The 72,089-nt window shown below is 45.1% G+C and overlaps 1 protein-coding gene across 1 annotated transcript; it reads left to right on the top strand.

Moving 5' to 3' along the window:
- The first annotated feature begins 25,304 nt into the window (after positions 1 to 25,304).
- On the top strand, positions 25,305 to 50,115 carry Trib2 (tribbles pseudokinase 2). Its single transcript, XM_036170600.1, has 3 exons — positions 25,305 to 26,937; positions 32,060 to 32,352; positions 47,756 to 50,115. Exons 1-3 carry the CDS (start codon positions 26,668 to 26,670, stop codon positions 48,222 to 48,224), a joined length of 1,032 nt encoding a protein of 343 aa, XP_036026493.1. The 5' UTR covers positions 25,305 to 26,667; the 3' UTR covers positions 48,225 to 50,115.
- The last annotated feature ends 21,974 nt before the right edge of the window (positions 50,116 to 72,089 follow it).

Here is a 72,089-nt window from a genome sequence, read left to right as displayed (position 1 = left end):
CCTTGGATGACAAGAATGTAAAAGACTGGATTATTTTTTGACACGAGGCTATGTGGGGCTTCAACTTCTCCTGTTTGTATGACCTTGAACCTGCTCCTTCCAGGCATTGGGTAGAACACACAATGTGCTCTGGCCACAGTGAGGTCCCCAAGAGTAACAGCTAATCTCAGTTGTCAGCTCAACGCGATCTAGAGTCACTTGGGAGATTGGCCTCTGGGCACACCTTTAGGTGGGTATCTAGATTAGGTTCACTGAGGTAGGAAGAACCAACCACTATGGGTAGCATCATTCCTCCGCTGAGATCCTGAACTGTGTGGAATGCAGACCATGTGCTGAGAACAACCACCCACTGTTCTCTGCTTCTGAATATGAACACAGTGTGGCCCACTGCTTTAGGCTCTTGTTGCCTTAATTTCCCTGCGGTGATAGACTGTACCTTTGAACTGTGAGCTGAAGTAAACTCTTCTTTCCATAAGTTGCATCTGTCAGGCTATTTTTCTCACAGCAACAGGAACAGAAATTAAGAGCCAAGTATGTAGGCCACCAGTCAGAGAGCTGTCTTGGAAATATGAGAAATATAGGTAAGATAGAGGTAGCATAGATTTCAGAGGGTAGTCTAAGAAATCCTGCTTAAACAATTTTAAAGAAGAGAATGCTGTGTATGATTTAAGGCAAATCTATACTTACTTTAAATTTTTTTTTTATCATGTACCCCTTTGCTATTAACTATATGAACATCAAGAAAATCACATCATGCATAATTAATTACATGCAAAGTATGACTTCTGAATTTGGGTTGTTTTGGTTTTGAAACAGGAGCTTGCTTTGTAGCCCAGGCTGGCCTCAAACTCATGATCCTCCTATCTCAGCCTCTTGAGTGCAAGAATTAGACAGACAGATGATAGATAGATACATAGATACATAGATAGATGATAGATATGTGAAAGCTAGCTAGCTAGCTAGATGATAGATAGATAGATACATAGATACATAGATAGATAGTTGATAAGTAGGTAGATGATAGATATGTGACAGATAGATAGTTGATAAGTAGATAGATAGGTGATAGATAGGTGATAGATAGATATAGATGATAGATTGATAGATAGATAGATAGATGATATAGATGATAGAATATATATTCTTTAAACCTCTTTACTTCTGTTTCTCAAGAAAGTTGATTATGATATGACACAAAGTGTTTCTCACCAACACCTATGCTCTAGAATGGAGGCCACCGTGATGTCACTAACCACAGAAACACGGAAGGACCAGTTAGGTTGAAGAATCTTCAGCACTTATCTCCAAACGATTGTGGGGAAAGGAAAAGGCCTGACCACTCTGATTTAATTCACAGAATAGCAGTGGGGTTACCATAGTTAGGGTAGAAATCATCACTTTGTACTTAAGGCAAATTGATGTTCAAATTAATAAATTCTGATTCACACTAGAGACTTACCCTGCAGCACAGACTAGGCTGGTATTCACTGTATAGTCCAGGCTGGCCTTGAACTCAAGACTGCCCTCCTACCTTGGCCTCCCAAAGCGTATGTTTTGAGGTTCACCATAACACCAGCTAACCCCTCACTTTTATTCTCATCTCTTATGCTTATACTAGATGGGAACCTAGGATTCACTAATAGCAACAGGGATTTGTAGAGTTAAAGAATCACAGTTTTGTAAAGGAAAAAAAAAAAGCTAAGGTCATTGAAATAGAAAGAATAGTTTGGATAATGAGTTCTTTTTTCCATTTATGTTTAAACTGAAGGCACACACATGTGAAAATGAACTAGAAATGCAATTGAGAAGTTCAACATTAAAGATCACATTATTTAGGCAATGTAATATAAATACTGCATTAGTAAATCTAAGAAACAGAACTGTCCTTGGAACTGGTGGTTAGGCAAATACAATTAACAATGCCATTAAGGTTAAAGTAACCTGACACTCAAAGCTGTTAACAAAATGTATAAATAAACACACACACACACACACACACACACACACACACACACACACACACACATACAAAGTGTATGAAACTCTTAAACAGCCAAAAACAGACATCTTGGCAAAGATGATGTTATCTACTTAAGAACTAAGTGTGTGTGTGTGTGTGTGTATATATATATATATGGGGTATGGGTGTATATGTATATATATGTAACATATACATACAAACACAAAGTAGCAGCATATATATATATACTCAGCTCTGTTACCCAGGCTTCTTTACTCAGGATTTCAGAAATATTTCATTTATCCAAACCTACTCTGGGAATCAGGTTAAGTGCTTCTGACTTTATTCAACACTTTGTAAACAGGCCTTTAGATTTGAGGTGTGTGTGTGTGTGTGTGTGTGTGTGTGTGTGTGTGTGCACCTGAGTGTGAAGACTGGAGGTCAACCTCAGTCTCGTGCTCCAGAAGTCTTTTGTTATTGTTGTTTTGAGACAGTGTTGTTCACTGAACCAGACTAGACCAGGCTTCTTGGCCAGTGAACACCAGAGATCCACATGTCTTCCCCTCTCCAGCACTGGGATTACAAATTTGTACCAACACACCTGACTTTTTATGTAAGTTATGGGGTCAAACCCAGGTCCGTGTGCTTTTACTGTGAGACCATTACCAACTGAGCCATCTCTCCACCCCTCGGATTTGGATATTTCTAATCAAACAATTAATAAATGCAATGTAATATCTCTGAGAGAATGAACAGTGGGGAAAAAATCCTGTGGCTTTTAAGTCTTGAGTTACAATCATTAAAACAAAGCTGGAAAACAAGAAGACATTAGACTTTGTCCCTTTCAAGGCAAGGGATGGAATGGTAAATGATGAAGAAGGGCTAGTGAAGTATTGAAGGGAGAGAGGAGCCAGCGTGCGGCGAAACCTGGGGACTGAGACAGTATTCGGCCAGAAATACACTCGTACATGTGAGAAATTTATCAAAAATATCTTCCTTATTTGCAAAATTTGTTCTGATTCTACCTCATATTTCAGACCTCTTGTATTTAGAAAGTCTTTCTATTAACAAATGTTGATCTCTTATCATTTTATACACTACACTGTGTATTTTGGTCTTCCGACCTCCTCCTTTCCCCCTATCCTTCCCAGACAGCCCCCTATACATCCCTTTCCCCTGTCTATTAGTTTTCATTTTATTTAGTGCCCCACAGAGTGTATCAAGGGCCACCCATCAAAGCATGGTGAGCTCACTGGGGATACACAGCTGAAGATCATGTTTCCCTCCTCTCCTCTCCTCTGTCAGGTGCCCCACAGCTCAACAGTATAAGGTAGGGCCCTGTGAGTGTCTTATTCCCTCACGACTGGCTGTCAGGACAGTCTTTTGCCTGGGGACCCTGTGCCAGCATGTCCAGCTGCTGTGAGTTTGTGGTTCCCACGTCAGTGTCCTGCTTAGAAGACTGTCATCCATAGTCTCTCTCTTCATCCTGGAGCTCTGACAATAATGTTGCCAATGTTCCCTGAGCTTTAAGGAGCCAGGATAAGTGTTCTGTGGAGGCCTGAGCCTGCAACCGTCCTTCATTCTCAACATCTTGTGCAGCCACGGGGCTATGCTTTTATCTCCCTTCATTGCAGGGAGAGACTTCTCTGTTTTAGGCTACGTCTATGGATATAAGCATAGATATTTGGGGGTGGTTGAAACTATGTCAGTTCAGCTGGCAGCTAGCTCAGGTTCCCATTCCTGCTTCCACAACACACACACACACACACACACACACACACACACACACACACACACACACAGGCATGCACACACTCGCACATGCACACACCTGTTTATATAGTAGGTTTCTAAGTCAGTTTTTTCAAACATCCTTAATGTTCATTACATCCCTCACTACCTCTTCCCCTCCTTTCTCCTCTCCTCTCCCTCTTCACTTAACCCTTCCCATTGTTAAACTTTCAAATGTTCTCTTCAAGCTAAGAAATATTTGGGGGCTGAGAGGTTATACTAAAAAGAATTGAAACTAAATATATCTTAATGGAATTTAATTTTTTGCCAACTAATTCTGTAAGATTAGTATGTAAGAAAATTATATGAAAACTATTTTTTCAAAATTAAAATCCTTTTCAAAACTTGAAAAACCATTAAGCAACATGTGTCTAAGTATATAAAATCGAATGGAGAAAATTCTTTATATGGACTATCTGAAACATACAACACCTTCAAGATTGAAAACAAGTCTTGGAATATAATTATGTACTTTAAACAATTCCTTAGTCATTTCTTTCTCCAGGGTCATGTCACAATATTTTTTTTCTGAAAGTGTTTTCAATATAATCTTATTTCCTTTAATAAAATCCTCTCTAATTCCTTTCAAAGTGTTACTGTAAAATTAAGAAATTTGAAATCTGGCCCAGCTGACTTCTTTCTGCAGCTCATTTATATGTCTTATGTTTAAGTGTGTGTATGCATGCACACACATGAGTGTGTGCACATGCATTCATGTTGGTGTGTGCATGTGAGTGCAGGTTTTCATAGAGGCCATAGGTGTCAGGTCGTCTGGAGCTGGGATTACAGGTGGTTGTAAGCTGCCCTATGTAGATGCTGGGCACCAAACTTAGGTCCTTGATCAACTAGTACATGCTTTTAAACCACTGAGCCATCTTTCCAGAAGCCAGATAATGCTTTTTAAAGTTATGAAAACAGGACTCCTTCAACAACCTAAACCAAACTTTACAACCTATATTATATCAACCAACCAACATATATATATTATATGTGTGTGTGTGTGTGTGTGTGTGTGTGTGTGTGTGTGTGTGTGTATACCCATTGGTGTAATAGTGACATGATTGTTAGGGAAGTAGCCAATGACTCCCAAATTGGATTTGGCCCTTGATCTGTAAGAGAGAACCCATGCCTAGTACTGTAAACCTGGTCCTAAACCAGTATCAGATATTGCTTAGACCCTGGGGAGGGGTGGTGTGTGTATGTGTGTGTGTGTGTGTGTGTGTGTGTGTGTGTGTGTGTGTATGTGTACATATAAAATAGTTACTCTGTGTTGGGGGTGTGATGCTTCCCTCAGAAGCCATTGAATGCTGTTAAAAGCTCAGTGCGAAGTGTGAGATACCTGCCCTTGAGCTGTGGGTCGGAAGGGGTCCCAGAGACCTCCTCACACCCACTCCATTTCAGACTGTTGTCTTTGCTCTTGGTCGCCCATTAGAAATGGGTTGTCAGACTCTACTGATGAAGACTGCAGAGGTGACGTCATGATGATCCAGGGAAATACAGACATATTTGAGGGTTGAGATTTCAACTATGGAATATAACAGTCAAACAGTTGTGGGTAGTTTGAAAAAAAATTCGTGATGAATCTCTGGCTCAGTGATGGAGAGATGTATTTCCTTGTCATCCAGGTGAGTTTGAAAAGTCACCGGCAAATAAATGTGTCATGAAGTGGTTTCCATAAACGGTGAATCATGCATGGTTAAAAAAAAAAAAGTGAACTGCCTACCAGATACTTCTATTAGTCATTTCTATCTTTTTTGGAGGCAACACCATCAATGCTTCAAGGTTAATACTTCTTAAAAATAGTTCAGCTAAAGATGTCGAGGTTGATTGAGTATGGCCTACATGAGTCATGTGTGTGTTAGAGTCCCGGAATATGGGGCCTAACCATAAAACACACTTGTTCCAAAGCTGTTCTGTGATTTATTTCCCAAAAGCATTGTAGCTGAAGTGAAAGCAATTGGAAAATAAGGACTCAACTTATTTACACTGTCCTTAGGACCTGACCTTCCAGGACTCAGTCTGTGCACTCAGTGACCACAATTTCCATGTGGCTGTAATAGTCTATGTTTCACACATTTTTGTATTTATTCTTTTGGGTATGGTGTGAGTGAGTGTGTGTGTGTGTGTGTGTGTGTGTGTGTGTACACATTTGTGTTTGCACGTGTGTGTATCCATGCAGTCATATGTTGAAGCCAAAGGCTACTATCCAATGTCCTTCACCACTCTCTCCCTTATCTTTCCAGGCACCATTTTTCACAGAAGTTGGCACTTGCCTGTCTAACTAGATAGGCTAGTTGGCTAGTGAGCCCAAGGATCCTCCTTGTCTCTGCCCACTCAAAGCCCAGTGCTGGAGTTACATGCATGTGCAGCCCTGGCTTTAGATGTGGGCACTGCATTGTATTCATATTCAGATCCTCAGGCCTGACCAGCAAGCCTTTTAACCACTGAGTTACACACCCAGTCTCATCCTTTGCAGTTTAGAAAGCACAGCTACACAATCATTTTATCAGGCTATCAGGTTGTTAGATTCTGAAGCTAACCTACTGTAGAGTCCTGTTCACAGGCTGTAAAGTTTCTCAGTTATTTACTTAGTTCTCTGGCTTTAGAACAGAATAGTGCCCTTATTCACTCTGCCCTACTGCCTCTCAAATTATCCCTGAAGATACATACTACCTCAAATTTAAAAATAATTTTGAAATACTTATATAGACTAACATTTGAGCTAAATACTTACCTGGATCTTTAAGATTTAACTGTGAAATTTTGGAGACTATTATATATATATATACTCTCACCTACTAAAACAATCCATCACTATTGCAGGATCCAATAAAGGAAAGATTACAGAATATGGCCCATTTTCTATAAGATGAGTTGATACTATGTAAAGAGGAAAGAGATAGAGAGAGAGAGAGAGAGAGAGAGAGAGAGAGAGAGAGAGAGAGAAAGAGATTTCAAGTTGATTTGGAAAAAAAAAATCAGCCTAGAACTAGGCTGCACAACATACAAAACTTCAGGTTTTACATTCTGAATGCACTACCAATATGAATTATTGATTCAATGCATATTTATGAAATGTCGCCATTACCTAATGTTATACAAGGTAGCACTGACTCATGTTTGAAATTGTTCTTAGGCCAATTTTGTCATTTCAATAATATATAAACTCCTTAAGTAGATTTTTTTTTCCATTCAGCAAATATTTTCTAAGTACTTTCTCAGGCTCATCCACCAAGAATACACAGCTAAGGGGCACGTCAGCCAGTGTTACCAACTCAGTGTCTCCTCTTTTTCCCTATGTTATCCAATCCAGTTCCAGCCTACAGAGAGTTTAGAACACATGGTCAGAGCCAAGAACTTTCATAGATTCTGAATGTGTGTACAAAGAAGAGGAAAAGCAGGGTGTGTGTGGGGGGGGATGGGAAGAGGAAAGAGCAGAGCAGGAAGTGACAACAGGCTTCTGCACAGTCTTTGGACTTTGACTCTACAGTCAAATCTCCAGGACCCCTCTGGGTACTCAAACCACCCGTGTTCAAGTCCCTTAAATGAAATGATGCAGTATTTGCATAAACCCCTACATCCTTCCTTATTTCTAAATCTTCTATAGATTATGTAGAATACTTAATGAAGCATACATTCTACCCAAAATAGTTATACTCTATTCCTTAGTAAATGACAGGAAGCAGTATGTTTCAACATGATTTCTGAAAACTATGTTTGATCAGTTGTTGGCTGAGTCCACAGTTGTGAAATTCAATCTAGAGTATTAAAGCTGGAAGAATATACTAATAAATTACTTGACTCTAACATAGTGGGTGCAGGATATGGCAGGGTGACTGAGGGCCAAGGATGCATGGCACACAAAGGTGTTGAACTGAATGTGAGACATTCAGGAAGACTCCTCCAAGGTCACGGTGTTTCGGGATTCTGAGGACCAGCAGAAGACAGTGAGCAGAAGAGATGGTTCACTCTGAGTCATCCATACGAGACTGGTGGGTAAATAAAGTGTGGCTTAGTAATAGATGAATGGTGCTGAGTGGGTCCTAGGCTTTTGCTGGTTTCTTGACTAGAGGAGACAGAAATACAGGAACTCAGTCATTCCAGAAGAAATGGAAAAGACAGTGTTAGGTCAGAATGTGCTGACTACATGGAACAGAACATGCGGCAGAATGTTGTGTGCACACATACTGAACTAGGAGTTCGGTCATGTTGTTTCAATTGTACCTGGCCACGGGCAATTGTCTTTCTAGTCTTTGTGGTCTTGTGGTCTCTGTTCTTGAACCATCAGCATCACAACATCAGTCAAATCAGGACTGGGATTACTTCTCCAAGTATCTTTCTTATGCTGGGGAGAGAAATCTGATTTCAAAATCCTTCAAGTATACTTCCCATCATCCAGTGATCAGGCTATTCAACATAGCTGTAGCCATGCTTCTTTTTTTGCATGGAAGTCTGTGAAATAAATATTGGCATTTCAACCTCTTTGGAGGGAACTGCATTTGACCATCATGGGAACGTGGGAGGATGGCTCCTGGCTATGCTAACAACAATATCTGTCACAAAAGCTATGTGAATACTAAAATGAAGAATTGGCAGTATGTAACTATGAAATTCCTTTGCATGCTAAAATGACACATGGGAACATCCATTTCCAAATACAAAAAAAAAAAAAAATGACAATTTTGATGTGTCCTATAAATACCACCATCTTTTGAGTTTTCTCTTATGTACAGAGCTCTCTTCATAATAAAAGAATTGCCTTTAAAAAAACAGTATAACATGCTCAGAAAATGCAGAAGATGTCTTTTTTCATCCTTAGTCTTGCAGTTTAAATCAGTTCTGAGAAATGGAATGGCCTTTTCAGAAACACAGGGCTCAGAGGAGGTGAACATTAGGAGGTACCAGGCCTTTCCTAGCAATCTGACATATATCACCTCATTAGGTCCTTATGCTGATCCTCTGACAGACGTGAAAAGGAATCTGCGGCTGACTAGGTCAAGTACTTGTCTCAAGTAAGGGCAGAGAGTGGAGCTGGGCAAAACCCTGGATTGTCTGTAAAGAGAATCCCTAGGCTATTCTATGTGCCTGACAGAAGGGAATGGTTTCCTGGGCATTTGAATATGTTAAAACGTCTCAATTTCACAACCACCACTGCTTACAAAACTGCTGAACATCAACAGCGGGCAGAAAATGTCACATGGAGCCCTTCTTTCTTAATAGATTGCTTCATATTATGCCTCTCATTTTCATGGTGCAAGGAAATCGGAGCACACAGTGACAGCCAGATTCAAGGTGACTCAGAGAACTTAAGTGTCCAAACATTTGCTTGAGATTTACAGAGCTTTCCCCCTGCAGGTCCTTTCTCAAAGACGTCACTCATCTAACATACATTTCCTGAGCATCTCCCCACATCTCGCCCTATGTATTCCTAGGTGTTTATAAATACTGATCAGATGCCAACAAAACAAATATGTCTCTCTCTTTTTTAAAATGGGGCTGAAGCCACGCACGGAAAAGCTAAGCCAAAGCCACCTCTTGCTCTCAGGACCTCCGCAATGGAGAATCACTCTTCAGTTGCATCAGAACAAACCGGGGACAGTGCTCTCCCTTCCCCACAACCCAGGAACATGCGAGCCTCACGCCAGATCATTTCTGTTCTGATCCTTTGCAGAGCCTTCCTCTACCTTTCTCTTTTCTTCTTTTCTCATTGTCATGTGACGCCAACCCCTCTGGGTGGCTGATCTGGACTCCCTCCCTCCATGGATACCTTTCTGCTGCAGTCAACCAAGGAGGGACAGACACCATGGGGTGAGATAATGTTCTGGTGGTTTGTCTGCTGCCTTCTTTTGAACTCTGCTATCTGGAGGCCTCACATTTCAAGGAGGACTGTGGCTACTCATAGGGGAATTTTCTCATGTTTTGGTCCTCACTGGGCTCCAGTGACACCCTTTCTCTTCTGTCATTTAGACTATGGAAGTGATGATGGCCTCCTGCTTTCATTAGCCTGCAGACATCTCTGTTTGTCTTACTTTTTATTACTTCTTTTGTCTTTTGATAAGTCTGTGTATACATATGCAGATATAGTTTAAGTGCAATTTTCTCATCTGGACTGATAATGCTCCCTCTGAGACCCAATGTCCATATAACAAAAACCTCAACACCAGGAATGAGAACTCCTCATTTGAGTGGTTAGCCAGGACTGTCCAAAAGACTCCTCCCCAAACCAGCCTATTGTTATTGCCAATGGTGGCCCCCAGAGATGGAAGGTAAGTTCCTATTGCTGAAGATATTATGCACTTCAGATGCAGGACCAAGGGGTACCTGAGCAGGAACTGAGCTGAATGCCTCCTCCCTAAGAACAAGCTTTCATGTTAGCAGAAGGCACCATGCAAGCTGCCAAAGGAAGGTATGCGACCAACAGTCCTACCCAGCTATGCCTATAACCACAGCAATGATCAGCATGGCACAATAACCCTATGGCAAGAGCCGTAGCAGCATGCATTCGGTGGTGGTGGTAACCAACAGCTCTCAAATTGGGCTTAAGACCCATTGAACGAGAAAGAAATCAAGGCTTACAGGGATTGTGATTTTTCTCATTTGTTCTCTGTGCTTGGGATGTAGGCTTGTTAGGCATCTCATACTTGGATTTCATCTGAAGCTGGGTAGGGTGGCTTAAGTTTGAAGCCAGCCTTACCCATACAGTGAGATCCAGGCCAGCCTGGGTTATAAACAGGATCGTTCTCAAAGCAAAAGGAAAGCTGTTTCTTATTAAGCCTCTGGCTAATCAGAATATGAACACTGGCAAAACCTGAATACCCAAGGTCTCTATTTCATTGTATAAAGGTGCAAAGTCAGGCCCAGAGAGGGCTCAGCATGCCTCTCCTGAGAAGACTGAAGAACAGCTCACCTGTGTCTCCAGCCAAGCAACTGGTGCATGCACCCAGAAAGTGCCTCTTCTCCAAGTGTAGAGGCCCTCTTTCTTCCATAGTGTCTGCTCTTTTGAGCTTTGAACAACAGCCACTTCTGCAAGCTTTGGAGCCTGCACGCTGAGGACATGAATGAACTGAGTCATCCCCACAGAGCTTCATTAATTTTAAGGCAATTTAAGATTTCTGAGTCACAGGCTTCAGTCATTTAGACTTTCCCAGCTGGCAGTGTGCTTGCCCACACACATTTTTCTTCAAAGATTGCATCTGTGTCTAGATGTGTGGTTCTGCCCACTCTCCATCAGTTTCTGAGAGAAATCAACTTCAGAGATGCATGCAGGGTGACACGCGATCCACTTGCCATGTGCCGCGCGCATCTTCGTCCGGATGAGGGTTTCATGAAATTAGCAGTCGGCTGTTTCATCCACACCCGCCGCACCACAGACATGCAGTTCTGAATTCTATATCCAACACAATATTGTACCCAGCCTCCCAAGAAAACTCAGTTACACCATATGGTGACTCCACTCACTACACAATATTTAGCAACTTGATGAACAAGGAATGAATCATATCTTAACCATCTTGGCCAAATATTGTTTTATATAGCAACAGTATTAGTAATATATATGTTTTACTTTTTTTTTTTAACAGTAGTACTTCCTGCTACGCCCACTGAAAATTAAGAGCTAGACCTCACTGGAAGCAGGCTGCACAACAAAAGAGTTCTTGCTCATTAGCAATCTTCCGTTCAACATTGCGCTGTACATATGATACTCATTAGCAATCTTCAGTTCAACATTGCACTGTCCATACGATACATTCACAATGTCTGCTTTTTTCTTTTCCTCCAGAGCAGCTGCTGGGATTAAGCAATAGTCTCCCAGGGTAACGAAGCAAGGAATCCTGGGGCATTTCCCGGATACTGAAAACAAAGGACATGGAGCCCCATGGAGGGTAGAAGCCCCTATGGTCTCAGGGTGTGGAGAGGAACCTCAGCAAGGCCCTGGAAGGGGAAGGGTGTTCTGTGGGGGGCTGGGTGATCCACTTTGCTCTTGGAGCCTCAGTTCTGTCATTTAGCAAGGGTAATAATGAAACCTTTTCTAAATTGTCATGTTTTAGGCAAGTGCTAAGTCCTTTGTGCAAAAGGTGTAGGCATTGTCTGGGACACACGTACACACACAAACACTCTCTCACACACATGCACATACACACAAATAAAATGCAATCTTCCCCTTCAGTAAGCTTACATGGTAACAATTGGAAGAGCCTGAGTGTAGCGAGAATTCTAATTGATCTTGAAAATAAAAACTAGGAGTCAGATATTGGGGTAAATGCTGAAAGATCAGAGAAGCAGAGCAGCCAGCCACTAGAGAGACTTCTTACCTCTAACAAATCCTCAGACTGAAAAAGGCTGAGTTCCTGTCTCCTCCTGCTTTATATTCCTTTCTTATCCCAGCTATATCACTTCCTGTCTCCACCTCCCTAGGGCTGGAATCAAAGGTGTGTGCTTCTACCACTGGCTTTGTTTCTCTTTTAGACTGGATCAATCTTGTGTAGCCCAGGGTAGCCTTGAACTCCTGATCTTCCTGCTTCTTTCTCCGAAGTGCTGGGATTAAAGGTGTGTGTCACCACTGCCTGTCCTTTATGGTTAACTAGTGGTTCAGCTCCACACTCTGATGTCCAGGCAAGCTTTATTTGTTAGCATACAAACAAAATATCACCACAGCTGAGATCATTACAATAAAATGTGGTATGATTCTGGGAGAGCCATATGCTATGGGATGTCATTCTGCATGCTGTGATTATGTGTTGCTCTGATTGGTTGATAAATAAAATGCTGATTGGCCAGCAGCTTAGCAGGAAGTAGAGGTGGGATAAGCAGACAAAGAGAATTTGGGGAAGAGGAAGACTGAGTCAGGAGTTATAAGCCAGACACAGAGGAATCAAGATGACAAGGCAGAACTGAGAAAAGATACCAAGCCACGTAGCTAAATATAGATAAGAATTATGGGTTAATTTAAATGTAAGAGCTAGTCAGTAATAAGCCTGAGCTAATGGCTGAGCAGTTATAGTTAAATTAAGCCTCTGTGTGATTATTTTATCAAGTGCTACGGGACTGCGGGGCCTGGAGGGACTGGAGAAACTTCTGACTACAGCCATATGCTGAATAGAAACTCTTAGTCCTATACAAAAGTCCCCAAAGATGCCCAAGATGAAACGTGAATGATCAAAAATATTTAAGGAGGAGGTTATTTATTTCGGTCCAGAACATGACTCTTACTGGAGAACATAATGCAATAACATGGAATGGTGAGAAATAGGCTGCGTTCATAGCCATCAAGGAAGATCAGTTAGCGTTACTAGACTCATAGTTATTTTGTGAAAATCAAGGAAGGTTTCAAGGAATTCTACTCTGTAGCAATTCTTCTCACTCCACTCCTTTGAAAGCTACCGCGTGCATCGCTGTAGGAAAATTGTTAGCTGTGCAAAACTGAATTTATTAGAAGTGGCAGGGAAGAACTTTACCTGGGTTTCTCAGCATTAGTACCTAAGGGAAATGAAGCTACTGTTTTCCTTCATGGACAAACAGGGGTAGCCAGACTCCAAGGCTTGGTAAGTAACGAAATGGCCAGACTCTTCCGCAGAGAATTGAGTCCCTGAGATGGAAGGGACTTGAGCATCCACATCTGTACTTCACAGGGGATTAGGTCTAGTGAGAAGCCACCAAGAGGAACGGACGTCAGAGAGAAGGGACCGTGACTCGGTGCTCCTGAGGATTGGGTGAACTCTGACACCTTAAGACATTCGAGTTGGCTGTCTCGGTATGCACATGGTCCAACACTGTGAGGCCACCACCATGCAGAGCAGAGAAGAGAAATGACCCTTGTCCATAGGGAGATCCCGACCTATGAGAAAGACAGTCTCACCCCGTACAAAGAGAGAATCATCATCTGAAGATGTTGTCCAGGAAACGGTGGCCTACGTTTGACAAACACCATCCTACTAAGGACTACTCTACTACTTAAAGTCCCTTCTATGTCACCCTTCTCAGAGAACTGTGAGTAAGATGATGGGATGACTCATCTTAAATTCTACTTCTCCACTCAAACACAAGCTGCTGGTGCGTGCTGTGGGAGCTTCTCTTGAACAGGTTATTTGAAGTGGGAAGACTCACCTTCCATGTGGCAGAGCCTAGTGGTGGCAGCCCCCTAACAGGAAACAGGAAGCTTAGCTTTTTATTCTTGCTGTGCCCACTCTCACCAGCAATGTAATCTAGCCTACTGTTGCTGCTTCCCTTCACCAAGTTTAGCTTCTGGCTTTCACTGTAGCCTGAAGACCAGAGGCTCTCTTGGAATCTTCTAGGCCTCCAGTGCCAGATTAGGATTTTGCGGAGATACTCAGCTTCGTGGACGGACCCACCACAGGATTCTCAGCCTCTCTAGCGTGAGTCAGCCATTGTTTAACCACCTGGACTATTTCACGTAAGCCAATAACCTAACAAATCCCCCTTGAAGATACTTGTTTATTCTGTCAGTTCTGCTCTACAGAGTCCTGACACCATTGCCCCAGTTATCTTTGCTGAGTAAGAATCTTGTCCATTCCTTCATCTCCTGATGTCATGGGATGATGACGTCACTGAGGGATTTTTGTTTGTTTGTTTTGTTTTGTTTTTCAAGACAGGGTTTCTCTGTGTAGCTTTGCACCTTTCCTGGAGCTCACTTGGTAGCCCAGGCTGGCCTCGAACTCACAGAGATCCGCCCAGCTCTGCCTCCTGAGTGCTGGGATTAAAAATGTGTGCCACCAACACTGCCTGGCATCATGGAGATTTTGGGTGGCTTCTAGTCTTGTCTGGAAGGAGTTAAAAGGCTTCGTTCACATGCCCTGAGTCTTGTCAGAGTTGGCTAGAAGGCTGGGCTGCCCTGGCCGCTCTCCCTCTCTGTACCCCCTTGCAGTGGTCCCCCTTCCATACAGTTTCTCTCTCAGGATCATTGTTTGAATGTGCAACAGCGTGCTCAGCTCTCCAAGACACCAACCCTGAAGCTTTCTGGATCTCTGAGGTCAAATGTAGAGCCAGTCATACATCTTTTGTGTGGTTTTTCTATGGGTATAAGCAGCTTCACATTTCCCAGATTCAAGACAAGGTCAGAGCTCCCTTTTCACGTCTTTTGGCCACAAATGTCTTCAAGGGTGTGTTCCCTCTAATTGGTGATGTTCTGTCTCTGCTCTACGTCACTTCAATGCATGTATGAATTTTTTGTATTCCTTCTCTAAGAAGAAAAAAGTGAAGCATCTCAGATGAAGAAACTGTTTTGAACACACACACACACACCAGCTCTATCACATAACCTTGAGATTTTGTAGGATCCACTCTCATGTACCCCGGGTACAGTACCTGGCACGTAGAGGTGACCAACCGACAGAAGTGACTAAGTGACCAGAGTTTGGTAGTGTATTTGTTGTTCTAAGAATGGATTTCTCACACTGAACCTCCCAGGAAAGGTGCCAGGGGAATCTTATTGCAAAACCAGCAGTTTATTGGGTTGACAAAGAGAACATTCAATTAAAGAGAGTTTCAGAACACAATGGAGTCATTTCAGTTATGAAATGTGGACTTAAAAACAGTAATCCTTTAGAAATATCCTACAAGCATTTGATGACTGGTTGGCAGATGCAGCCTCTTTTGGCTCTGGCACAGGATGACTGAGGCCTTCTGTGGACACACAGATGGGCAGAGGCACCTGCAGAATCAGTACCCCTAGTACTTTCTGCTCCAGGACAAAGTGCTGGCGTACCTGCACAGATCACCAGGCTTCCAGAAGCAGGCCACACACAGATCTTCTAAGGAATAAGGATGCTGTCCACCATGTGCTCATTCTAAGCAGAGAAGATATGGAGGGTAAAAACAAGTCCTAGGTCCCAAGAGCCTCCTTAGGTCTAGATAAGAGCAATCTGTTTAGTCTTGGAGTACATAGTTAATATTTGCAGTAGACCAAATGACAAGAGACAGACAGCCTGCACCCAGCCATGGAGCCACCATATGAGAAAAAAAGAGCCATCTAAGGATATCATTGTTCTTGAGGTAGGTCAGTCACTTTTGGTCTCTTCATCTTCCACTGACTATATATAATAAGCTATCATTCAGATACGTGGCCCCTAGAGAATGCCATAGTCACTGATTTCTGAATGTCAGTGATCTGATGTCATAAATGATCTTTAATCCCAGCAATGATCTGATGTCAATGATCCAAGCCTGCTGGTACTCATGCTCCTGTGAATTCTGGGTAGGTTTGGGGGTAGCCCTGCCTGGTAGTTTGCCCATAGTGATTGGGAATGTCTATTCCAAGATTAGAAATTGCAGACTTTCTTCAGGTGTCCCTCTCTGCCTCTCCTCACATACTCACTATAATAAAGCAAGTTGCCTTTTGGGCTGTCCCATGAAGACAGCTCATGGGGCTAGGAACAGGGGGAAAAAGAGACCCTCCATTCAACAATGTTGAATGAGAACAGTAACCTTACACAGTTATATGAGAAAGCCTAGGATCAGATCCTTTCCATTTGAACCTTCAGATGAGACCATAGGCCCCTTTAAATTTTCATTCCTGAGGGTGGCTGTCTTTCCATTCCCACACTGGGTCCTGGTTCCCTCACTTACCCAGAAAGATCCCTGGGCATAAATGAAAACTAGCCCGGATGCTTTGGAATATCCCTGACTCTAAAATGCCCTCCCTTCAGGTGCTGGCAGGCTGTGTGCCGAGCACTTTGCACAGATGTACACTAGTTCTCTACTCACTAGGGAAATGGGTCTCATGCAGACTCATGGTGACACTTTCTGTTTTCTCTGGGAAAAAACAAACAAACAAACAAACAAACAAACAAACAACAGGTCAGGGACTCTGGCAGACAGGCAGATGATCTAAATAAAAGATTTCTATGGTGGGATTATTTTAATTGGCCAGTATAACCTGGGCTCTGTCTGATTTCCCCAAGGTATTTTGAGTCTCTTTGTGAAAAGGACCCTGTCAGCAGCTCCAGACCTGGACTTCAGGGAGGCACTGTGGCAGAAGCTGAGGACAAGCCCCATGCTTTGGATGAAGATCCCAGAGGTCTCCTTTGTCTCTTCCTCCAAATGTTGAGGCTCCTGTCTCTTCACACTAGACTCAGAGTGCAGAGAGAAAATTCAGAGCATCTCTGTGACTTTGAACTTTCTTACCTGGCTTGAAGAAGCAGAAGGAGCAGAGGGATCAATGGAGGTTGGGAGAAGACCAAAGGGAAATTCATATCCACATCACAAGTCCCGGTTGCAATGATAGTACCAGCCAATGCTCACGTCCACCAAACCAAGGGAGGGGTTTGTCTCTGTTTTCTATCAGTCACAACAATCCCACACTCACTTCTCTTGCCATGGAAAGGATTTCATTCTGGGCTTAAGACTGAGGAGTTTCTAACTTCAGTCAACTCAGTGACACATCTTGAATAAGGGCTGGTTGACTTTCTGAATTCAGCCTCTTGCGGTGTTTGCCCCTGGTCTGTCATGGATTAAAAGCCCTAGAATCGCTGAGTGACTCTACCATTCAGAGAGCTGTTTACTTCCTGGAGTTGAACTCACTTCTAAGTCATGTTTGTTAGCAAGCTTTATTATTGAATGATATAAAATTTCATGCCGTCCCAAGTATAACGGTTATAATTAGATATAGGTTTTAATTGCCTCACTGGGAAAAAGCCAACATTATGAAATCAGTTTTTTTATTTACATTTTTACATTTTATTAGCCACAAAAGCATGTGCTAATATTTGCATATTCGAGTGCAAACTAGGGTCAAACGTATTAGTGATTTCTTCCACGGTGTCTTAGCCACTCTTCTGTTGCTGTGAAGAGACCATGACCAAAGCAACTCTTACAAAAGAAAGCGTTTAATTGGGGGCTTGCGTACAGTTTCAGAGGTTTAGTCCATTATCATCTTGACGGCAAGCATGGAGGCACACATGGTACTGGAAGGGTAGCTGAGAACTATATCCAGATCCACAGGCCAAGAGAGAAAGAGAGAAACGCTGAACAGGATTGAGGCTTTTAAAAACCTCAAAGCCAAGCCCTAGTTCTGCACCTTCTCCAACAAGGCCACACCTCCTCCAACAAGGCCACACCTCCTCCAACAAGGCCACACCTCCTCCAACAAGGCCACACCTCCTCCAACAAGGCCACACCTCCTCCAACAAGGCCACACTTCCTGTCAAAAACTTGCCCTCCTTGGTGACTGAACATTCAAAGATATGAGCCTATGTGGGCCGTTCTTATTCAAACCACCACACATGGTTTCCTGGCCACCTGGGGACCCAGGGCTCACAAATCAAAAACTATTACAGATAGTTTTCTGTTCAGATGGGCCTTCTTGTTTTTACAACCACAGAATAGTATTTAGATGAAATACCATGCAGAGGGCCCAATGCATGATGCAAAAGTTGTCATAAAGCTAGAATTGTGTTTGGACGCAGAAGGAGAGTGGAGAGAGATGGGTGGAGAAGAGAAATAGGAGAAGAGAGGGTGCGGAGGAAGGAATGGCAGCCAGGACAGTCATAGAAGGGCGTTATCACAGAATCACAGGATATGCCAGTGGGTGGACTGGATCTGCCCTTCACACTCAGCACCTAATAATGAAGCCAAAAATGAAACCTCCTTTAGGATCCTGTTGTGAGGATTAAATAAGACAAAAGGTACATGTGTCTTATGAATTGGCAAGTGTGATACACATATCAATTCCTATTCACCTTAGTCTAAGATCTTAGTCAAGCCCAAGTCCAAAGTCAACTTGCTAATTGCCTGAATTGGGGTCTAAGTTGGATGAAAACTCAATTTTCATCCTAATTCACATTGGTCTACTTGTGTTATGCCTACATCTTGACCATACTGAAGACTGCATTATAACATCTGGAAGGAAGACTGCATGATAACATCTGGAAGGAATCTGTAATCACCATTTTGTTTCTCCTCCTCCCTTTGTGAATGTGATATTATGACTCTGTTCCATCTAAGATGAAGATCAATCAATTCCAAGTGGCTTTAGAAACACGGATGTCCTGGCCCTGGAGCTGAGGCCCCACCCAGAGAGCTCTGTTTTGGAGCCAGACATGGAAGCACATGGTAGATTGACCAGAACCTAACTCTGTAGCTAGACTGTAACTTCCAGCACTTAAGTAAGTGGTCCTTTCTACCTGTTTTCATTTTCCTCTTTGGTCTGCTTGGTGATGCTCAAATGGACAGTGGTAAGTCTCAAACCCTGGGAACAAAAGGCAGAGGTGCCTATCTAACATATCAAAGGGAACCTAGCTGTCAGGCTTGCCCAACATCCCTCAGCCCCTACCTGTGACAGGATCCTCAAACGTTCCAGCCCAGGAGGGAAAGGGGGGCAGGCTGCTCTTCCCTATATAATCTGACCATCTTGTTAACCAGTCTCTTTCCTTTTGTACCTTTGCCCTCTTGGCTGCTGCACTGGGTCCCCCTCTCTCAGCTCCCCCTCCCCCTCCTCACACGGCCCAGCTTAGTCTGGTCATGTCTACTCTGGACTCTCCCACAAGTCCCTGTTTCTGCCTCTGCTTTCTCTTTCATCTACAATAACCTTTCTCAGCCACCACACCTAGGAACTCTCATGTTTCTTTTCCTTTTATTTACTTTGCCCCCCGCCCATTCAGACAGCAGGCAGCTTGCAACATGCAGACAACTCCCACAGGTTGATTTTCCCACTCTCCCAATTGTATCTCATTTCAGTACTGGACCCACAACAACTAATATTCCCAGAAGAAGAGATGCTTTGAAAGTAAGACCCAAAGGTGGAGAGAGCAGGGAAATAGCCCAGTATGTCTTTTTATTTATTTCTTTTTCTTTTCTTTTCTGGATTTATACATTGGACTTTCCTAGTAGATCATTTATCCAATGGGAAAAGTACCTCTCCTGCTAGACAGGGTACAACAAATATTTAATCAAAAAGTCACCTTTTAACAGTCACTACTAGGAATCACCTTGTAAATAAGAAATGGCTTCCCAGAATATGAACAGTATAAAAAAAAATTACAATGAGAAAGGAAATCACCATTGTGGGAGGATTTTTAAGTAACCCATTTAAAGCAAAGACTTACTCAATTCTAGAAAATGTGATGATAGATATGATGTCATGAAAAAAAAAAACAGTTTCAGAATAAATTCATTTCCTTGCCTTCTTCCCTAGCACAGAATACACACACACACACACACACACACACACACACACACAGAGAGAGAGAGAGCCAAAGACCTCCAAGGCTACTGAGTAATGGGCTATCCTGGAATGAATTAGTCTTGCCAGGCAGGTCTTAGTGTTTTCATCTGTAAAGTGGGGGCAATAATTCAAAGTGTTCTGTAAGAGCCCAGGAGAAACACTGGGATGGTTTAGAGCCCTAAAGTCACAATTAAAGACCTACACATACTGAAACGAGTCACAGAGAAGATTTTCTATGTAATGGAGCAATTTATGTGGAGCAAATACAACCGATATGTGCAGGAGCCTAGAAGTGTGCCCCAGGCCTCAGCACCCCGTGCATCTCAAGCTCTCCACTGAACGTAAACGCAGCACCTCTGTGAACCCTGTGAATGTGTCTCCAGTGGCTGCAGTGACAAAGGAAGGCCCCTTCTTCCCCTGCCCCATCCTCTTAGCAGACATGAGTGACAGCAACACTTTGCAGAATTAGCTAAAGGCTTAAGGAAGGCGTGAAGGGAGTACAGAGTCGAATGTGAAGAAGGGAAATAGGTAAAAATGACCTTTGCTGTGGACATCGCTCTGTATAAATAAAACACTGGCCAGTAGCCAGGCAGGAAGTATAGGCGGGACAAGCAGAGAAGAGAATTCTGGGAAGTGAAGGCTGGGGAAAGGGGAGAGCTGCCAGCCACCGCCATGACAAGTGAGATGTGAGGTACTGGTAAGCCACGAGCCATGTGGCAAAGTATAGATCAATAGAAATGGGCTGAGTATAAGAGTAAGAGCTAGACAATGGTAGGCCTGAGCTATTGGCCAAGCAGTTTAAATAGCATAAGCGTCTGTGTGTTTATTTTATAAGTGGGTTGTCGGACTAACAGGGCTTGGCATGGGCTGGAGAGAAGGTCTCCAGCTACAGACCTTGAACTGTGTAAGGACAGTGAGTTGTGTGGTGGTGGTGGTGGTGGGGATGTCTTGAACAAGCAATCCAGAGGACAAAGGACACCCTAAGTGTGGAATGGGTGTGACCCAAGCCAAGCAAAGAGAGGAGACGTTGGGGTGCTGAAAGCACAGTCCTGGGTGACTGACAAGAGCACCAGGGGATCCCAGAGTTCTCCAGCTCCAGCTGGAAGGGCAGGATGCCCCAAGCACCAGGCATCTTCAAGGAGTGCCGCTATGGGCTGGATGTATGCACTCTGACCTCCACAGGACAAAACACCAATCGATTGTGACAGCAACAGAAGTAGGAACTCTGGCCGCTCGTGAATAGGATTAGCATCCTTATACTGGAAGCTTCAGCCGCTTGCCTCTTCTTCTCCACCATACAAAGACACATGTGAAGAAAATGTGTATAACCAGAATGCAGGGCCTGACAAGACGCCATGTCTTCCAGGGCTTATGTTAGACTTCTCAGTCTCTCGACTTGGGAGAAATAAATATGTGTCAATTACCAGCCACCCAGTTTGCCATTTTGTTATAGCACCCAGACTGGATGGAGACAACGAACTGCATTTTGCACCACTGCAGAGAAGACATTGAGAGGCAGCTCAATGGGAAGGAAGTGTTCGGGTGCTGGGTAGGCTGAACGCTACACACAGCATGAACTGATGCTCCCTGCCGCTCATTCTGGAAGTTTCTCATGAGCGTTTGTGCTGAGGCACGTCTCCTAAGACCAAAGAGAGCACTGTTGTCACCGATGGTGATGGTGATGGTGATGGCTATTCTTGGTTGTCAGCTGGACAACATCTGGCATTAACTAAAAGCCGAGCAGATGGGTATACTTACCTGTGAGGGATTTTTTTTTTTCTTAAGTCATTTGAAGTGGGAAGACCAATGCTAAATGCAGATCTTTTGAGGGGAATAGCCACCTTAAATCTGGGTCATGCGTTCTGGTGGTAGCCTGTATGAAGGACACGGAAAAAAGGAAGTTCTTGCTCTTGGCATGCTTGTTCTTGCTAGATCTTGCTAGAATTCTGGCAAGATCACTCCTTCACTAGCTTTACAGCCCATTTCTTCAGCTTTTGTCCAGCTGAGACATCCACCCTCGAGGACTGAACAACTACTGTATTCTTGGGACTTTCCATTGATGGACAGCCTTTGGTAGACTAGGTGGATCACAGCCCTAATAAATCTAATAAATAAATATACTCACATATATATATGTATATATATTATATCATATATATGTTGCCTAGAGAAACATAATGCAGAATATATAATTATATATGATACATGTTCTATTTCTCAAGAGAAGCTTACTGAGCTAGAGCATTATGTACAGTTAGCACCCCAATCTGCTGAATGAATCAACTAATGAGCTAGGGAGAAAAGGAAGGAGTAAATGGAATATTCTAGATAGCATGGCAGCCTATAACCTGAGATGGTGACAGCATTTGACTGACTTCAGCATGGATCGAGAAAAAGTCATGCCTTTCTAAGTATATAATCCTTGTTTTACTTCCTACACAGCATCTCACTGTGGTTATAAACCATATTTATCTATTCCTGTAATTATGTTTAATAACTCTCATGTCTTATTGATACTGGAAACATTTTACCCATTACTTACATTATTAATTATTGTATGTTGAGTTGCTTTCTGTGGCTGTATTCAGCCATTGCACCAAGTTACAGTAACTAATAGCAGGAACTAGTTTATACCATATGTAGGACAGTGTGTTCTTTGGTTTATATATGTATCCTTAGATTTCATGTGTCGGCAAAATTCAGATTATAATCCCACATTGGAGATTAAGATGTCTTAAAATCATCAAAGATCCTGTGGCTAGAAACTGGGTTCACGGAGATTCCCACTCATCTTCCAACTGTTTCTTGTTAACTTGAGAATTACTGAGTCAGTCAGCACATATAAGGACATTTAAGGTCTATGGTATAAATGATCAAGTTTATGTTGTACTGTATAAGCTCATGAATTTCACCCTAAACACGGGGCAGAATAGCTGCCTTATCACTTCCTAAGAAGTGATGAACTCACCGTCAATGGCGGGCAGGATCTAGCAGGCATCAGTGTAAGCTTAGAGAATGAATGCTCTCTCTCCTCTCTGATGCCCACTGTTAATAGCTCCATAATGGGTACCAGTTTGGGCTTCCCAATACCCCAGTACAACCCTGCCACTTCCTGATTGAAAAGGCCAGCTTGGAGTGGAATCTGTTTCTCTACCAGAAGACCACGGTCTTCAGCTACAGCATGGCCAGTCATTCCCTGTCTAATTGCTTCAAGGGTTACTTGGTCAGTGCAGCCCTGTTATTAGAAAGCAAGACCTTCCTACCCATTGCTTTGCATATTTTTTCTCTGCCTAAAAGACCAACAATAATCTTTTACATGTATTATTTTATGACTCATCGGAGTATTACAAGGTCCACAAAGAAAGAAGATGGGTAGTTTCAATGGCCATATTTCCATATTCCCATATCCAGTGTCTGGCACATTGTAGGTTTCAATAAGTATTTTCTCTGGATTCTTTCAAGGTTAGGAACAGAAGAAAGCCCATGTTCAGGAAAGCTTCCTGGAGTCCTGGAAAAGCACATTCTTCCTTGGGCCCTCATATTGTAACAGCCACATTGCTATAGAAGGGGATTGTTTGTTTCTCATCCCTTCTCTGGGGCTAGACTGAGCTCTTGGGTGAAGGAGACCAAAACTTACTCAGACTTGGACCTTCTGCACACAGGCCAGCTTATTTACTGTAAGCCAGTGGTTCTCAACCTTCCTAATGCCGCGACTCTTTAACACAGTTCCTTATGCTGTGGTGACCCCCAACCATAAAATTATTTTCGTTGCTACTTCATAATTGTAATCTTGCTACTGTAATGAATTATAATATAAATATCTGGCAAGGTATCTGGTATGTGATCCCTGTAGAAGGGTCATTTGACCAACCAGTGTTGTAAATCGTCATAGATTTCCCAGAACTGAAGTTCTAGCGGTCCCATGAAGTGAGCCAGCTGTTATTTAATTGATGAAAAGTAGAGACCCAGGGAGGGGAAAAAAAATGTACCGACCCAATTCCCTTCTGAAACCAGAGACTGGCGCTGGAACATAGGTCTCTCAAGCCTTCTCTTGGGGAAATTTGGTGGTGGTCACCCAACAGAGGCCACAGGAAACCTGTCTCCATGGATGATCCTCCACAGTGATTGCCTAGGAGCTGTTCTTGAACTTGGCAGAGACTTACTGGGTCCTGGACACCAGTGTTCGGTCATGGTGGCATCCTCAAGGAGTTAACCCTTTGCGGGACAGATTGAGGATCGGGGACTGAGTCCAAGGCAGGTGAATTGGGAGAAGAAGGATGTGAGAAGTGTCAAGAGACATGGGACCGCTTGAGTTTCTTTCAAAATCTGTCCTCTAGGGTAGCCAACTGGACAAGCAAGGTCCTTTCAGCATTTCAGCATTCCCAACCAACCCCCTTGGCGGCTTCTCTCCCCCCCAACCCCCCGCCCCGGCCCCCACCACTAGAGTGCTTCTCTTACCAGGATGCATTAGGTAAGGTTAAGAAGCTGAAGTCTGCAGCACGGGCCTGAACTTTCCCCGGGTCTGCTCAAGCCAGTATTCCGGAACCTTCCCAGGAAGTTAAGAATAAGCCAGGGGGAGAAAGTGCAGCCTTCATTTGACCCCAGCATTGAATGTGTTCCTGAGAAGCCCAGCTCCGTGGCTGGGAGCCAACATCACTCAGTGGAGCTGTGGGTGCAAAGTCTCCCCGGGCCTCCAAACAGACCTTGCCCTAGAAGTCAAAAGATGCTGAAAGCACCCCGAATCCTATTAACTGAGGAACGGGGGAGGGGTGGAGGAGGTGGCTGGCGACACCAACTAAAAGCCCACAATGCACTTCTGTGAAATGAGAAGCGCTGGAGGGAAAGAATGAAACTAATTCTAAAGACTGTGGGCAGCAGGGCTGCTGCAAGAATCATTCTTCAGAAATCCGGCAGCTCGGGGTCAACATCTCAGCCGAGGGGGGCCGATGCTCGGAGGACGCGTGGCTTTCTGCAGAAAGCCACATCGAAGAGGATCTAAGTCCCAAAGTTAACCTGAGCCTGCCGTGGTTGCGTGCGGGCGGCATGGGTAGATACACAGCCCAGCATCCTTAGCTCAGCAGCGCGCGCAGCAGGCCAGGCGTGCCCAGAGCCCTGGACCGCGGAAGGATATAAAGCACTGTTTACCTCGAGCCTGGCCGAGCCTTCCAGGGGCGAGGCCGGCGCCCGGGGCTCCGGCGCTGCAGGGGTGAAGGCAGCTGCCCTGGCCGCCCGCGGGCGCTGGAGAGTCGAGCGCGCTCTGGTAGCGGCGCCGCTGATTGATGGGCGCCCTGCTCAATGACAGGGGCTGGGGCGCGGGTGGGGCGGGGCCGGCGACGAGGGCGGGGGCTCAGAGGAAATGTGTCGGTGACATTGAATGGGGAGACCGAGCGCGAGCGAGCGAGCGGGGCGCGCGCGCACACATACGCGCACACACAGCCGGGCTCGCTCCGAGATCCCCGGCCACGTAAGTAACTATTAATACCGCCTCGCCCGGGGATGCGGGCGTGCTGAGCGCCGGGATTGGCCTAGGGCGCCGTGGCCATCCCCTTTAATTTTTAAATACACGATCCTCTCCTACTTCTGGGTGGCAAGAAAAGAAAAATAATAATAAAGGAAGAAAAGCCGTCGATTTTAATTTTTTCCTCCAGAACAAACCCCGCCGTGCAATTTGGTCGCAAGGCATCGGAAGACAAGAGTGGTTTGCAAATTCTTCCAAGGCTCAAGACCCAGTTGTGCAACGGAAAAGGAACGCCGCAGGTTGGCAGGGTCCGGGGAGCATCTGCTGCCAGCTCCTGCGGGACCCCCGGAAGCTCCTGCCGGGGACACAGAGACCGCTGGTCCGCCCAGGTCACCGCCCGCACTTCTCGCTTCATTCTGAGGAGGATCCGGGACGCGAGCGAGCCGCGACAGCAGGAGCCAGTGCTGACCGCGCGCGCGGGGCTCAGCCTTGGGCTTTGTCACCGTACCTGTGCCTGCCGGACTCCCGCACTCCCTGCTCTGCTTTTGCAAGCTTTTGTTGGCATCGCGGACCGCTCCAAGTTAAATGCTTCTTTGCTATTTTGCTTTTTTTTCCTTTCTACTTTTTTTTTTGAGATCTCTGCGATTTTTTGGAAAAGCCTCAGACGCCATCTACAGTTAAGACTTAGGTAACTGCCCTCTCTAGCACCCCCCTTCCACGCCCCCCACCCTTTCCACCAAAAAAAAAAGGGGGGGTGCAGCGCGGATTCTGGCTGCCGCGCGGCGTGAGCCGGTAGACTGGTGCTTATTTCCTTTTTGTTTGGTTTCTAACGCGTGGAGGGCGAGCCGGCGCCGCGCGCTCCCTGAAGACTGCACAAACTCCACGCAGGGCTCCTCCGCCCGGTCTGCGGATCCTCTTCAGCTGGGGATCGCTCGGGATCCCGGCGCTGCAGCTCCGCACGCCAGAGGCACACTCACTCGTCCAGATCCACGCTGTGAACAGAGACCCACAGACTCCAGAGCGCGGTTCTGCACCGCGCTGGCGGCTTCGGGGTAACAAAAGGACCCGAGTTGCCCGCACACTGAGCACCCCCCGGGAGCGGGGCTCGCAGCCGGGGACCTGCCCTGCGGCGCCCATCCGGGGGCTAGCTCCTAACTCTTCCTCCCTTTTTGATCCTTTGAAGTCGGAGGCACCAAGGCGCCTGCAGCCGCGGCTCATCCATCTCTCCGGCGGGTTTTTTCGGTTTGTTTGTTTGTTTTGCCGTGTGCGATCCCCACACTCATGAACATTCACAGGTCTACCCCTATCACAATAGCGAGATATGGGAGATCGCGGAACAAAACCCAGGATTTCGAAGAGCTGTCGTCTATAAGGTCCGCTGAGCCCAGCCAGAGTTTCAGCCCGAACCTTGGCTCTCCGAGCCCGCCCGAGACTCCGAACTTGTCGCATTGCGTTTCTTGCATCGGGAAATACTTACTGTTGGAGCCTCTGGAGGGAGACCACGTTTTCCGCGCTGTGCATCTGCACAGCGGAGAGGAGCTGGTGTGTAAGGTAACCAGTCCGGCATTGCTTTTGCTTTAAAAAAAACAAAACAAACAAAAAAAAACATCCCGGGTCCTTTGGCAGGGGCCGGGACCAGGAGGAAGGTCGTGGAGCCCTCGAGTCCAGGGTCGGGAGGTTCGCGGGATCATTACGCGTGGCCCTGTTAAATGGGTTTATTTGTGTGTCTGTCCACGTTCGACTAGTTGCGAAGTTTTTAGACCGTTTCAGACAATGGGGCGGGCTGCAGCGGGGGCGTTTTGGGGAGAGCCGGGGAGGGAGGGCTGCGAGTCTGAGCTGGGGCACGGACACGCGTGCCCTAGGAGGTTGGTGGAGCCCCTGTGCACCGGGTCGGGTACCCTTACCCGGGGATTTCTCTCTAGGTCGAGCCCTATCCCCTCCCTGCAAGGACTAGGGAATCCCTGGTTGGTTTTCAGACGTCGCTCACTTGGTTCCTTTTGTAGCCATTGTTCTTAGGAGCCTGCAGGTGCTAAACCTTTGTTCCAAAGGTGCCCTTTAAAAGCGACACAAAAACTGTCCCCTCTGGCCGAGCCCAAGGCTCTAAGGGGGAAAAGGAGTTTTAAAGCCCTTTCTTCTGCCTGGACCCTGGAAAGGAAGGTTGGGACGGAAATCAACCCCTTGCGCACTTTTGGGCAAACAAGGAATCCTTTGGGTCTTTTTGTCTAGGTTTCTTCGCATCTTCAGATTCCCTGTCTGCACACCCCAGTTGCTGCATCCCCAGCACCCGCAACAACACCTTTGCCTGTTTAGAGACTGCCCTTTGGAACCCCCCTGTGCTAAGACCAAGAAGGGCACTTGAATTTCCTTTTTGTCTTTGACCCTGAACAGTGACCGTTTTGTGTCTCTGTGTGTCTGTGTGTCTTTGTGTGCGCTCACCAAGTACCAGACATGGGTCTTGAGGAGGATTAGTAACAAAATATTTGACTACAGTCCGTTTCCTACTGCAGTGGAGAGCAGTACTACCTAGAATTGGATATAGATCAAGAATACATTACCGCTAAATTTTAGGGCTCTTTTTCCCCGTCGTTTTATTTATTTATTTCTTGAGGGGGAAGTGGGGGTCCGTGCTGCCTTTGAAATGGGTACTGTGCACATCTGTGCTACAAATACTGTATTGCACTTTTCCTCATTAATCACTGGCTGCTTTGTGAAATCGCCCTACTTCGTGCTGAATTGGAGCGCTTCCTTGAAAAAAAAAAAAAAAAAAACCCTGGTGGGTGAAGATCTCCAGGCAGTTTTGAGATTATTTCTGAACTTAGAGGAAACCAAAGACTCTTTAAATATTGCTCTTTGCATGTACTAAGCGTTGGGGGATTTTGGATCGTCTCCAAGTTACTGTATGTAATCAAGAGCAAGGATGCCCAGCTAAAGCACTGAATTCTGTAGGCATCTCAGAGCCTGATGGGAGCCCTGCACACTGCACAATAGGACAGTCATCCTTCGAAATGAATGAATTCCACCAAGCTGTCATTCTCCTATGAAATATGCTCCATCATGGCAGTAAGCGTTCCCCTTCCTTTTGCTCAACTCCAGTACAGCATTTTACTATTTTTTTCCTCCCAGAGGCTAGAGATGATTTTTTTTTTTTTTTTTTTTTTTTTTTTTTTAAGTAAAGAGAGTCTGCTGCCAAATTCTGCAGGAGCATCTTGCTATTATTTCTTTGTTTAAAACCAGGCTTGTCTCTGGCCTCTGTTCTTTCTCATTTCAGATCCTTCAAGACATGTTTCACTGTAAGCTGACCTCAGAGTGTCATTTGCAGACTCGCTCTCTGGCCCCACACTGTACTTAATCTGCTGGTTTAGTTAATGCAGAGATTGAATCAGCCCCTCACCAATTACAGTGTGGCTGCAAGTAGATTTAAGTGCAGTATCATTGTTCTGCTTGACAGGGGTCACCCCTTTACAGCTCAGCCGCCTCTGTTCGCCTGCCTTCTTCCCCGAGGTGATGTGGGTGACTTCCACAAGCCTAGCTGTGTCCCAGACTCTCCAGGAGAGTTTGGTGAGGGTGATGCTATTAACCGACACACCGTGGAGCTTTTTTAGCTTGCTACAACCTTGAAGCCACCTCCTTTTGATGATGTCTTAGCACGGGGGTTCCTGTTCCTTAGCTAGGTGTTCTTGCAGGGAAAAGTGCCAGAGCAGATCAGACAGGAAGGTTGTGTTTACTGGGAAAGACTCTGCAGAGGGTTCTGTAGGACATTCTTTTGTGGGAGGAGGATGCAGGGGAGAGCTTCCAGGGACATAAGCAAAATCCCTCAGCCTGATTGTTGTCTCCACGTGCCCACTTTAGTTAGCCAATGGAGGGGCGGATCTTTAAGGCTTGTTTAGCTGTTTTCACGAAATCCTTCTGGCTACTGTGCAGAATGACATAATTACTATCCTGGCAGAATGGGCATTTTTTTTTTTTTCTCCCAGACATGATGAATGTGGCCTGATCCTAGGGCCTTATCTGAACTGTCACATTATATAACCAAGGCTCCCAATTAAACATTTCAAAGGACCTGGCATCCAGGCTCATGGCTTGATTTTTTGCACTTGAGAATGATGGTTTAAATACCAGTCCAAGCCTATAAATGCCTGTTACAGCCACTAATAAAAGTTTGGCTCCTTCCCATTTAGGAAAACGTAAGCAATTCTTTTAGTTTTCCCTTTTCTGTCCACCATTTTGCAGTTTTTCAACTCTCCTGCCAAGGGTATGGCCACACTGGAAAGCTACCATGAATTTGTGTGGTACTTTCATTTAATTCTCTGTCCATTCAGCTTTTCAGCTGTACTGTGTGGGAAAGCAGGCTAACCGTGCTGGGCAAAAGGTTGTTTTATTTTATTATTGTTATTATTTTTTTAAAGGCAACTGGAAACAGGAAGTGTATTATAAATAATTAGAACTGTAGGCCCTGTAGACAGAACCCACAGCCTGGACCTTCAAGAGCAAATTGAGCTTGTTACATAATGCAGCCTGTTGACATTAGCCACTGTGTGTGTGTGTGTGTGTGTGTGTGTGTGTGTGTGTGTGTGTGTGTGTGTGTGTGTGTTCCTCGATGAAACTGCTGAGGCTTCCCTTCTGTGGCCCTGCAGGCTGTGCTAAGGTTGACTCAAGCATTTCAGATTCCTAATTGAGTGGGCCTCTGAGGTCACTGCTCTGAGGTCATCCTTTGACAATATCTAGGTGTGATTTGTGGTCTCCGGAGAGGTTTGAAGCATTCATTCTTAAATTCGAGGGTGTAGTGGCAACAGCTGGGCCACTTTCCTGAGATACCTCATTATGGCTCATTCACAGCCTGACTATTGACTTTGCTTCCTCAGTCCCGGTTAGCACCAGCCCCTTGAGGTGCTCATCCCTGTTTGACTCACAGGTTTTTGTTTTGTTTTGTTTTGTTTTTAATGCGCAGTTACTTAACTCCTGGATTTTTACATTACAGCCTGTATTTCTGCCTGGGCTGCAGAAGGCCCAGGAATCCCTCCAAGGGATTCTAAGCTAGCACATGCACTTGAGACTGAGCCTCCTCAGCAAAGAGAAGAGAGATTGAGCTTCCTGGGTGGGATCAGGACCCACAGAAGGTTGTGGTATCTAGGTCAGGGTGTTTAGTTTACAAAGAGGGAGGTTCTTTGTGTGCCTTAGCCGGCCTAGTCGGATGAATGGTGGCCTTTCCAGAGCAACAGTCATCCCCGACACAGCGGATTTCTCCTGCAGCTCTCCACCACACTCCTGATGATGGGGTCTCACCTGGGACCAGCTGACAGGAGCTCACTGCTGCCGCAGAAGACAAGCTGGAGTTCCTGCTAGGCCTGCTTTGAAATGAAACGCCCCCTCACCTACCCCAGACCACATCCAAATAGCCTCCCTTTACACACACCCTCCCTGCCCCCAGAGCAAGGGAAACCCCAATCACATCATAGGTGCTGGTATAGCTGAGTAAGTATAGGCTTTGAAATGAATGAAAAGCTCCCCCTTCCTACCCTCAAAATTTTGTCTGTTGTGTTCATTCCTCTTAGGTCTGTTCAGAAGGTATTGATGGTGCATTTTTCTTTTTCAAGCAACATTGAGGTGGCATTTCACAGGCTAACTCTGATTCATAGAAAATCATTGCATAATTGATTCATTGAGTTAGATATCTGTGGAGGGAAAGGGGAAGCCAGCCTGATTCCCCCACGGAGAAGGCCTGTGTGCTATTCCTAATGCTGCCACTGGGGGCAGGAGTTTAAGCTGGTTTTCTTGGCCTCAGTTTGCATGGCTGTAAAATGAATAATTCATCACACATGGAGAGCTACTGAGGACAGCCTAGATATATAATGAATTAGTTGTTCAGTCGTGTACATTTTTGGTGCATTTTAAAAAAATTAAATAGATGTTTGTCTTTGTCCAGGGGTCACTTGATTTTTTTTCTAGAATTATTTTTCTTCTAGTCTTTTTTTTTTCCCTCTGTAAATATGTGATCTGTAGGGAAGAATAATAACACTGTGGGCTTAGGTACTCACTCAGGGAGTCAAGTGCTGGCTGTACAAGCATGAGGACCTGACTTTGATCCCTGGCACTCACATTTAAAAAGCTAAGTGTGGTGTTGCATACTCTAAGACAGGGCCAGGAGGATTCCAGGGCTACCTGGGTCCGAGACAGTGAAAGACCATGTATGTAGTTTCCTGAGGAGCCATACCCGGGGTTGACCTCTGGCCTCCATACATAGACACACAGACACACAGACACACACAGACACACACACACACACACACACACAGATACACACACAGATACACACACACACACAGATACACACACACACAGACACACACACAGATACACACACATACACACACACACACAATCTGAACCATAAAACTTAACATTTGTTTATCTCCTTCATTTCTTCCTCGAATCCCCTCAATATTGAATCAAGTTTCATTTACCCATTTTGTGCCCAAGATTTGGAGGTTCAGAGCAGTCAAGAGATGTGTTCTGCACTCTACTGTAGCAGGCAGAACTGGTGTGTTTGAGGTCTAAGTTTCATACTCTGTAGATGCCCTGTCAAAGCACAAGCCATGTGGGAGGCTTCAGCGTCCTGCGGTTTGGGTCGTAGGAGGCACCGCTGCTGACCGGGGTCTTGTCAATTCTGTCCTAGGTGTTTGAGATCAGCTGCTACCAGGAGTCCCTGGCCCCCTGTTTCTGCCTGTCTGCCCACAGCAACATCAACCAAATCACAGAAATCCTCCTAGGGGAGACCAAAGCCTATGTGTTCTTTGAGCGGAGCTATGGAGACATGCATTCCTTTGTCCGCACTTGCAAGAAGCTGAGGGAGGAGGAAGCAGCCCGACTGTTCTACCAGATTGCCTCGGCCGTGGCCCACTGCCACGACGGAGGGCTGGTGCTGCGTGACCTCAAGCTGCGGAAATTCATCTTCAAGGATGAAGAGAGGTGAGTGTGGCTCAGCCCATCCAGGCGCAAGCGCGTGTGCGTGTGTGTGTGCGTGTGTGTGTGTGTGTGTGTGTGTGTGTGTGTGTGTGTGTGTGTTTGCGCGTGTGCGAGTGCCTTGATGAAGTGTCTCCATCTGCATCTGCAGGGGAGCTTGTTCTGCTGTCTGTTGTCCAAGTGAGCGTTAAGGCAAGGAGAACAAAGAGAGAATATTGTGGTGTCCCAATGCCTTTGGCAAACGAGGAGGAGCCATTACTCCTGCCGTGAGACAGAGGCTAGGGGATGGGGGTAAGTCTGTGACCTGCCGAATGAGTGGGGTTGGTGTGATGAATTCTGAAGGAGGATGGCAATTTGAGAGTCAACGAAGACAGGTTTAAGGAGGAACCATGCCATCAGAACGCTCGCTACCTAGAGGATCCTGTTTGTAGTTCTTTTACTCCTGCGGTCACTGTTAACTAGGCGTGTTGTAGGAGTGACCCACAGTCTTGGTAGTGAATGTCAGAAACAGATTGACACCAGACCGGTAAATAGCTAGAGATGAGTCCCTGGTCCTGTGTGATGGGGGTAGGAGGGGGACGGGGACCTGTTAGCTCTAACTAGGTCTTAAAGAACTGAGAAAGAGTTAGGATGAGAAAAGCCTATGCTGGGCAGTATGGGAAGGACTGGCTTACCAGGTGAGGAACTGATGGTGTGAGCTTGTGCACCAAGGAGGCCTGACTATCTCAAGAAGCATGTATTTAAGACACAGGCATCTGGGCTTCATGGATGTACCATTAACTCATCAGGTTCCATTTAAACAGCCTGGCCAGAGCCCAGCTTTCTCTTTGCTCTTCCTTTTAAGAATGAGCTTTCTTAGAGAGAGGCAGGCAATGCCTTTAGAGCCGTCATCATTCACTTGTTCTTTGTGCTTCTACGAGACTTGTTTAAGAGGATCCAAGCACCTGAGTCCATGGAGTCCCACGTCTTGAGCTTGGTCATTCTGGACTGGAGAAGAGGGCAAGGGGAATCTCAAGGCTCTTAGCTAGGCCATCTGATGGCCGTCTTCTGGTCCCTTTCCTTCATCCCCTCATCCTGCTGACGCTCTGTAGATCACAGACCTTGGGGGTAGACCTTTCTGCTTTTTCTTTTCTTTGACATCCAGCTCAGTGCCCTGTGATGTTTTCACACCATTGTTTACAGAAATCCATTGTCCCTGTCTCCATGCGCCAGATCTAGTGATTTCTATGTACTTGCTTGCTTTCTTTTTTCCATTTCTTTTCTTTCTTTCTTTGTTTCTTTCTTTTTTTCTTTCTTTGTTTCTCTTTTTCTTTCCTTCCTCCCTCCCTTCCTTTTTCTTTCTTTCTTTCTCTCTCTCCCTCTCCCCCTCCTTCCTTCTTTCTTTTTTTCTCTCTCTCTTCCTTCCTTCCCCCTCCCTCACTTCTTCCTCCTCCTCTTCCTTTCTCTCTCTCTCTCTCTCTCTCTCTCTCTCTCTTCCTGTTTGTTCATTTTCTCCTTCATGGTTTGAACTAATTGGGGACTTAATGTCTGGCAAGCACTTGGGCCTTAGCAAAGGAAAAGGGCCTGTTGTTACTTAACCCAAACGGAATAATTTCATGGGTGTTTAATAATCCAGCTGTTCATACAACATGCCTTCAGCTCCTGGCCTTCCTCTGCCTGTAAAGCTTGCTTCTCCTTTGCATATGTTTACACGTGGGGTGGGTAGGTACTAGCAACTCTGGCAGCTAATGTCCTGGTCTTTTATTGAAATAGTTTATCTTTTTTTTTCTTTTCTCTTTTGTTTGTAAGGAAGAAAAGACACAGGCTCCCCTAAGAATGTGGAATGTGGGCAATTCTTACCTTTTCCCTTCTTCAGTTCAGATACTCCAACCCAGGTGATTGGTCCTTATGTTGTTGCCATTAATAATCTTTATGACCCTGGGGTGCCCTCCCTCTACCTCATGTTTGTCCTCCTTATGTTGCCATGGCTTTTCCGTGGTAGCTTTTTATTCTCCTTTTTCTGTTTTTTTTTTTTTGTTTTGTTTTGTTTTGTTTGTTTGTTTGTTTGTTTGTTTTGTTTAGAGACAGGGTTTCTCTGGGTAGCTTTGCGCCTTTCCTGGAACTTGCTTTGTAGACCAGGCTGGCCTCGAACTCACAGAGATCCTCCTGGCTCTGCCTCCCGAGTGCTGGGATTAAAGGCGTGCACCACTGCCCGGCTCTTCTTCAGTTTTAACCTACATAGTTCTGCCTCTTTGGGTGTTCTCATTTGGAAGATGAATATGGATTGGCCAAAGATATTCTCTTTACTGTCTGTCCAGCTATAAAAGTACAATGCAGTGTTGACTGACCTCTTGCTATACAGTTGTAGGTCAGCTTACTTAATTCTTTGTAAAGATGGCGAGGGAAGGATTGTGTGTGTGTGTGTGTGTGTGTGTGTGTGTGTGTGTGTGTGTGTAACTGCAGAGAAAACTCTCTTTGTACAATATGACAAGCACCCCACCACTGAGCTACATCCCAGCCCATGTGCATTTTGTAGCCAATGTCTATAAAAGCAGGACTGTTGAGGTCTCAGAGTTAACACCGAGAAAGAGCAGAAGGTGGATGGGAGCCTCTAGGATGCCAACTCAGCCATCAAGCACTCCATTCATCTGCCAGAGCCCAGAGCCCTCCAATGCCCTAGCCTTCTCTCATGGGCTCTGCATGATGAAGCTTTCTTTCGGAGACCTAGTCAGGCATCAGTGAGTGTTAGGGTGTCACATCCCAAGATCACACCCACAGCAAATAAGTTTATGAAGTGAGTCAAAGACGTGTAGCTTTCCTCCTATGACAACACTAGACTGTGACCCAGAGGCAGCCTTTGATTTCTAACCAACCTTCTCTTCCGTGGTCCTATGGACACAGCCCTGGAAGAACTGGGAAGGGCTTCCTCTTTTACTTTTTCAAACACCAGTCTCTCCTCTCTCCCACCCACTCTCCCTTTGAGACAGTTTTACAGTGTAGCCATGCTGCTTTGGAATTCAGTATCCTCTGGCTTGAGACACCCAGGTACGTAGGCATGGACACCACATCCGCCTCAGTCTTCTCTCTTCTGATCCCAAGAACAGTAGAAGGTAAAGAGCACCCTGTGGCAGAACTGACTGAGACCCACTCGTGTAGAACAAGAGCTGACTTCTGTGTAGGCTTTGGGCTGAAGATTACCGTTGACTGAACCCAGAGCCATCTATGAAGATTCTTCCATGGAGGTGACAGTGCTTTACTAACACAATGTCGTTTCGGTGACACCCAAGGTCACCTGCAGACCCAAGGCCAGTGTACCTGCTGCTGTTATAATGGGTCTTCAACAGCTCAGCGTCATCTGGTTCCCTTTGGTTTTGGTGTAAGTTCTAGAATCAGGTCCTGGTCTTGAACTGCCGCTTCATGTTTATAAGCTGCAGCCTCCTCAGCAGGACGGACCTAATCGTCGCTTCCCTGGAAGGTAGTTAGCATTCAGTGAGAAGATGCTGTGGTGTGAGTGCAGAGAAGACACTCAGTATGTGACAGCTGTACTTGTAATCACTGAAAAAAAAAGTGTCATTGTGCATGAGCAGTCCAGACTTGGTGGGTTGGTGAATGATGAAGGATGATGTCATCTCCTTAGCAGCCTTGTCTTTGGAGAGTAGTTCCTTCTTGTGTAAGGTTGATTTTCCTCCCAGACTAGGGAAAGGGGTGTGTTTCTGCAATGCACTTCAGAATTCACTCTGAGGACCCACCATCATGGAGCCTCATTTTGAAGAAATGAATCCCCAGCCTTCATTGAACTTGCCTGGGGCACCCCTCAATCTTGCAGAACCCTTTATGGCTTCCGCCAGTCTGATAGAAGGGAGAAAATTTACCCACATTGACACAGGGGATGCCCGGTACCTCCTGGCCTTCATTTTCCTGTGTTATATTGGGTTACTTCCTTGCTTAGCATATTGCTAGAGACACCATGTGTTTCAGAGGGACCTCAAAGAAAGGGCTGAGCTTGAAAGATGTGAGCGTGAGTGGTTGTCTGGGTTCCAGACCCTGCTCTTGTACTTATTAGGAAATCTAGCCTTGGCAGAACCCTGAACCTGTATGCCCAGATGGCCTTGACTATAAAATAGAACTAGGAAGACCTTCCTCATAGAAGGAAAGGGGACTAAGGTTGACCTTGGCTTCTTACATGTCTGCCGCCGCCCCCGCCCCCGCCGCTCCTTTATATCTGCACATCCTTAGGCTGCTAAGGAAAGTGGCGGGACACTGTGAAGGCCCGCAGTGGCCTTTCTTCCGATTTGTCCAGCTGGCTTCTCCTCCGGGGACAAGGCTTCTTGCCACCCCCAGACTCCACCCCTTAACCTCTTATCACTGTTTACATCTCTTAGCACAGAAATGTCCCATGTGAACTCAGAGACTTGCCTTCTTCTTACGTGTTACTGCTCTGGTGCAGAGATCTTTATCTCTTAAGGTGGTGGCTTTCATTTCATCTGTTGTGGAGGCCTGTCGTCTGCGTGCTGAGACCCCCTGGAGGCACTCAGTGGCTGTCGGGATGGGGAAGGCTGATGGGGGATGCTGGTGGGCTTCATGAGTGAGAAGTCCAACTTGTACCTCTTTGTTGGGAAAAGCCTTCCTTCCTCCCCACCAGCAGAGGTCGAGGCCGTCTTTCAGAGGTGCTGCTGACTGGGTCGGCTCTTCCTTTAGATCTTTAAGTTGCCCCTACCTCCACTGAGGTTTCCATACCTAATAAAAGATTCAGGGCATGCATCCAATCTCTCTCTCTCTCCTCTCTGTCTCTCTCTGTCTCTGTCTCTCTCTCAGCTTTGATGAGATAGAACTTCCAGGAAATGTTCACATTTAGGTAGACCAAGTCTATGTCCTTGTGCCCATACCAACCCTTGGGCAAAGTTCTCTTTCTGTTGTACCCCTAACAAGCTCCCTAGGATGGCGAGGTGTCCTTTTTCCGTACACCCCTTCGCCGATGCGGCAGCCCATCCCCTATTTTATTCTTGTGCACGTTAGTGAGTGTATATGCATATATGTGCATGTGCCTGTGGAGGCCAAAGGTCAACTTTGGATGCTGTTTTTCAGGAGCCAGAAGTCAGGAGCTATCCACCTTGTTCTTTGCTTGTTAGTTAGTTTGTTTCTGTTGTTGTTGTTGTTTTGAGAGAAAAGGTCTCTCACTGGTACCCAAGGTTCACCAAGTAGGCGAGGTTGACTTGGCAGTTAGCCCCCGGGATCTGCCTATCTTCACCTTCCCAGTGCTGTGATTATAAGTATACCCCACCACCTCGGGTTTTTACATGGATTCGAACTCAGATTCTCAAGCTTGCTCAGCACTCACTTTATGGACTGAACTATCTCCTCGGCCCTTCCTATTCTGTTCTCATGGCCTGACCTAAATACCCCTTACTAAGCTGCTCTCTGTTGTCTTGTCCTTGCTGGTACTGGACTGGTGAGCTTTCTGGGGACAGAAGTGGCCTTTCATTCACGGCTCCCAGAATATGGTCGGCATGGCTATTTGGTGAATAAATGAGAATCTCCTTTTTTTGCATAGGAGCAGCTCAGATTGGATTCCAATGACAAGGCGAGGGAGAGTCAGGGATAAATAGAAATCATCTGAATGTAGGTCGTTGCCTAGAAGGGGAGCCCAGAAAACTTATGGATCCCCATGGAGACACCTTTTCAAAGAAAGCTATTTTCAAAGTCGCACACTGAATGAGAAATTAACCCGTTGCTGCTGTCCCGGTTTACTGATTTACGCCTCAGGAAAGCTTATTTAAGATCTTGTGGTCAGCAGACTGCAATTTCATTTAGGAAGGGCTTTGCTCATCACTGTGAAAACTGGACATTCTTGCCAGGGCAGCTCTTCCCCTAGAAGCAGCCTAACTCCTGGGTATGCGTTGGCAGGATTTACGGCTACCTCACTGGTTAGGCTCAGTCAACTGACCCGAGAGTCTGAGGCCGTAGCAAAGTAGGAAAGTGGTACACCAGTGAGAAAGACTTGATTCCCCCACTTGCTCCTATGATCCCAGCTTTCTCTCTCACTTTTCTCAAGGTTTGTGTGTGTGTGTGTGTGTGTGTGTGTGTATGTGTGTGTGTGTGTGCGCCATATGTGTTTCGGTACCTGCAGAGACCAGTAGAGAGTGTTGGGTCCCCTAGAGTTTACAAGTGGTAGTAAGCCACCCAAATAATGTGCTGGAAACTGAACTTGGGTCCTCTGCAAAAAAAAAACCACTAAGTGCTCTTAACTTTTCAGTCATCTCTCCCGCACCCTGAACCCCACCTTTCCTCTTTCTTGAGATAGTGTCTTGCTATATAGTCTTGGCTGGCCCCAAACTGGTCACGATCCTTGTGCCTCTGTCTCCTTAGTGCTGGGGTTACAGGCATGCACCACCATGACGGCATAATGTGTTCTCTGTAATTGGCAGACGATGCTCTGTGCAAAGCCCCCAGCATGGAGCCTGTGTCATGGCCAGATCCTGAAGACACCATTGTCGTCACTGCTTCCAGTCTAGTGACATTGAACTTCATCACTCTAAAGCTTGGAGATTCATTTAATCATTCAAGTAATGCTTGTTAAGCACCAGTTATGTACCAGATACTTCTAGATGCTGGAGACTACCAGGCCCAATGAGACCAGTGTCTTGTTTTCACAGGAGCTACATGGATTAGACTGACTCTGTCCTAACACCTGTCCTTAAATGAACTGACTTCTAATTAGTCACCATGTTTATTTAGATTTATTGTGTGTTTGTGTGTGTGTGCACATGTGTGCAAGTGCATTCAGGCACATGGCTGCTGTGGCACATGTATGGAAATCAGAAGACAACTTGTAGGAGCTGGTTGTCTCCTAATACCAGGTGGATTTGGGGGACGGAACTCACCAGGCGTGGCAGCAAATGCCTTTAACCACTGAAGCATCTCATCCCACTGTATGAACCATCTCACCACTGTTTTTGAAACTAACACACTTAAACCCATTTAGCAGAGACTTAGTAAGTTTCCAGATAAGGAAGTTGAAGGTTGCTGCTGGAAGGTGGTGCAGATAGACAGGTCTACACCTAATGGACTCAGCAGCCAAAATCCACCTGAAGCTCCATTTTCTGAGGAGTTTTGACATTTAGAGATGGTACTACCAGTTAAGCTAAACCACAGGCAGGCCTGTTGTTCCATGGGCGTGGTCCATGTCTTTCATAGTGCCCTAAGATAGGGACTTAGCATTTTGAGTGTGTGGCGAGTGACAGTTGATGAAATAGATGTATCGGTAGTCCTCACACCCAAGAAACACTCTTACTGTAAGGAAGTTCCCTGTCTGTGTTGAATGGGGGTGGGGGAGGAGAGAAGGTGGTGGAGAGAAGCACTTTACAAAGGGGCTTTTCCCCAGCACTCATGGGGGCTTTTCTAGCTGATGGAATAATCCAATCTGCTTGACGTTCCTCTGGGTTCCAAACATAACTTGCAAGTTCTTTAAGGGTCCTAGAAAAGATCACATGATCTTGCAAGTATGTTATTAAGTACTTTACTGTGCCTGCCAGTGATACCAGATGTTGGTGGGGCAGGCATTCAGTATATGAAAGCTCAGTCAGGTGGTGGTGGTGGCACACGCCTTTAATCCCAGCACTCGGGAGGCAGAAGCAGGTGGATCTCTGTGAGTTGAAGGCCAATTTGGTCTATAGAGTGAGTTCCAGGACAGCCAGGGCTACACAGAGAAACCCTGTCTGGAAAAACAAAACAAAACAAAACAAAACAAAAGCCCACAAAGGGGAAGACAGTGGGATAGGTAGTTCACTATTCCAGCAGCAGGGGTGGAGAGGAAAGAGCCATCTATAAGAGGAAGTTGCTGCTGGTGGGGGGGAGGGTCTTCTGGGAAACAGTAATGAGGCTGAGACTGACTGACAGGGGCTTAGGGCCTTGGATGTAACTCCTGATCTAACCCTGGACCTGAAGCCCAGGAAGAGCCACTGATGGGTTTTTCTAGACCCCTGGAATCAGAGGACAACCAGAAACAGTGGGGGTTGCAAGCGCTATTCCCTACATCCCAAACATGTCCGCACTAAAGCCAAGAGCAGGACCATACTCTGCTTCCCGGGGATTGCTGAGTCTGTGCTAAGCCAACTGTGGGGATCCCTGGTTGTTGGGCTGTCTGCCAGGTGAGGCAACTTCTTCCGGCCCTGGAGTGCATGGTCACGTGCCCCCATGGCACTGGCCTCTCCCCAACCCCGAGGCTCAGAGGGGAACTGTTTAGGTAGAGAATCAGCCTGAGCAGTGTGGCATCCACACCACAGGAGGATCTCCCAAGCACAGGTCCTGGAGAAGCTTTTCTGAGATGTGAATCCATGGATGGATGTGGGGTAGGAAAGATCCTTCCCGAGCCTCTTCTAAGTGCGGGAAGCAAGCGGTAAACAGAGAATCAGCCCCGGATTTGTGTTCTCGCTTGGGTTTCCCTGTCTGTTTCCATGGTGACCAGAGTCATGAAGCCCTGCGGGCTGCAAGCTGTGGCTTATGTGGAATCTTCCAAGCGGTAGAATGGCACTCCAGGTGGAACGGCTTCCCCTGTGGGTCCAGTAGCCTTGGTGAGTCAGAGGTGTGCCCACACTGCTGGAGGCTCCCTTGCAGTGGGTGTATTCCTCAGGTGGCTTTCTCATCCCGGCTATGTCCTGACAGGTCCTTTACCTTTCTCAGCTGCCAGGGTCTCTCCAACTGTCTTGTGCATCCGATATGTGCAAACAACCAATTCCCAGGTTGTGTGGTGCTGCAAGACACTGTGGCTTAGCCTCCCTGGCACCCGCCTCCCTTCCTGTCAATATCTCTCCTGTGCACCACGGAGGGTTTTTCTCCAGCTGCTTCTCAGCTCACTTATGTTACTGTGGATGGGAGATGGACAGTGTCACAGATCCTGGCCCTGGAGCAAAACTGGCTTGCAGTTCGTTGCTGGGGAATTCTGTGTGTACATGAAACAAGATTAAATGAAGGATTGTTTGCTGTGTAGCAGCCTGCCTAGGTTTGGTGGGGCTGCAGAACCTGAGCCATGCATGCTACCTATGGTGCTGAATGGCTCTTTCCCAGGCACCTCCTGCTGCTACTCACTGTAGGGGGCCTTTTTCTTGCACAGTAGATGGGATTACTGAGGGCACAGTTTCAGGAACAGAGCAAGGCCAACCTGGCTGCAGCTTACCTTTCCTCCTGGCTCTTAGTCTGCCTGGACCCAGAGACTGACAACCCTCTCTGGCTTTTTCTGCAGCTAGGAATGCTTTCCTGTCCCTGGATTTCTGGTCTCCGTCAGGCCCACTTTGCTGAACTGACTGAGCCCCACCCTGTCCCACCCTGTCCTCACTTCTTCCTGCCATGAGCTCAGGGTGAGGCTTGAAGGTTTCAAAGCAAAGCATGGCTTGTGGTTGGGACTGTTTTGTTGTTTTGTTTTGTTTCCTGTCTTAGATGGGGCACTATGTTAGAGGATTAAAAACAAAAAACAAAACCCAAGTTCGAATCTCCATTCTGCTCTTACTTGCCAGGTAGCCTTGGACAAGTCTCCTTGGCCTTTGGTACCTCAGTAAGTATGTGGGTCCATCCACCTCTGTCTATATCCTATGAACTATATATGGTAATTAGTTACCCGTGTGATGGGTTTGAATGTCGTTAACTCTGGTACCGAATAAAGTCTCCATCTCCTCAACAAGATGCCTTTGAATAGCTTTTCAACATGTTCTGTGATCACGGTATTTGGGGAGGACATTCGAAGCTTCCTGACATCCATTCAGAGTCAGCTTTTTTTTTTCCTGTTAGCTTGTGTGTGCCTTAGGGTATTTAGTTCTCTGTACCTCCGTCTCCTTGTTTGTCACAAAGTATGAGGCATAAGAGGGCGGGCCGTTCAATGGCAGCATCTGGTTAGTCTAGCCTGTGGGGCGTGGTTACCTCCCGCTGCGTCTCCAATCATCACATTTTGATTGTTAGGGTATCCTCTAGGAAATGTCGCAGGCTGACAGCTGCAGAGTCTTCAGGAATGTAGAAGCCAGAAGAGCCCTCTTCGTAGCCTGTAGTCATGTGCTCTTGGGAGAGAAATAATTGAAAGAGCCTGAGGTTACATTGCCAGCTGGACCTGGTTGTTGTAGGAGCTTTGGGGCCTTGTGCTGGGGATGGGTGAGGGAGACCTGGAGTTTGAGGGGCACTCCTGATGCTCCACAGATGCTGGGAGAGGCATCGCATTCTGCTGGTCCTGGCGTCCTCAGCTGGCACTAGACTGTGGTGATACAGGTCTGGTACTAGGCTGGCCATCATTGACTATGCAGACCGCCCTCTTGTGTTCCTTGTTCATCCATCAGGCCAGAAGCGATTGCCTTCCTATGCCAGAGACAGACTGCAACAGGCACAGGGAGATCCAGCTTCCCTGATCCAGTGCAGTCAATGCCCACTGTCCTTGTCTCTTCCTCCCTGGGCCACCATGTTGCTTTCAGAAATCCATCTTCCTCATAAACCATCTCTACCTCCTCTACCCCTACAGTGCACATCCCAAGGATCTGAGGGTCAGGGCTGAACCAGACACATGCTAGGCAAGAGCATCTCCAGCAAGGGATGCACCAGTGCAGAGGTCCCAGTGAAGTGTATGGGCACAGCATCTCCGTTAGGCCCACCTGCCCAGCCTTGCATGTCTACCTGCTCCTCTGCCTGAGACACTAGGTTCTGCTGAGGGTGGGAGTCTTGGGTTAACCACAGGATCCGGAGCATATGGCTGCCACCATGTGATGGGCAATTCTGCCCTGCCAGGCTCTCTGGGGTATCCTGCCTTGCATTACTTCACTCAGTCCTCCACAAATCAGAGCAAATGGTTGTTGCCTTCCTTGTCAAGGACATATCCCCGGTGCCCAGTTTAGGAGCTCAAGTGGAGTAGGAAATGCTCCGGAACGTCTTCCAAATGCCTGAATGATTAGTGGGCTATTGGAATCACCGGGCCCACAAGATGCTCTTGTTGGTTTTTGTGGAAATCGACTCTGCCAGGGAAATTCATCATCCTCCCCTGTCCCCCGACCCCTCAGACTGCTGAGGAGACTTCAGAAGAAGCCTGTTCATGTCTGCTTCCATCTCTGCTGCAAACATGGCTTCCCCATGCACGGTCCTCCATCTCTGAGAGGAGAGGGCCAGGAGTGGAGTGCCTGGGTAGCTCCTGTGGTTGCACAACAGGACCTCAGGCCCTGGGGCCAAAGCCCTAACTCCTGCCTCACTTCCCTTTGCCCCACTGCAACATCCTGGAAGATCGGTGTTTAAAGATAGAATCCAGACCACTTGCCTCGACCCTTGTTAGGAGTGATATAAACAAGCTGAGGATGTTCCAGGGAGGAGCAAGGCTAGGAAGTACCTCAGGGACTGCATTTCTTCTCTGTCCTGTCTCCAGCCTGCTGGTCCCTTCTCCCCTGTCCTGCTGTGGACGCTGAGGCTATGGAAGGAAATAAAACCTGGCTCTGCCCATCTGCATGGAGCCTCCCTTATTCCGTGGTCCTGAGTGTCCGTGGCTGAATCTGCTCTGTGGAAACAATGAGTAACCAGCCTCCTTCAGCCTAGCCAGGTGTACTGACTGACTTGTGCCCTGGGCCTAAGGCTCCTGAATCACAGAGAAAAGAATCATATATCCAACACAGTAGATTATGCCATAATGTAAGGACACGGGTACATAAACACCTGGCTTGCATCATGTGTGCGTATGACATCTGACACTGGTACTTAGGTATTTTTAAAGAGTGAACTTGAGCTTGAAGCTGACTTCAGCTTGTGCTTGGTTATCTGGGTTGTCCCATGGGGAACCTGGTAAGCCCGGGAAACCCAGCTGCTTCCCACTGCATCCTCAGACCTTGCCTAAAGTGGCCTTAGCCCCTAAAGCAATAGTTTATAACCTTCCTAATACAATTCCTCATGCCGTGATGACCCCTAACCATAAAATTATTACATTGCTACTTCATGACTGAAATTTTGCTACTGTTATGAATCATAACATAAATATTTTAGGAGATGGAGGTTTGCCAAAGGGGTCATGGCCCACAGGTTGAGAACCACTTTCCTAACAGAAAGGAAGGTGAAGCCTCCTGTAGATTGGCCAAGAGCAGCCCAGCCTCAGCACCAGGCAAGTGGTTTGAGTCATTTTATCCCGATTCATTAAGCAGATGCATTCATTAAGCAGTCTTGAGATAAGGGAGAGAGAGAGAGGAACTCTGCTTGGGAGTGGACAAGGTGGTGGCCCTGGCCACAGTCTAAAGCCCTCATTACGGGGCCACACAGGTCTCCAGGAGGAGGGGTCAGGATGCTGTGAACGTGGGTACAGGAGCAAAAGAATCAGGACGTACAGTTGTGATGTGCAAGAGACCAGACTACAGATCTGGAGATTTGACTTAGCTTAAAGTGCAGAGATGAGAGGCTGCCTTCTGACGAGGCGGAGCCAGGGGTCCATTCCCTGACATCCTGTTCACCTTGTCCCAACACATGCCTGGTTTATGTGCCTGTCCTGATTTCTGCATAACACTAGCTAGATAGGAGAATGGGGGCCACTGTTCCTTTACAACAGGGCTGAAACTTCCTGAGTTAGCACCTGCTTGTCTGAGTCCTTCCTATAAGCCACTTGGCAGGAGCAGTGGGCCGAGGAGTGTAAGCCACAGCAGCAACACACAGTAGGTCTTATTGTCTGTGTTAAAAGTGACTCCGTTATAATTCTACAAGCTCCTGGAGGTAAGGAAGCCACGGGTCCTCCAGAATAACCACTGAGTGATTTATGGGTTCTGAAGAGCAAACCGTACAGATAGATGTGAGCACCATCGACAAGGCTGATGGGAGACATGGGGCTGCTTTGTGTGGGGTACTTCATGTCACTCATTTAAGCAGAGACCCACCCACAGGGGGAGAACATTCTAAGATGGAGACATTATGGGCAGAGGTCCCCAGCGGGACTGAGCCAGATTCTGCCTTTGAGGCATGGAGAAGAATGTGGGCCACAGACAGGTTGTGCTTAGGGGACAGGTTCACCGGCATGGAATTAGCAGTCAAGACAAGGTTCCATGTGGATGACCTGAGACACTCCTTAGAGGGCTTTGTAATGACAATCCTGCCCCAGCCTGAACCCTCTGTCTCCAAGACTTACACATTGCCTCCTGAACTGGCAGCCATTCACACAGAGAGATTACTTCCAAAGCTACAGTTCATAATCAAACAGTAACTCTGCCGCCCAGCCAAGGAAGCTGGGAGAGGGGGGGCAGGTTGGTCCCCCCACTAAGCAAGAGCTTTAAGGATGAAGTAGAGTCGAAGGAACCCTTGAGTCTCAAGCTCATGATTCTCTCCCTCTGGGCTCGGAAGCTCCTCTCCGGGCATCTTGGAACATCTGGTAAGGCTGGTGAGTGGGTCACTGCCACCTGCCACCTCCTATTAGGAGAAATAAGCCTGAGAAAGAAAGATTGGTTTTTAATCAGTTCAATTCCAGATTAACACAGCTAGAGCCTTCTTAGTTTTGTAGGCCATTAGTTCCAGGAGCATTCAAAAACATGACCTGTGGTAGGGTTGTTCTAGAAGACAGCTGAGCAAGTGGCAAAGGAGAATATGTGTTGCTATGTATTATGGAACATTAGACCTGGCACAGACACCGAGGCAGCTTTGTTCAGATGGATGCATGCTGATTAGTGGGCATCACGAGAGTGAACTAAACGAACGCTCAAAAAATGGTTATGACTGCCAGGCAGCGGTGGCACACTTCTTTAATCCCAGCACTCAGGAGGCAAAGGCAGGTGGATCTCTGTGAGTTCAAGACCAGCCTGGTCTACAGAGCGAGTTCCACCACAGCCAGAGCTATTACACAGAAAACCTTGGCTCAGAAAAAAAAAAAAAAAAAAAATGGTTATGCTGAATTTTACTTAATGTAAAAGTTGCTACATTAAGATTAAAAGATAAAATCAAAAACCAATCAGACAGAGACACACACTGCCTTCTCCAAGGCTCCTCTTCAAAGCTGAGGAGAAGGAGGACCCAGCTCACAAAGCTGGGGAGAGATGGAACCTGGCCTGGGACCCACACTCCTAAAGACCACACGTAAAGTAATCACTGTTTGATTTTTGGACTTCCTGACCTGCTTATAGGAGACCCTAGACGCAACCCATCTTCCATCACTCCATCTACTATAGAGAGCTCCCAGCAGCTCTCCTTAAGTAGATACTGTCAGTGGTTTTTCAGACCACCTTGAAAGCCCGAGACCTACAGACACCAGGAGGAAGACGAGGGGGAAGACAGGAGGAAGATGGTCATGGGCCACAGGCTGTGACTGAGGACCCAGGTGGCCCCACTGCAGTCTGCCTGAATGCTTTTGGTTGCTCATTTGAGTTCCCTGGCTTGCCCACCCAAGCAGGGTTGAGGCCTAGATTTGTGCACTTGGAGATGCGGAACACACACACACACACACACACACACACACACACACACACACACACACGATGTGAATCCCAACTTTGCCTAGCCACCTTCTGAGCAGGACTCCAGGAGTGTGATGAGTGAGAACCACCTGCAGATCAGGCTGACCTCCAACTTGCTGTGGAGGTTGACCTTGAACTCCTGATCCTCATTCCCTCTACCTTCCGAGTGCTATGATGACAGATGTGTACCTCCATGCTTGGCCACGCTGTGTTTTGCACCCCAATCTAATTTAGCATGACTGGTGGAAGACGTCATCTTATTTCCCAGTTGGTTTTTTGTTTCTTTGTTTTGTTGTTTTGTTTTGTTTTACTGTGTATGTCTGTATTTCACACCCAATGATGACACCATGGAGCCCCGTTGTGTTGATGGTGCAAACTAGGTGTTAGCGCCTCACAAGTTCACCTGCAACGTCTCTCCACCTCCTCCTGCACATCTAGGACTTACACATTTGTATGTGTAAGGTCAAGAGTTCTTGAAGAGCTGGGTAGACTGGGGACGGGATTAATAGTTTGAAAATGCTCTTGGGTCATGCTGCAATTATCACACCCATCTTCCTAGGCACACAGTCAGCTGTGAATCACACACCTCTAATTAGGGCTGGGTGCCAGGTCAAGGACCCCAAGCTTTGGAAATGTGACAGGCAGGTCAGGAGAAAATCTGGAAATGAAGAAAAGCTCGATATTTGGATGCCAGACTTAGAAGGAGTGAGTGGTGGAGATCGCTTATCCTGAAATTGTTCCGGCTTGTGCTTATGCCCTGAGGAGAAGCATTAGGTGCCACTAAAGAACAAAAAAGGTAAACTGAGGCATCCTTGTCCATTTCCCAGCTCTTTTAGCTTCAAGAAAATTGTTCAAAGCTACAGCCTCAGTATCCTATCCTGTAGTCACATCTAGCTGGTTGAATGAATGGATGGATGGATGAACAGTGGGAGCCCTCATATACAGATGTATAGATGTGCCTTCCCTCATCCTTAGGAGCTCCTGTTCTCTCTTTCCTGCAGGACTCGGGTCAAGCTGGAGAGTTTGGAAGATGCTTACATTCTCCGGGGTGATGACGACTCCCTCTCTGACAAGCATGGCTGCCCAGCCTATGTCAGCCCGGAGATCTTGAACACCACTGGCAGTTACTCGGGCAAGGCCGCGGACGTGTGGAGCCTGGGGGTGATGCTGTACACCATGTTGGTGGGGCGTTACCCTTTTCATGACATTGAGCCCAGCTCCCTCTTCAGTAAGATCCGCAGGGGCCAGTTCAACATTCCAGAAACTCTGTCGCCCAAGGCCAAGTGCCTCATCCGAAGCATCCTGCGACGGGAGCCCTCAGAGCGGCTGACCTCGCAGGAGATTCTGGACCATCCTTGGTTTTCCACAGATTTTAGCGTCTCGAATTCGGGATTTGGTGCTAAAGAGGCATCTGACCAGCTGGTGCCAGATGTCAACATGGAGGAGAACTTGGACCCTTTCTTTAACTGAGCTTAAAGGCCCGCGGACACTTAGCAGGTACCAGGAGCAAGAGAGGGCCCCAGAAAAGAGTTCTGGGGCACAGGGGGCCTGGCTGGGAAGCAAGACGGACACTTGTATTTACACATTTCTTGGTTCAGAGGAGGAATACCTTCCAGCAGCTGACCGAACACTTAGCATGGGAGCAAGACGTGTGGGATGGGGAATGGGTTTGGATGGTCGGGAGCCCCTCCCCTAAGCTTCTCTTCCCTGGGGTAGTCTGAGAAGAGTTCCCCTTGCCAGTTGGGCTACTTCATCTACCCTACTTTTCATTTTGTTCAGAAAGAGCTGCAGACATCGATAGAGTTGGAACTTTTCTGCCTCAAACAAATACCTTGGCATTGCACTGTTAGCATTTAACTTCTTGTTATGATTCAGGGAAGGGACAATTGATCGAAGATTTCTTTCTTTTTTTTTTTTTTTTAAAAACAAAACAAAACAAAACAAAACAGGCCAACCACATATGTATTAATTAATGGGATTCACTTAAAATAATAATAATAATAATTCGGTGCACACAGACTGACCTGAAACCTGGGTGCTAAACTCAAAGAAAAAGCAAAGTTCCAGTTGTTGTCTCTCATTCACACTTCTCATTTCTTCTAAAGAAATGATTTTCCTATTCTGGCTAGGAAGTGACATGTTAATGCTAGGCTCCCTGAAGCGGAAGAGGGAGGGGGGAGGGCAAATCTGTTTGGCATCAGCCGGTTTGTGTAGCAGTCAAACTTCCAGACGTACTATCACAGTCCAGGGGATGAAGAAAGGAAAAGAGAGAAATCCAACTCCTTTCTGGTTTTTGTCCTTTCGAAGGAAGAGGAGGGTTCACATTGTAGACGCGGCTTTCCGCTCTGAATACAGTGAGGGTTTCCAGAGGGCAGGGGGCGCTCCTGGAGTCAGATCTCATCGATGATGCTGATCTCAACGTTTTGTTTGTCGCTTTATGGGAAACTAGGAAAACGAGACAGGTTGTCCCATGTGTATAAAATATAGGGCAGCTATTTCCTCTTCTCTGCTAAGAATGATCCTTTGGGCTTGGAAAGCCCTCTGGTTTGAACAGAAGGGATGATATAAATACAAACAGCTCTCTGTCCCAATACGCACCTTTGTATTTTCAAGAACTCTTGTATTTATTAAGGAAAATGTCACATTGTGATGTATTAAGCCAGTACTTCAATTACGGGTCGACGGGATGACATGTTACATGCTGTAGTTAACATTTATAATTTCGTTCCCCTGTTTGAGTATTTCTGTCCCTGGAATAACCTTTCATTTGGCTCTTTCTAGGTAGCCTCATTTGATTTCGAGTGGCGAAATGTTTTCCTTTTGTATTCTGGCTTTTCTATTGCTGTATGATACAGAACTCTTTTGGCATAAATATTTGTGTTCCCAGTACCTCAGTCGTTTGGGTTTTACTGCCTGCATATGTTTTGTGAAATGGTCCTGTTTTTGGGTAGGTGACACGTGGACTCTAGTATGTAAATGTTACTTGAATCTGTGCTTCACTCTAGTATGTGGCATGTGTGTGCGGACTCTTGGATGCTTCACGCCTACTCCACAGGAACCCCTGTCCCCAGCAGGTTGGCTTCCCCATTCATAATCGGGAGACAAAGCTGCCATGGATCTACCCTTGATTCTATTTTGATAATGGAAGATACAGAGAGAGGGTTTTTACATTTGGAAGACGGTGCTGTGGCAAGAAGGACCTTGTATCTTCCCTCTCCCTGTTTTCTAAGCGCTGGCTGGGAGGAAAGATGGGTAACATGCATGGTGGGGACCAATGGCCTCTGGTGCTTTGTCCTGTATCTGGTTTAATGTTTTTGTCCTAATCTCTTCAATCAATAAAATTGTGCGTATTTAACTAAAACTCTGGGGTCTAGGAGATGATTCTTTTTTTTACCAATGTGTCTGTGGCCATCAGACACCAAGCAAGACATCCGTTATTTCCCTATGCCTACGTACACACTCTTTCCAGTCAAACCAGGATTCATCAGAGCTAACTACGTCATTGAATTGGGGCTCATACTGGCTAAGCTAGGTGTAACAGCTCAGAATTACCCACCCTATTATTCCTAGGAGGATAAATCATGCTCCATTTACAGCTGTGTTGTTTCCTCAGACAGGCAAGTCAGTTCCCTTTGTCAAAAGGGAAACAATTGGTGGATGACAGAGGTGACGCCCATGCCATGCAGCTGTTTGGTCTCACACCTTTTCATTGGCCATGATGTCAGAGCCCAGGAGTTCTCAGGGAGTGCAGCAATCACCCCAGAGTTATCTGGGTTACTCTGCCGCTCAATCCCTTCTCCCATGTGGATTGTTTGGGGGAAAGCCACACCGAGCACAACTCAGTTTGAAATATCCTAGAAGACCCAGTCTCCAGCAACTGATACGATACCTCCATTACCCTTGTCTCTGAGATTCATGGATTTCCAGGGCTAGATGAGGTTTCCAGACAATCATCTATTAACTTCCTTGTTCAGGACAGAAAGACAGCTGAGCCTAATGCAGGAAATCCCATAAACACCTCTGTCTTTTCAGTGTATCACTGAGCCAACAGACTGAGTGAGTACAAAGACGTGTGTGTGTGTGTGTGTGTGTGTGTGCGTGTGTGTGTGTGTGTGTGTGTGGTCACACGTGGGGTTCATGGATATACACTGTCTGTGCTGGGACCCCACTTGTTTAGGTCTTTTGGAAGGTATTCTGGGAAGAGAGGCACCTGGAAAAAAGATTTAGGTGAGGCTAGAAGAGAAACCACAGCAGCAATCTGTTGTGATCTTGGTGGGGCAGTGGGGGGAGGGGATCCTGTGTCAAGTGTTGAAACCCTTATTGGTTTTGCCACATGAATGTCATTCTGCTGCAGAGCACCTCAACATTGTCCCAAAGATCCATTGGTGATACACGGGAGGACATGGAGGAATCAGAGACTTTCAAGCCAATGGAAGCCGTTTTTCTAACTTCAGAGTGTCTACCATTGAAATACATCACCCCTGTGTCCTCAGTACCTGGCCAGCAGTAGCCCAGTCTGACAACAGTGGCAGGACACAGTCACCACATAGCTGCTTGTCAATGTGTCATTGGTGCCAGGTGACTGGAGCTGCTCAGTTTTCTTCCAGTCCCAAGGCTTGACGATGTACGTCATGAGAAGACAGCCAGGAAGTACTTGCAGGCCTCCACATAGGCTGATCCAATTTTGCTGCTCTTTCATTGTCTGTGATTAAGCAGGAATGGGCCTTTTGCCTAATGAATACCCGTTTGAATTGTGTTGTATCAAATCTTTGCCTATGTGGCTGCTGGGGATGCTGAGGTCTCTGGCACACACTCTCTCTGCCTATATAAAATGAACATCTACCTTTATGGAACTTAGACTCAGCAATCTCTGTCTCTTACATACACATACACACACACACACACACACACACACACACACACACACACACACGTCTGAACACATCTACTTCATCTTTTATTTTAACACCTCTGGATATGTATATATGATTTTATATATATATACACACACACACACACACACACACATATACATATATGTGTGTGTGTGTGTGTGTGTGTGTGTGTGTGTATGACATAGATATATATGATTAACTCCATCGGGACAGGGCAAAGAGCCTGAGACAGGGAGGACTGAGTAGAGGCATGGTTGGTGGCAGGCCCAGGCTCTGGACCCCTGTTTTCACATTAGCTATGACTTGGCAAATCACTTTATTTTTATAAGGACCAAAAGTATCTTGAGGGGTGACTGAGTTAAGGTGCATCAAGGGCTTAGTCCTGGGCCAGGATGGAATGGGAACCCTTCCTGCTATCAGTAAAGGGGAACACAGAGTGGTGCTCTATGATGATATTTTATTTGTGCTGAAATGTGATTTTATTCGTATGCTAATAAATAGAAAGTTGCCTGGGGACCAGATCTGTTCATATGGCAGGCAGGGTCTCTGTGTGTTCAAGGACACGGCCAGCCAAGCCGTGACCTGAACCTTTAATCTCAATACGAACTATAGAGACCTGGAGGTCTGTAAAGTCATGTGCTTGGGTTTAGAACCAATGAGAAGGCAGAACAGAAAGGCAATAAAAAGATGGGTCACACAGGAGAAGGTCTCTCTCAGGGGAAGGATGGCAGCAAGTGGTAAGACAAGGTAGTTTTATCTCTTGGCTACTGCTCTGATCTCTGGGTTTTTAACTCTGCATTTGGCTTTGTGTTTCTTATTTAATAAGACCATTTAGAATTTCATCTACAGTGCTCAAATCAGGACTCTGAAGAGCCCTTGAGAAGGGAGAGGGTCACAATGAGAGTGTCTGCCTGCTACGACCAGAAAAGTCCCCTTGGCCCAACGTTTCATGTAGAGTTCTACTATAGACTCAGGTAGACGGAAACTGAAGGGCTTGTTTCTGTGAACGTCTGTGCCCTTTGGAGAGTCCTGCTGAGAGGTGGGGTCATTAGGGAAGTGATTAAGACATGAGTTCTACCCTCTGATGAAAGAGGCTGAAGGGAGCCCCATGTAAGGATACAACAAAAAGTCTGCTGTTGATGTAGTTAGTGAGCACATTTCCCAAACAGTGAATCTATTGACACCCAGAATTTGGTAGTCCCATCTTTGGGAACTGTTAGAAATTATTCTTATTCATAAATTAGAGTCTAAGGTACTTTGTTATACCAGGTGAACAGACTAAGACGTGTTTGAAAACCACTGATCAAGCCCAACTCTGTAACCTTTTAGTTTTTTATAAAGTAGCCAAGGTTCAGAGAAGGCCAGGCCTAGGAAAGACCAGTGTCACTCAGTAAGCAGAAGATACAGGGTGAGCTGAGGTTCAAATACGTATGTACTTGTAAGTGGATAGCTCTCCACAGCACCAGTGCTTCTTGTCGACAATTCTTTCCATAGTCCAAGGTCCTCTCTATCCTCCTGTGTGTCAAGCTCAGGGGCCAACTTTCAGTGGTTGTCAAGTGTTCATCTATAATAATTATGAATAGTAGTTATTCATAAATGCCTTAAGGTATTCTTATTCATCATCTGTGGCTGTCAGTTGTTTCCATGTATGTAGGTCTGGTCACTGCTCATGTCTCAACAGACAAAAAGGTCTGGGACAGCCAGCTCCATAGGCTGAAGCCCATGGTGAGCCCATACACAGCCCTTGTCAGGTCTTTTTAATTTTAGTCTGTACAAATGAATCCCCAGGTATATATGATGTCACTGTGGGGAACCAGACCCTGAGCAACATCCACCTAGAGATGGAGGGAAGATCAAAATAGGAGGCAACATCTACTCCGTGATCACACAACCTTTAAAGGTAAGTAGCAAATTGCACAAATGAATGTAGTGAGGCTCCAGAAATGAAATGAATGGAAGAAAGCCATGTAGAAAATAAGAAGACAAAGTGTACATTTGATTTCAGGGATGCCAATTCCTAAAATGGTTCTGCATCAACCCTTTGATACAGATATAAGTACCAAGATATGGGAGCGTCGCCAAGCCCCTTCTCTCTCTCTCTTCCACCCATTGTGAGAATGCTTTCTGTAGCTTCTAGACTCAGGACTAGAACAGAGGGGAAGCAATGTTTCTGCCTTTCCCTGAACTTGATTGTAATCCAACCAGATTTGGGCAAGAGCCTTTGAACACATAAATACCCCCTATCCAAAGAGAAATTTCTCTGCACTTAGACCGCCAATGAAGGTCAAGTTAGCATTGTACTGACCTGCTCAGGCTGTAGTAACAACCATCATACCCTGGAAGCTGGGATGGCACCCTTCTCATATTTCAAAGCTGGGGAAATCCAGAGTCAGGATGCAAATTTGCTGGTTTATGACCACTCTGATCTGACTTTTAGGCAGTATTCTTCTTGCTGCTTCCTCAAATGAAAAAGGCAGGAAGGACACTATCCCTACCCATGAAGGCTTCACCTTCATCTAGTCAACACCCAAGGTCACATCTGAAAATCCCATCACTGGGGATGAAGGTTTCAGCATACCCGAGGCAGACACAAGCAAGTATCTGGAATGAAGAGAGAGCAGGGTTTACAATGCAAATACACTATGTGTGCCCTGCAAGACACTCACTTCACTGCTGAGTCTCAGTTTTCTGCCATGAAATAGGTAACCGAGACAACTTAACTCATCTGGGGTAAGTTACCCTGCGATGTGAAGTGTAACCAAAGTTTCTGTATGGACCAATGCCTCAAAGGTACTACTGCTTTTAGGCACTGAAATTAACATTCTAAGATGGATTCAAGGGAGAGAGTAAAGCAGGGTTCATATGGAGGTGAATACACAACAGCACTGGAGGACTGTTCTGGCTTCTCAACCCAAAGTGCAAGGCAATGCCACTAAGTATATTACTTCAAGAGCTCCCATGCCCCCATAGCCTCTGATCCAAGAAACCAGGCATTGAGGTAAATTTGAGAAGTGGAGACTGAGTGAGTGAGGTCTCTCAAAGAAAGAAACATAAGGCTAAGCCACTCAGGCTGTTCATCTCACCTTACCCCCACAGACCACTGGGCCAGGTGAGGACTGACAGAACCTTTAAGAAATCATTTTAGCCTCTCATTGTCTATCTTGTATGTGGCATTCCTATATGCATGTGGACAGGTCAAAAGTGAACTGTAACTCTCCTTCACTGAATTAAGTCATAGTATTTCCTAGTACTATGCTTTGAATCATGTCTACCAAATGATACCCTCAAATGTGAGCTTATTGGGGAATAGGGATGCCACAGATAGAATCGAGCTAAGAATTTGTGTTTAATTATGGCTTCTCCTAATCCATGAGACTAATACGTTAGAAGAGAAGGGGAGAATATGGAGAGAAACAGAGACAGAGACAGAGAGACAGACAGAGAGAGAGATCCATGAGGTTAGAAACAAAGGTGGAGTGGTATAAATGCAAGCCAGGAGCACTCAGAGCTACAAGAAGGAAGCTAGAAGATGCCAGGAAGGATACTCCTGAGAATTAATGGGGTGAGCCTAGCCTGTCAACACCTCGACTTTGAACTTTGAGTAGATACGTTTCTGCTGCTTAAAGCAGTATGTTAAGAACGAACACACCTTGGCATCTCCTTAAGTGGTGTTGCCAGACTTTAGTATCACAAAGAGAACTGAAGCTTGATATTTCAAAACCTTACTTCACGCTTGCCTGGAGATGTTCGTGGTGGTTCCCGTGGGACGGGATGATGGACAACAGGAAAGAGCACATGAAGTGGCAGGTTGGCTGGGAATCAGCCTAGACACACAGGCCATGAAGAAAGTCACCCTCCCTCAGTTTCCAACCAGGTATTACTTACAGGAAATGATGCTGAGAGGTAAAACAGAAGACATTGTGTAGACTGGAAACCATGGGTAGTGGATTAGCATTTTCTAGGGGGAAGAGAACTGAGAGAGTTAAGATATAAAAGGAAATTGTGTAAGCGTATGGACTGGGCAGTGTGACAATGGCTATGGGCACACAGGAGGGGCTGGGAACCCAGTCGCTGCTTCGTCCACTATGCTGGGTGCCTCAGGAGCCCCGGTTTGGTGCAAGGGCCTATGGGGTTCCTGGAGAGTCTCTCACCTCCAGTTTTGTTTGAAGGCTGGAGAAACTGGGTTGTGATGGCAGCAAAAGATGTTGGGAGCAATGATAACTGAATAGATGCACTGACCAGCAAGAGACAAAGGCAGGCAGAAAGCAGACTGCTTCCCTCTGATGGCTTCATGTCTAGGCCACACCTGGAAAGTGTACCCGCCCTGGGGGAGGGTTCTGTCCCCTTGGTTTATTCTCCTAGAAGGGCCCTTACAAATCTGCCTAGAGTCTTGTCTCAGTCGATTCCAGATCCACTTGACACTCAAGGTGATCCATCACAGTTGGGCACTAAGGTCCCAGGTACGTATCCTATCCAGAAACGTGGGAAGCACCAGTTAGCCTATTTATAAGCATGCAGGTTCTTTTCATCCTGACCTCATCTTTCTTTCTGGAACAAAAATCTTCTTACATTCTCCCATGACCACGTGTGGTTTTACTTTTAATTACTGTGGTGGTTTGAATGAGATGGTCCCCATAGGCTCATATATTTGAATGCTTAGTTAGAAGGGAGTAACACTATTTGAAAGAACTAGAAGGACTAGGGGGTGTGGCTTATTGGAGGAGGTGTGGCCTTGTTGGAGGAACTGTCACTGGAGGGTGGGCTTTGAGGTTTCAAAAGTCCATGCCCAGCTCAGAGTCTCTCTCTCTCTGCCTATGGTTCAGGACATCCTAGCTCTCAGCTGCTGCCCCAGCACCTTCCTGCATGCTGCCATGCTCCCCACCATGATAATGAACTAAACCTCTGAAACTGTAAGCAAGCTCCCATTAAATGCTTTCTTCATAAGAGTTGCCTTGGTCATGGTGCAATAAACAGTGACTAAGACAATTAATAGTTACTAGATATTCATAAAATTTTCTTCTTGTTATAATGTTCATTGAGGAGCTGCCTCATTTTATTACTCAGGACGGCTGTATGCATACTTGAATGTCAATTTTTGCAAATTTCTTTGCATTAATTTCAACTTCTATTGAGTTCTTCTCATACCTTATATTTTGTAGTTATAAAAACCTAAAACATTAGACAGTTCTACCTGCCTTCCCTTTTGGTCCTTTTGGTTTTTAGTCTGTCTTTCTCTTCAAATTATTTTAAATTTATTTACTTATTTGTATGTGCATGGGTGCTTGGCTTACATGTATGTATGTGTATGATGTGTGTGTCTGGTGCCCACAAAAGCCAGAAGAGGGCATGAAATGTTGTGGTACTAGAGTTACAGACAGTTGTGAGCTCCAATGTGGGTTCTGGAAACCAAATCTTGGTACTCTGGAGGATTAGCTAATATTCTTAATCACAAATCCATCTTTCCCATCTACTCTGTCTCATTTTTATATATTATAAAAACAGAAGTATTGAGGTACTGTGGATATACAATAAACAGAACATACTACACACCCTCAGGATGCTCTTAATGTTATACTTAGTTTTCTGCAGTTTTACTACTATGTTCTTGTAGCTTTTTGAGGATCCCCTATGAGGATTTCTACATAGATCAGCAGTTCTCAACCTGTGGGTCATGACCTCTCCAGGGTTGAACAACCCTTTCACAGGAGTTGCCTAAGACCATCTGAAAACATATATTTACACTACAATTCACCACAGTAGCAAAATTACAGTTATGATTAGCAATGAAATACTTTTATGGATGGAGGTCGCCACAATATAAAACTCTAGAGTAATCTTGAGTAGATAGGTAGGAATAAAGACCATTTATGTGGCCCTAAGTTTCACAATATCTGTTTTATCGGTTTGGTTACTAAGATATGAAAAATTCACATCGCTGACTGGAATCCCTGTTTTGTTTTGTTTTTAAATTGTCTTTTCACAAGAATTGTTCATCTTGTACTTGAGATATCAGATGTTAGGTCCATAACTGTTTAGGAATTAGTTCCTTTAATGAATTGATTCCTTCATAATTATGAAATGCCCTTCCTAGCTGTCATTAAGAATCTTTGTTCTGGAATGTACATGATTTAATATTAGTTTAGCCACTTACTCTTTTGGTAGTGTCTTTATGATGTATCTTTTAAAAATTACTCCTCAGTTTTAATATATTTAGTATTTATTTATTTAGTCACATTTATGATGGCTTTCTCACAGGAAGCTTACTCCATGCCCCTGCTTTTTAATAAATGTGACAGTCTCTGGTTTTAAGCAAGATTTGTTTTTAATTACAAGTTTGCGCATGCAGAAGGGCCAATAGGAGCATCTCATCTCTTGGAGCTGGAGTTCCTGGGGGTTGTGAGCTGCCCAATGCAGGCAATAGGCCTCTTCAAGAGCCACCCACAGCACTTTAGTACTGATGCATCTGTCCAGCCCAGTGTTTGCCTTTTGGTGATGTATAATATGATTATTGATGTGTCCTATTTTGCATCATCCATATTCCTCCTGGGGTCCCTTTCTATCTCATCTATGTTTATTACCCTTCATCTTTCTGGCTTTGGTTTAGTGCAAGATTTTTTTTTTTAATAATTCCAATGAATCTCCTTAGTTGTCTTATGAACTATATCTGTTTGCATTATTATTTTGATGGTTACTTTAGGATTCCAGAGCATTGATCTTAAACAAGCTTGTAACTGAAAGTTTTCCTGTGCCCACCCAGCTCCCACATCTTTGTGGTCCCGCAGCCACTCAGACCCAAATGAACACACAGAGGCTTATATTAATTAGAAACTGTATGACCTATTGGTTCAGGCTTCTCACTAGCTAGATCTTACATCTTATATTAAGCTATTTCTATAAATCTATACTTGGCCACGTGGCTTATCAGTATCTTTACATGTTGCTTCTCATGGCTGTGGCTGGCAGCATCCTCTCTATTCTGCCTTTCTCCTCTATAGTTAGAATGTCCCACCTTACCCTATTCTGCCTCACCATTGGCCTAATAGCTTTATTTATCAACCAATCAGAGCAACATGTTTTCACAGCATACAAAAAGACATTCCTCCATCACTTCCCCTTTTCCTTCTAAACAAAAGAAAGGTTTTAACTTTAACCTAGTAAAATTACATACATCAAGCAAGAATTACAGTTACACAAGCTACTTGCAGGTGATAATGTATCACTTGCTGCATACGGACCTTCCACGGTGAACTTCTTCATGTTTGCAGTCACTCTTCATTTGCCACACTTTTTATGGCTGAGACAAAATGCCCAAGAAAAACAACTCAAGAGGGAGTGGATTTGTTTTGGCCAATAATTTTGAGGTTTTATTCTATTGCTGGGGTTGAAGAAAGGCAAGACAGAACAGGGGAGTTTCCATGGTGGCAGAGAGAGGGAGAGAGGAAGAGAGAGAGAGAGAGAGAGAGAGAGAGAGAGAGAGAGAGAGAGCGAGCCTGTGCAGCTCTTCCAACCCCCTTTATTCCATTCAGGCTCCCAGGCATGGTGAGAGGCCACCCACACTCAAGGTAGATCCCCTTCCTTATGTTAATACTATCTGCAAATATCCTCAGGCTTCCCAGTCAGTGTATGCTTCATTATTCTCCTAGGCACTTGTCAGTCCCACTAAGCTGGCAAGAATAACCCTCAGGCATCTTGTATTCTTGTAGTCACACACTTTGATTTTTATGGGTTATAAAACTTACTATGCATTGTTACTGCCTTGCGTCAATCCATTGAGTATTTTAATAGAATTAACATAAACAAATATCTTTATAAGTACATACGCTTTCACAATCTTTTATTTCTTCGTGGGCACATTGTGTTTTCTCATTTGAGAAAAGAGGTGAGAAATGCAGCCATTTATATTGTCCCTAACTTTGAAAACACTGGTCAAGCATCAGACCCCACCGCCCAATCTTCTGAATGCGTATCTCCTGGCTTTTGATTATAGATATTTTAACATTGTTCTCCAGGCTCTTCTCATCTTCTTTGATTGGAATAATGTAGTCAACTTAATAGCATAATGTGATGCTTTATGGAGAAGTTTTCACAATCTGTATCTTTTTTAGATCCATTGTGGAAGGAAGCAGTCAACATAGGTCCAAGGGAACTAGGATATATATTGTCTGTACAACATAGGTACAAATTCTTTTTCACCTTTGATGAACTCAATAGAAATGAATATACTTTTAAAGAACACACACCATGTATCTGAGGCCATTTTATTGTGCATTGATGTAATGGGACTACATCTAGGAAGTGACCTTTGACGGAAAAAAAAATGTTTGAGTATTTCCAGGATCCATCCAGCTTCTGCAGGAAATGTGGGAGAAACCACAAGTCCTTCATTCTCTAAGGTTTTTGGGGTGATGCAAATGGTCACCCTCTTCCTGGGGATGCAATGTTGTTCTTTATTTACTTTCTACAAGGAAGTAGAGTGGGTGGCTAGCCAACTTCAGAGCCTTTTGTTTGGTTCCCGCTTCAACCCCACCCTGATCCAATAGATCAAGGACACAGATGAAGGTATGCTTCTGCAAGGATATCAGCTACAAATTGTACATTTATAGAATAGGGAAATGGCCGTGGCATATGTTGACAGAGTCTGTGGACCTGATTTGAGTTTGGATTTGGCAAGGGCTCACTATTACTATCCCCTCCCCGCCCCTGTGTCTCTCTCTCATTAAATAGTGAGCCATGCTGAGAGTCTCTGAGCATCAGGGCCAAATCTTGTTTATACCCAGAGATTCCTGAGAAGCCTAGTTAGTTCTGTGTCCTGTGGTGTTCAAATAAATGCCCATAGTTTCACTTGGAAAATCCATATATGTTGGGGTGTGTGCATGGTCTCCCTCACTGAACTTTGGGTTTTTCATTGTTTGACTGGTGTGGCAGCCAAAAGAACCTTAGCTATCCACCTGTCTTTACCTCCCCCAGTGCTAGAGTTACAGGTATACAAGCTATACCCAGCATTTTCTAAAAATGAAAAAATTTATAGTTCAATTTTCTGACTTTTGAGTATGAACTCTATAATAATAATGACAGTATCATTATCCAGGATCAAAAAGTTGAACACATAGTAGGTACTCACATTTCTCTCATGTACAGTTAAACAAGGCAGACAATGGTGTAACTGGAGGCTTTTCTGTGTCCCACCTGGTCACACACCCACTTATAAAACAATCACTCAGAGGCTTATATTAATTATAAGTGTTTGGCTAATGGCTCAGGCTTATTACTAACTTCCTCTTACAACTTAAATAAACATAATTCTATTAATCCGTGTATTGCCACTTGGCTGTAGTATTACCAGTCTGCTGGCATCTAGCTGCTTGGTGGCTGGATGGTGTCTGCTTGACTTTGCCCTTCTTTCTCCCTGTATTCAGTTTGTCTTTCTTGCCTAACTATATTCTGCCTTGCCATTCACTTTTTTTCAGTGTCCTGCAGAATGTCTGGCAGACTCTTCCACAAGCAGGAACCCTCTTCGTACACAATGGCTACAATCTCTGTGATTGGAAGCACTTGGAATTCATTATGTTATAAAGTTATCTAGACTATGTAGCCAGGATATGGAGGAGGTCCATAACACAAACAGTTAACCTGGCATTTATGAATGGAGGCTTTGCAAGTGTCCTCCCATAAGAAGCAATGGTGGCTGTTAATGGTGGGAGAGGAAGAACACTTTTTCAGGCTGGACATTTGAGAATCTGGGTAGCTAGAATCCTTGGGAAAATCTACCAAGATATAACAGAGACTCCGATTTTCCCAATTATTGTCTTGCTATAATGCATCTGCCTTCATATTTAATTTTCTTTGAGGTTCTTCACTAAGTATTATACCCTGAGTCTGAAGCTCAGCATTTTGTGTTGGTCAACAATGGGCTAAGTATCTATGCACCTTCCTTAAGATTCATCTGTAGACATCCTAACACCCCAGGAGACGGCATCTAGAGATATGTGGAACTTCTGTATTATGATACAATACACTCAAACACGGGAATAGTGCCTTTGCAAGAGGCCAACAACCTACTCTATCCCATGTGACAACCATGTAGACACAACCTAAAAGAGACCCCTCCCCAGAACCTGGGTACTGGCTCTCTGGTCATGGACTTCAGGAGTTTGAGAAATAAATGTCTGTTGTTTATAAGCCATTCAGTTCAAGGTAGTTTTATTAGAGCATCCTGAGCAGACTATGATTCCCACTGAGCCTGATTAAGAACTTCTAAGTTACTAGAGGTCTTCATAGTCTTCATTAACTCTCTGTGAGCACCAATCTTGGTTGTCAACTTGACTACATCTGGAATCAATGATAACTCAAAGAGCTGGGCTCGCTTGTGAAGGATTTTCCTTCATTTTTTTTCTTTTATTCTTCTAGCATACATTAAATCCTGTGTGTGTGTGTGTGTGTGTGTGTGTGTGTGTGTGTGTGTGTGTATTCTTTCTATCAGCTCTATTCCTTTAAGAGATTAACAAATTCTCTTTTCCTTATTCCTGGCATTGCAATAAGGTACTATTATCTTTCTACAAATTGTTCTCCCACATTTGCAAATATTTGAATCAATGTACTACTAGGTCATCTCTTAAAGCTACTGCTGGTAGAGGTTTTAGCAATGAAGCCAACAATATGTGCTGATAACTAACTGTGCCCTACTTCCTTCCTGGAACAATGTCTCCACTGCCATTTGAGTGGGTAACAATCCAGTCCCCCAAGTCCCACCTTACTTCTTTATCTTGAATCACCCCCCTGGTCTTACTGTGTTGGTAGAGTAAAGGTGGAATCACATGATGGAAGATCTGTTAGGAAGAAATATCACTGAAAGGAAGAAGCATAGTCCTTGTTTTAGAATTGACAAGTGTCTGTCAATCTAAAGTGGAGTTCAGCAGCACACACTGGCCATTAAGATGTAAAGTGGGGGTACTGTCATCTCAGAACATTCTGAGGACACCATGACCTCAGATGTAATCAGAGACAGATCTAGAAGAGCTGACTGCTAAGGGCTGCCAAAGAGTCACACACACAGTGTTCTTTCTTGAAGGAGGCTCTGGGTCATGCTTTCTTGGGTCAAGCCTCTTGTTCCATACCATCCATGAGATAAATGGGTTCTAAATGGGTTCATGCCTAAAGAAATGTAGATTCTACCCTGAGGGTTTGCTTTCCCTCTGTAACTATCTGATAGTTTGTTGAGGTCAGTGTGAGTATCAGCCTGTGTTCTGAGCTAGTTGGGAACACAAAGTTTAAGGCATTTTACCTTCAGTGGTATTCCAACATCTAATCCCATTTCCCATTTTTAAAAGTAAATAAATTAAGATTTCAAGGGGAAGTACACATCCTTCCTGGAACAACCCAGCCCACAGGAAGGAGCAACAATGGCTTCCACCCTTGAGCTCACTCTTCTCCTCCTGGGAAGGAAGTGTGAGATCTGTGGGCCTGGATAGAATCTGAGCTCCCTGATGCTCTGTCTTCTCTGGCTGCATAGGTAGAGACTTCAGGCCTCACAGGAAGATAAGAATGGTCTTGGGAAGACTAATGTTGAGTCTTTGGTGGCATATAGGAGGAAAAGAAGGAGACACACTCACATTATGACTATTGCTGCTCTTTATTCTCTTCTGTACGGGTGGCTTCTATTTCTATAGTGCCTGGGACAGGAGAGATGGAGGGAGGAGATTTACCACAGGAAGTCAGACTTCCACTGATAGCTTTTGCTGAGGATCATGTTAGCTGGTCTTTTGTTGCTGGGACAAAACGCCTGAGGTGAATTAAGGGAGGAAGGATTTCTTCAGGCTCACACTTCTGGAGCAGTCTATTTCTCCACACGCCACACTCTATTATTATTGACCTATGTTGAGGCTGTTGGTACACTATAGCAGAAGGGTAGGTATGGCAGAAGGCAGCTACTCATTCCATGATAGAGGGAAATGGAGAAAAGAGAAAGGATTTTGGTGAGATGATATACCCATCAGGGACATACTCTCAGTGACCAACTCCCTCCAGGTAGGCCCTATCTTTGAAAGTGTCCATGACTTCTCAATGATGCTATCTGTTGCTAAATCCATCCATGGATTAATTCATCCATGTATTAGGTCAGAGCCCTCATGAAGCCCTCACGTCTCAATGACCAGATCTACCAAGCCAAAACCACACCCTTACCACATGAGCCTTTGGGAAGGGTTGGATGCCTTATGACAATAGCAACTTAAAGAAGGAAGAAATCTTTTGGCTTGTGGATTAAGAGTATAGTCCATCATAGTGGGAAAGTCATAGATGGCACCAGGAGTTTGAGGTAGCTGGTGAGGTTGCATCCACTGTCAGGACAGAGAGAGGGATGAATGCTGGTGCTTAAGCCTTTCTATTCAGGTCAGGACTCCAGGCCATGGGATGATCCATCCACATTTGAAGTGGGTCATCTACTTCCATTAACCTCTCACAAAATATGTCAAGATGTTGGTTTCCATGGTGATTTCTGAATCCCAGTGAGCTGACAATCAAGACTAACCATCACACATAACAATCATACTTTCTCTGTAAAATACTATAGAGCCAGGGTTAGCTGCCTGGTTTTTAGATTGTTAACATACTGCTAACTCTATTGAACCAGAGTTAGGACAAGAGAAGTAATTTAGAATATATAGTACAAAAAGGTCCATTTAGATTAAGGATTATGTGCCTGTCTTTCAATGTTTTTCACCTGGTAAAGGAACTTTAGAGTTACCTAGTTGGTGTTCCTACTTGCATGAATGGGGACATTGGCGATCAAGGATGTCAAGATGCATAGTCATAGTTCTCGAATCACAAACCTTCAGTATAGTTCTGGGGCCACTTATTCCAGAAAGGCATGCTTGAATTCCTTTCTTTTCTCAGGGATCCACATGTGTACCAGCACAGTCCTGGACTGTCAAATGCATGCTGAGTAAATACAAGAGGAACCAGAGATACCCGAAGGGACACAGCAGAGAAGCATGTGACACGTGGTTCCTCAAAGCATGGGGATCTGATAAGAATTCCAAGGAAGAAGATGAACGGAAGAAGCAGAAAGCATACGGAAGCAAAGCAAGGGGCCACTGGTGAGTTGGAGAAGACATGCTTTCTAAAAATGACTTCTGACTTTCTTTGTCATAGGAGACTGTGGTTTCTAATATATTAACTCCAGCTGGCAGCCAGGGTGGTGTACAAAGCTATAAATACTATAGCGCAGCCATGATCTGATTGAATACTTACGCTCTTTGAGCCCGTTGTTATGGCTTGAGGCCCTGTAGGCACATGGTTTGAATGCTGGGCCTCCCCTGCCTGTGGTACTACTTGGAAGGATGTGGAGTCTTTAGGAGGTAGGGTGTAGCTAGTGGAAGTAGGTCAGGCCAATGGGAGGAGGTTGTTCCTACTTTTGGTTCTCACTGCACTGTCTGTTTCTCAGTCTACTGCCTTGTGAAGAGTCTCTCTCAAGTGCTCCCACCGCCATGAATCCTGCTGTGTCTCCCCAAGCAGAGTAGACTGAAATTACCTTGACACCATGAACTCAAAACAAACCTTTCTTTCCTGACATTGATTCTGTTGGGTGTTGTGGTCACTAGTTAAGAGATTGAAATGGAACATACATGAACTTCTTGAGTGGGCCAGATAATATTTACTCTTTTTTTGTTTTTTGTTTTTGTTTTTGTTTTTTCGAGACAGGATTTCTCTGTGTAGCTTTTTGCCTTTCCTGGAACTCGCTTTGGAGACCAGGCTAGCCTCAAACTCACAGAGGTCTGCCTGCTTCTGCCTCCCAAGTGCTGGGATTAAAGGCATGTGCCACCCTCACGTGGCTAACATTTACTCTTGAAATTTCATGCCACATCTCATCCATAGTTGCTCATCAACACATGTTTGTGGAAATAATGAATACTTGGATTAGCAGACTTCTGATTCTTTAGATAATCCATACAGCTCAATACTTTCCTTCCAAGATACTATTTACAATAACACAGAAGTGACTGTCATCCATGTACGATTCATTTATGTATTTTGACAATGTCCACTAGCATCAGTGTGAACTCTGTAGAGACAGACACTTAGAGCACTGGGCCCAGGATGCTCAGTCCAGGAAAAATGAGATTGCTTCCGGTGCCAAACATCCCTTTGTAGAATTACTTCTTTGGCTAACATGGAGGATTTCTGAATTCTATCTTCTTAGCTAGATTTTTCTGATATTATTCCCATGAGTTTATTTTATAGCTTATTGTCATTTATGCAGGGGCTCTTGTTAAATTTTATTTCCTGTAGTTTGTGGGTCTTTTTGTTTTGTTTTGTTTTGTTTTGTTTTTAGACTGTATACCTTTCCTCTACCAAACTATAAACTTGCTTTGCTATGTAGCATTCTTTACAAGCTGTGTGCATAGCATCATACAATCTACCCCAAAAGAGACTCTGGCATTAACCCATGGGAAATGTCTCTATGCTTGGATTCTCCTCTAGAGACAGAGTCTTATGTTTGGAGTGTCGAGAAGGCATGTGGCACCATGTCTAGCTGTATCTATGAATTTTATCTCACCAGATCACAAGGAAAGACCATGGGACTCAATAACCCATGTCATTGAAACCACAGAGGTTTCAGCTGCCTTGGCATTAAAAGACCATGAGACATCCAGTAGGGTGGGGTAGCAGGAACTCGCTGGGTCCAAAACTCAGAGGTCGATGGGATAAAGAGAGGTATTGTGTAATGGAGAATAAGGAGAACCACGGCTCAGGCCCAGTGCTCTTCACTCTCTCCATGTGTGTACTTAGCCCTCATTTACACTCTGAATCCAATTGCCATTTATCACACTGGAATAATGATACATTTATTGACAACTCCTGAGATAATCGGCCAATAGACCTAGCCTCAGGAGAGTGATGAGTGAGAAGTGCAGGCTGGAAAGTAGAGGAAGGGACAGGTTGACAGCTGACCCTTCCTGTCCTTTAGCTGTAGAGCTTCACACTGTCCTTGTTGCAAAGGCTTCAGCATTCCCACTGGATAATAGACACCTTTCCCAGTGTCCATGAGCCCTGTCGTCTAGCGATGCTGCCTTGCAGTTCTTATCAAAATGGCGGCCGACTCAGTTCCCTAGCACTCCACTGTCTAAGGGCAGCATGCCCCCTTTGCTGCAGACGCACAAACACTCCACTTCCAGGAATGCTTAGTCCTAGAGGGCAAACCCAACTGTCAATTGTGTTCATTGTGATGCCACCCCACAGAGATCTTACTTGCATTAATACATTTATGTAGGCAGCTTGACTTCCTTCTTGATGAAATGCTGATTTGTAACTTTAGGCGAGACCAGAAGGATGGAACGAGGAAAGAGTAAGTAGCTGACCCTGTGGGTAAAGAGCCAAAGCATAATGAGGGATAGTAGAAGATACAGGGCAGTCAAGTGCTCTCTGAGTTGGCGATGATTTAGCTAAGCCTGAGGAGTCCTGGGGGCCTAATCAAGCCTTGTGAATGTAGAGACTCTGATTGAGTCCTGAAAGGTGAGTGAGCATTTCTGAATCAAGTAGAGAGGCACTTCTCCAGAGAAGCATCAGGAAATGCCGATGGAGAAGACAACGTGATATTCAGGTATTTGTGGCTCAAAGCTAATTGGTGGTGACATAGACCACGTCTGAGTAAATAAGAATTATCCATTAGTCAGGAAAAACATATGGTCTTGTCATTAACCTGAAAGGTCCCCAAGGAATGTTCTTAATCTTTCCAGAGCACAGTGACATGAGGAGATGTGCTCAGGATTGATCTTGTTAGAGACATAGCTATAGATTCTGCCTGACTGTGCCTTAGAATCCCTTAAAGGTCTGACAGAGCATGTTCTCTGCACTGAATTCGACAGCACAACACAGCAGGGAATATACGAGCTTAGCAAAGGGAAATTGTTCTGTGGGGACCAGTATGATGAGCAAGGGCTCCATGGAATGATGCCTCTAGATAGGAGCCTTGATTAATTTCCTGATTGAATTACCTTCCTGATGGGGTGCTGCATGGCTCTTACTGTCAAGTTCACTGAGTGTGACATCTCTGCCTTCAGTTTTACCCAAATTAAGCAGGTCTTGTGAAAGGCAGTTGGTAGGACTCCATCTCCCAGTATCAGCTGAGGGCTACTGAACTTTGTTCTCCAGGGCCCATTTTCCTGATGGGTCTCAGAGATAATACTGTAACCTTCTGGCAACAAGACTTACAGTTTATGTTGTCAGGACTGTGCTATTTGGAGAAAATAGTTATGTATAAAATGAAAACAAACCAACACATCCTATTTGTTGTTTTCTCATACAAGAGAAAGAAAAACATATATGCCTAGACATATCCAGGGTTGTGAAGGATTCAGGTTTTATGTGCCTAACACCCAAACGGGAAAGCTGAAGCCCTAACCAAGCAGTGGTGTGAGGAGAGGTGACCTGAATAGGAGACTCCAGGCCTCAGAAAATTCCTCATCCCCTCCCCAACATATGAAGCAAGAGCAGGGAGCAAGATGCTATTGGCTTGGACCATGGATCTACTTCTTTGAAGATGATGATTAGGCAAGATACTTCACTTCTGTGTTTTCCTTTCTTCTTGCCTCTCATTTATGGCTATAACCTACCTTGTGTGTTTATGCTGATACATGCTCATGGGATAGACATGAGATGTGGCAGCTCCTATTATTTTTGTTAGGTGTCCAAATTCCAGGAAGCTTTGGGAAAAGATAATTGCTTTGAGCAGTAAAAAGGAAGAGCAATCACAAACTAGAGATGGCCTCCCTGAAAGGTGCTGGAAAAGAAGTCCCCTTGGTTCCTGTACCAAATGGGACCTGTTGAGGCAACAGGGAGTCCTAGGAAGGGCAAGGGCAGGGCCAGGGCTGGAGGTGACCTCAGGTGTCCCCATGCAGAACAGCCAAACCGCTCAGGAGAGACCAGACAGAGGATGGGGTGCCATGTTGCTGCAGAGGATTCATCTGCTTAGCATTAAGCTTCCCCTTGTTTAAACCTCAGAGGTTTTGGACTCTGTCTGGTGTGAAAATTTTTTTCTGTTTAGAAAGAGTTCCGCTCATTACTTTAGCAGACTGCACATGGGGACAACTTGTTTATCTGCTAAATGAGTCATCAATATCCTGCTCTATATGAGCCATGGAATGATAGACTTGGACAGGCTCTCAGACTCACCCAGCTCAACCCCCTCATCACCAGCAGCAGGGAAATGGATGTCCAAGATGATGGGGACTTGGTGGGCCTGGGCCCGAAGAATGGGTCTCCTGATTCTAAGTCTTAGGTGCATTCTATTAAATGCAGTAGACATCTACAGAACACTGAAGAGACAGAAGGTAAAGGAGCCAGGCTAGCTATTGTACACGTTCCTCTCAGCATCCCTGGAAAGTCTTTGTTTTTAAGTAAAGAAACACGGCATTTGGTTGAACAGACACCAAGAAAATAGCTCTGTCATTCATAAAACATCTGGGCACTTACATTCAGCCACTGTGATAAAGACTGAAGTATCAGTGTCAAGAACTATCAGACAGATGAATTAGATACTGGCCTTGTCCTGACTGAGTCTTCTTCAGTCTGCAGACCACCCTGTGCAGACAGTTTTCTAACTGCTTCTTTAAACACTAGGGTTCTACAGAGCTGTCTCAAGCACTTCTTTGAGGATACAGAAGGGGTCAAGGTTGGCTCACTCTTCCCATACCTACCCTCCTGTCAATCATAGTAGTCTTGTTATGTCTCTATACTGGGACTTCATGGAAGACTTCCTTTGGAGACAAGACTTTGTTGCACTTCCTTGTATTGTTCAGTAGAGGCTCAGCTGTAAGCCTAAAAGCTCACATACCAGTGATATAAGCAATAAAATGTACCAGACAGTTTCAGATTGACAGAGCTTTGGACTCCTTTATATTGAGAAGGGCAACTCTTTGACACTGAGTAAGTAAGTATATGTATATGTAGAACTTAAATAAAGATGACATGATTTTTTCCTCTTGCTTTCGCTGCCTTTCTGCAGATATTCATGTGACTTGATTAATGATAATCAGCTTCTAGTTGCCGACAGATCTAGATCTATAACCTTCCAGAGGCATTTTGTCCCCTTATATCTACATAGCAATCCCACATAAGACCATTGTCTGTTCTCCTCTGTCCCTTCCTTATTGTCACTGAACAAATGATAGCAGATAAGGGTATAGGTATACTCTTAATGTCAAGCTAATGTTCTGGGGTCAAGCCCTATGGGGAAGGACAGGGCATTTTGATTGATAGCCTTAGCAGAATAAAAGAGAATAACAAAAAAGTCTTTTAGAAAGATAGGATGAGAAAATATATTCAGGCAAAAAGACCACAATGTGTATAACTCTTTCTTTCTCCTTAATTTGACACATACATACTCCCTGATAACTGCCATTGTTTGGCCACAGCTTGTTTTCTTTGGAGCTTATATGGAACTTAATTCCCATTAATGCCCCATGGTATGAGTTGGGACATGAGGGATGCCATTAGGATGCTGTCCTGATGAGTGTACTTAACAGATTGATGGGTCAATGGGTTAGTCTCTAACACTACTTGTCTCTTACCACGTGACACCCTAGACCACCTCAGGATAGTGCCAACTGGAATGCCATCTCCAGATATACCCCTTTTACCTTGAGCAAGAATCACAGGCCCAAATAAATCAACTTTTGTGTAAATTTACCCAGTAGTATTTAAAGAACTGATTACTGTTTGATCAAGTGCCTTGTTTCTGGAGTGCAAGAAATCCAAGGAGAGTACTGATATTCTGTGTTCAAGTGTGTTCCCTGTCAGACCATCTAGGAATATTGCAATGATCACCTCATTCTTGCCTTTTTTAAATTTGGAATCAGAAGTTGGAGTCTGAACATGCTTTATTTTGAACAGTCTAGAACATTCTTTATAATTATCCCATATAGAAACACATACACAGAGAGTTGGATATAATTGTATTTTTTGTTTCCTGTTGTTAATGACATAACTTCTAATCATATCATCTTCCCTTCAGCAGCAAGTCCCCTTCATATCTCAGTATGAAGGCAGGGCCATGGGGGCTGTGATAAAGTCAGTTTAATTGAGAAAGTCACTATAATCAAGTACACTATAAAAAGGCTTGACATTAACCTTGGTCTAGCTGAGTGTGTTATTATGACATTATTGCTTCCTCACTTTTCCCAGTAGGAAAATGCATGAAAATCCAAGGAAAAGACAGAAGGAGACTGTTGTATCTAAAAGTTAGTAATTCTGGGAGTCAGGTGATCTGAAGTCTGTTTCTGGCTAAGTTGCTATTTGTTGTGTGGCTTTGTCAAGATCCTTTTCTTATTTGGACTTTGATGTAAACATCTTCAAAACACAAACCCAAGTGTATGATTACTAAGAGGTATTCTTGTTCTAAATACACATTGCTAGACTATATCTAATAATATGGATTCTAGAAGATAGAGTTTGTTCATCGACATTATCATTTTCTATGTGTTGGTTTTAGAAAGTGGTCCTAATTGATAATTAATACAGTCTCATATTCCCAAGTCATTTCAAAGCTATTTCAAAGCTCTTGCTTTTTTTTTTGTCCTGAGGAAGATTTTGAATCTCCACCACCCATAACACTCTGCTTCATGTGAGCAGCCACCTTATTCATTACATAAGACTTTAATGAAACACTCAGAGCTCTCCAAGTATTTCCCTTCTGCAGTTTCTCTTTGTTATGTGAAGTTCGACCCATCAGCTGTCAAGTGACCAGTGTTACCTCATTCACCTTCTAAGAGAGCATCCCTAAGGCAAGGCCAGCTTCCTCTGCCTCCAGAGCAGTGACTTGAGATCCCACCCAAGACAAAACATAAAATTGCCCAGCTTTCTCCTCCACATGCCTGAGGGTGCATATGTTGAGAACAGAGACAACAGGCTTTACTCAAGGAAGCTGAGGTTCTTTGCCCAGTCATGTGAAGAAACTAACTAAATATTTAAGGTTTGTTGATGCCAACATATTGTTTTTTCATTTCAGTACCCTTCCACATATTACTTCATGTGATTCTCACAAACCACTCTGCAAAGAGGTATTCATTGTGTCTCTTCGATTAGGCAACAGAGCCACAGATGGTTTCACTGGAGTGCCAAGACCGTTAGTAAGGAAGGGAGGGGAACAGGGCTGGCATCCAGCTGTCACCAACCTATCGCACGAGTTTGGCTAGTACTGTGTAGGAGCCCTGGGACTCACTAGCCCATAGCTAACCCAGAAGTCATAACTCCCATCCATAGCTAACCCAGGAGTCATAACTCCCATCTACCTGTGTGTTACAAGATAACACAAATGCCATTCACTTATTATTGACTGACATCCAAGTGTACTATAATATCTCGGCAACATGACCGAATATCAAGGCCTGAGTTTAGCAATGCTTAAAGTCAAAACAAACTGTTTGTCACAGAATCTCTTTCCTCT

Source organism: Onychomys torridus, chromosome 21 (assembly GCF_903995425.1).
Source record: "Onychomys torridus chromosome 21, mOncTor1.1, whole genome shotgun sequence".
NCBI lineage: Eukaryota > Metazoa > Chordata > Mammalia > Rodentia > Cricetidae > Onychomys > Onychomys torridus.
Note: the sequence above shows the minus strand (reverse complement) of the source record. Positions and strands in the feature narration are given on the sequence as shown.

Bases quoted from the DNA above. Each gene is read 5' to 3' on its own strand.
- Trib2 (XM_036170600.1), top strand. From the start codon at position 26,668: ATGAACATTCACAGGTCTACCCCTATCACAATAGCGAGATATGGGAGA. The intron at 26,938-32,059 runs GTAACCAGTCCG...ATTCTGTCCTAG, and splicing joins GAGAGGAGCTGGTGTGTAAG to GTGTTTGAGATCAGCTGCTA. The intron at 32,353-47,755 runs GTGAGTGTGGCT...TCTTTCCTGCAG, and splicing joins ATCTTCAAGGATGAAGAGAG to GACTCGGGTCAAGCTGGAGA.